The sequence below is a fragment of the Branchiostoma belcheri genome, unplaced genomic scaffold, assembly GCF_001625305.1.
Source record: "Branchiostoma belcheri isolate BF01 breed outbred unplaced genomic scaffold, Haploidv18h27 scaffold63, whole genome shotgun sequence".
Lineage (NCBI taxonomy): Eukaryota > Metazoa > Chordata > Leptocardii > Amphioxiformes > Branchiostomatidae > Branchiostoma > Branchiostoma belcheri.
This window is the reverse complement of record NW_017804276.1, coordinates 1,923,042-1,983,390: the sequence shown is the minus strand read 5'-3', so window position 1 is coordinate 1,983,390 and position 60,349 is coordinate 1,923,042. Positions and strand designations below refer to the sequence as shown.

Below are 60,349 nucleotides of genomic sequence, written 5' to 3'. Positions count from 1 at the left end.
TGCTACTAACTAGATCTAACGATAGACATCAGAGATACATTTTTTTCTTAAGAATATTTTCATTCTGCTGTGCCAGGAAATATTCACACAATTTGATACTCTACTATAATAACGATATATAATATTTTAACGTTATGTACTAGGTAAATCCCCGAAGCTCAACATGGTACAATCCAGTCCGAACCGACGTCATCCAGATTCGTGACGTCATTTAATGACAGAAAATGGCGACAAACAAGGGGAACTGGAACGCTTTGCCCAGTGTTATCGTTGTAGAAATCCTTTCCTTATTGCCAAAGAGAGACCGCGTCCACGCAGCTACAACATGAAGAGCTGGAGAGCTTGTCTTTTTCACCCTGGGCTGTGGAACCGTCTAGATTTGAAGCTAAATACGCCACAACAGATGGCCAGGTAGGTGTGCCATCATGCTGACCGTTTCTTCCATGTTGCACCAGCATGGAGGAAATTTTGCAGTGACAGCTCGCTTGAGCTGGCGGTTTGAGCCAGATTTTAAAGTTGGATTTAGGTAAATCCTCTATTTTATCTTCAGCATGCATCTGCAATGCTGCATGTTCGTTGACACGAATATTTCCCGTCTCTGTTTTTCCAGGGCGCAGTTTCTCGCTACAAAATGCGCGGGTTTCGCACGAGAGCTGTCGCTGGAATGGCCGCACGACGCCGACAAGGTGGACGAGACGTGCCGCAACATCATCATGAGAAAAGCGCTGGCCGTGCTCAAGATGGCCAAGAACAACAGGAACCTGGAGAAGTTCTGTCTGAAGTGCTGCGGGTGTGATCTTCTGGGCGACTCGCAAGAGGACGAAGACATCATAACAGAGTAAGTGGCGGATGTAAACAACCTTACGCCGGACACTGTCGCAGTGTCATTTTTCATCGCTAGGCTAGTCTGCATGTAACGATTGTAACGCCCGGTTCTTTTTGCAGAGAAACTTTCGGAAATCCATCAACCAAATTCCATTCTGTAATCGCAGCCATCAAGGTGGAAAATAGGTATTTTTAAAAGGAAAATACCATGTATAAAGAACGCCTTTGATTTTTGAGGCCCGCGAAAGGGGCGTGTCGCAGGATGCAGTGCTATACTGTTGCACCCAGCTCACAACCTTAGGTTTCTCACAACGTTCTTCACGCAATATCCCACGTTATACTATATAAGAACAATAACCAGAATTGAAGGACTTGAAGCTGATTATAAATTCTTAGGAATCCCATATGGATATTATTGCATTCCATCTTTATATTATATCATGGTTGGTAAAATATGTTATTACTAGTACTAGAGTAGGTATTGTCAACAGTGGGTCTATCTTTGCAATTGTTTGTGCTTCTTTGTTGCAAATTATTTTCTTGTAGTCCCTCTTACACCTTAATTGCATTGCACAATGAATACAGTTACTATAGGCTTTTGTTTTCTTCCCAATTTTGCCCCAGTATGAAAATGCAAATTGCTTTGAGGACCATGAAAGGTTGTTAAAGTAGTAATGTTACTCTTTGTCAGTTTGCATGTTATTGAATTGGTTTACTTTAGATGATAACTAGAACTGGCAAAATGATTTTAATTTCAGCATGTTGGTTTAATGTTTGATACCCTAGCAGGTAAATCGTTCAGCAGACTTGAGTGACTTGGTTAGAAGTATTAACTGTATACCGTAAATCACTCTACATTTGTGTGGTTTTTGTGGTCACTTCTGTACCCCGGATCTATCAATATCATTACCACGAACAAATAATTTGCCAACTTCTGCACCTGCCGCCACTGCGAACATATAGTTCCACGAGCATGTCCATTTTTATCAGACCGCGAAGTTTCGCTACTGTGAATATAAAGTGATTTACAGTATTGGCGAAGTCCCCAAACAGGCTATTGTATCGTATGTGTGTATAGGGTTACAGTTGGATGTGCTATCTCCCACAGTCTGAGACAACCGTGACAACAAATCTGGGTCTAACACATATTTCTCCCTTGCTATATTTACTGCAGGCTGCAATACGTGATCTCCTTGATTCTGAGTGGTGCCAAGAACCTGAAGTACCTGTCCTTCGGCTACTGCGTGGAGATTTTCGACTCCTCCACCATCCAGGCTGTGGCCAAGTCGTGCGGTCAGTCCCTCCACACGCTGCATGCTGCTACCCTGTACCCCGAGGAGCAGGCTCAGAGCCTTTTCACACACCCCACCTTGCAGTCTCTCCGACAACTGCAGGTGCTGAGTCTGGACTTTGAAGAGCTGAGTAACGAGATCCTCTCGGTCATGTGCAACAACGGGAACCGGGCGCCCCTCCAGAACTTGATCCTCCTGCAAGACGGCGAGCCCGTCAACCTCCCGAACATCCGGGACCGTGTCTGGCACCTGTTCGCCGCCAGTAACCCGGACGCGGAGGTGACGCTGACCCTGCTGCGCGTGCCGTCGGGGCTCGGCGACTACCTGAGCCCCAGCATGCCGCTGGGGACACTGCGGGCGCTGTACTGCGGGGAGGTGGACAGGACCAGTCTGGACTTTGTGTCCCGCCATCACTGCAAGACCCTGAGGAGTCTGACCCTCTGTGAGTGGATGGACTGCGGGGCGACGTACTCCCTCATCCCGGACAACGCCATGGGGGAGGACCCGCTGGTCATGCTGGCCTGGAGATGCACCAACCTGACCAACCTGTCAATCATAGGTCAGTCACCTTTCATTTGTCCACATTCAGATTGTGGATGTTGAAATCTTTGCCTTTATCTTTATTGCCTCCATCAGAAGGGTATAGAATCAGTTTGCTTTAGTGTACTTAGCAGCATAACTCTTGAAGGCATGGATCAATGTTCATAATTTTTGGCAGGCAGGTTACCATTGGGGAGACCAAGGTCAAGTTGAAAAATGGGCTTCGTAGGTCCAGTAGGCAGCGGGCTAGCTGATAACATTCACCACATATCGTAATACATATTAAATCAATGATGAACGCAACATAAATATGATCATGATAAAATTGGAATTGGAAAGATGTTGAAATTGGGAGATTGGATTCCTGAAATTGGATTCCCTATCTTCAAGCTTGTCTTCTTGCTTCTGATGAACAAAATTACTCAATTATTTTCTTATGATGGCCCTTGTTCCCTTAGAAGGATGCCATATATTTCATTACCTTGAGGTAATTATGTTTACCTTTGCAGAAGGAAAACATGTTGTTTTTGCTCTGTTTCTTCTTCCTCTTCTTCTTCAAACAAATAAGGTCAATGACCTGAACCAGACATCTGTCACATGGTAACTAGTGTTGGATTACATCATGTTGCGATTTTATAGCAGGAGGGATTTAGACTCCAGTGTCACCATATGAATGTGTTTGAGTATGAATTAACAGAGCAGACCATATGTGAAGGTAAACATTATGCATTTGCTTTGCAAATGTTAACCTTTCTATAGCTAGTTGAATACTTGACTCCCTATGTGTCCTCCAGGGTATGAATTTTCCAAGGACAGCCTGGTTGCTGTAGCGCGCCTGCGGGGAAGCCAACTCCGGTCTCTGGAAGTCTCCGTCTCCTGCATCGTGGAAACTGACGACGATGATGATGAAGAGGAGGAAGACGAAGATGAAGTCATTCTTGACGACGGAGCCATGTCTATGGACACTCTCCGGCAACAGGTGAGACAGGCCAGCTTAGCATCTACTAGAGTATGGTGCTGCTTTTCTCATTGTAAGTGTCAGGGTTCTAGCTAGTGCAAAGTAGCGTAGGGGCCCCCTACGCTATAATTTTGACCCCCTACGCTATAATTTTGACCCTCTACACTAAATTTCCCCCCTATGCTAATTTTTAATACAGCATAGGGGCATTGTGACTGTATTTCTTTGTTCAAGAATGCCAGATCAAATGTGAAAATCAAGGATACATTGTACATACCTTAGAAATAACATTTTTTCCCTAAAATGGGTATCCCTCAAAGGGCCTCTCAAATCTTTAAAAGCTCCGCTTCGCTCCCTCATGATGCAGCCAGTGCCACTACGCTAAAATTGAATCCTAGATAGAACCCTGAGTGTTGTTAACTTGCAAGGCAACTGAACAGAAATCAGCCTTGTAATTCCCAGTTTAAGGAATCTACATTTTTATTTACTTGTGGAAGGAGATATCTTTCTGCGGAAAGGTTCTGTTTCTGTTGAGTATTTGTTTGTTTGCAGCTGTAGCTCTCGGTGGGTTGGATGTCTTTGGTTCTCGGTATATGATTCTAGCTATTTGGGTACAGATGATGTGGATCTGTTTTTTTTTCAATGTATATGTGTTTCTGAATTTTTTTAGAAGTTTGCTGTAATCATCATGCGTTGTATATGTCCCAGGGGTTTTGGAATCTCAGATTTCTTATTCCATATTGAATTTTGCACCATATCTTTTATTTTATGAATTATGGTCTTTATTGTACTCTTACTTGGTCTTTCATACAATAAAATGTTCCAACAGCCCAGCCAGCTTGCTGAAGGCCCCATGTGTCACGTTTAACACTGAATGTTGAGGTTTTATGATGTTGTTGTTATCAGGTATCAGAGAGCCTTGGTTGGAGCTGGGCCCCTGCCATGTACACACCTGACATCAGCACCATCCTGCTAGAGGACCTGCAGGTCCAGGGCAACTAGTCAACACCTCTCACGTACTACAAGCCAAAGCCGGTTTCAAACAACTACAACAGAAGAAGAAGACCCCAGGCAAGGCTTGTTGCAGGCACACACCATGTAAAGCCTGAGACAGTGTTTTAGTCAGGCCTAGCAAAAAAAAAAAAATGTTGTGTTTCCTGTTTCCCGACCGACCCTAGAAAAAAATACTGCCAACTCTAGCCTTTTTTTGTATGTGGACCCCTGCAGGGGACATACTTTTTCGGGCTGATGAACCTTTTCTAGCTCCATGTTCTTACACCTGTGTGATGATTGTACAATCAGTTTTCCAACATTGATATTGAAAAATATTATGTCATGCAAGTTTTACTTTTTTAGACTGTATTGTATAAGTTGGATCACTAGAGATCGCCAAAAAAAGATAATCCCTACCTACTGACCATAATTTTTCAGGACTTAAACAGGAAAAGCAACAGTTTTTTTTCTAGGCCTTATCACCTATCAGTGTTGTTTTATTTTATTCTTTGCAAAGTTTTACACTTAGGTTTAAGATTTTATGTTTCCTCATCAGGTCATGATTTATTGATCATATCATATCATACATTTCATGTGTCATGACTAAAACTGAAAAATAACATAGCCGTATTATTTTCATATACATAATCATCATGTTGTATAAAAGATAACTTTCTTTTATTTGTATTTACACCACTAGCAATAGCAATAGCTTACAACCAGTGTATACCTTATGCTCAAATTTTTACTTAATTAATAGTATCATAATTTTCACAAGTGTGCGCCATTCAGCCAAAAAAAACAAGCACAATAACTATATGCCAAAATACAAGCAAAATTTCATAACTCATCTACAGAATCTAAGAGGAGACAACAGCCAGCATTATATTATTACACACATGTACCACAAAATCTAACAAATTACAATTATTACACTCCAAAGCACAGTTAAATGAACAGTGAGGACTGCATTGTCACTGTCAGTGCCCACTTCAAATCCTGCAAAGTAAGAAAAACTAATCAAAAGTGCAGTCAGTTAATATGAACAGTGAGTGGAAAACTGACATTGATAATCATATAACCTCACTGTATAAACCAGAGATACTGCAATGCTGCCATATACCTTTGCCTCAAAAGCACTTGGAATATATAATAAGGATTCCATCAAGTCATCTCTTATAACAGGTTACAAATTAAGTTGTATTAATTTTGATAACCTTTTCAGGTATCCATAAGAGGTGGTATTGTGTACTACGGGTAGAGGTTGTTGCATATGATATTTACATCAGTCTATGATATTGTAACTTCCTTGACAGAAGCTGAAGGAAGAATCGTTAACAAGCCAGTATCATCAGCAGAAAAAATAAGATCATGTTATATCCTTATTTATAAAAGAGATGCACAAGTTATTTAAAGTCATGGCTCACAGAGCATTACATGACAAAAATGTGTGACAGTAACTCAGACGTTCCTTCTACAAGATGGTTTCCATCACTGTTGCTGATATGCCAAAGAACGTCATCAGTGCTGTCACTCAAACAACGTTGTACCATACAAGATTCCAACAAACACTCAAAGCTATTTGTGCAATAATACGAGAATATTATTAAGGGGCATTTAAAGGAACGTTTAAAGAAAACATCAGGACATTCCTGCACACGATTTAAGTGCGTGTATAAGAAGACATCATCCCCCTCGAAACCATCACATTTATTTTCAGGTGTCAGTAACATAGCTGGGAAGTCTACTGAAGTCTTGCTATGCCGGGTTCCAGGCTCACAATGCCAAAGAAGTTGCTTAGTTGTCTTTTTAATTTTGTCTTGGGTGTTGCTAAGTTGTATCCTTTTCTTCCAAGTGTATCTTGTTCTAGAAGCATGTCCGCATGTATAATCTGGAATGAAGGAATTTTTGGATTGGAGTTGCTCCTCTTCTTTACGCACAATACTTGGAAGGTATGAAATTTTCTGTGCTAAACCACACAGGAGCACAACAACCAAAAGATGACTGAAACGTAATGAAATAGTAATCTAGAATATGCAAATGTTGTAAGCCTGAGCAGACCTGGCATCGCAAGAACAGTGTAGACCATCAGACGTGTGTTACAAAGTGGGGATTCAATCAGGAAGAGGACACTGACAACATGAGTTGTTGATGCTAGATTTACATGTTACTGCATCTAAAGTGTTTTAGCTTTAGTTTTAACCTGTGGTCATCCTTTAGATTGTGTTGATTGTAGATGTGACCATCTACACATGTAGCGTAGAGAGCTACATGTACATACGTGGAGTGTTTGTTATTAGTTTAAAAGACACTAACAGAGTATGTCAATTAATCATTTTTTTCTTCATCCTAACAACTTTAAAACACAACATTCTTATGCATTCCAGTGATATGGTTGACGTCAACTGTTCTTACAGACAGCAGTTACATACTTTTTTTGTACGTGTACTTGAGAGGTCTAATGCAAAAAGTTAGGTAAAGCAAAAATACACAGGATGAGCTGAAAGCTTTCATGTTTTCCCGTGATAATGGTTAGAAAAGCTTTATGACAAGGCCAGATGGACAGAGAAGAAGCTTGGTTAATATATGTGATATGCAGAAATTCAGAACTGCCAGTGCAGTTTAACAACCAAAGCACTGCACAACTGCCAAACCAAAGATACAAAGTACCAAACAGGCATTCTGAAAACGGTTTCATCAGAAACTTTTATGAGATATCAACAATACAAAGATTTCTAGATAGATCAATTATATATATAATCTATATACCATAACCAGTGTAGAATTGATGTTGCCCTTGAACATGAAAATGATGTAAATCTTTCTAATTTAGCACAAAGAAATCACAAGCCGCCATTACTAGTGATTTTCCATGATATTTTTGTAAATACATCTTTATACCTTTAATCACTATGATTATCAGAGATTCATAAGGCTGTTTCATGACTATTGATAGTCGTGCATATTTGGATTTTCGTCATTTTGGTTTAACTTATCAGTTAACTTAGCGATTTGTATTCTTCACATTGGATAAAGCTAAAGCATCATAGTATGTCTAATACATGGTTTTAGTGCATTAAGTATGTATGATAATGATATACCATAATTTTACACACATTTTCAAGGGCAAGGTCAAAATCAAACCAGATACCAAACTGATGATAAAAAAAAACTGTCTAGTAAGTAAGGTATAATCAATGTTGTAGTGAATCAGTAGTATCGTGTGATTGTAATTTAGAAGAGACAACTATAATAGAACAACCAAAAGACCAAAGAGGCATGTGAACTGCCACACACAACACCAAAGACCAATTTAGAAGTGAAACGACCAACAGCTTCAATGTCGTGTATGAAAACCACAGCTGTAAGGCTATTGTATCGCTGTCATGTCATCATCCAAATGTTGTGTGAGTCATGTTCAAATGGTCTGTTTAAAAGTTTAACAACTCGTCTAAAAATCTGAATTGCACCTATGATGATGAGAAACATGTCTTTTGGGTTTCATCTGTACACGTGGTACAAGTGACTTCATCATAAATCATAATTCAGAAACTCTTTAGTTGGGCTGTATTAATAATCAATATTTGGCAAATGTTTATGTTGTGGTGTTTTCAACATTGCTTCAAATTTAGCCAAAAAAGCCCAATAAAACAATTCTAAAAGCCTGTATCAAGAAAATGAAAAAGAAATGCATGGGGATGATATTTACCCAATCTAGTCCATACAGGTTATTTGGCCCCAAAATGAAGAAATTAAATCCATTTAACAAAATGGCAGGAGTAGGAGAGGAAACATCAAGGAAACAATACCTGTATATTTAATCCATACCATGGTAGTACTGAAATAAAAAGACAATGGTTCTCATCATCCCATTGATTGCTTTGGTGCAGTGTCAAATTTTGGACGTCATTGTTGACCTATGACCACAGTATCAGATATCACCACTATCTGTTGATGTTGTCAGCCATTGACTGAATAACCACTATGTTATATTTATGATATACATAATTATGTACACCAATACATGAAACTGTTACATCAATCCAGATGACATGTTAGATAAGTTTATGATGTGACACATGAAGGAATATGTTACCAACGGTGGAAGGTCCAGCCTTTGCAATTCCAAAGCAGCTGCAAATTAACAAATTTGTCAAACTTAACTTTGCTTAGACGTATTTTGATATCAATAATTTTAATAAGAGATTAGAAACTTCAGTCAGATAATCACTTTCAAAGGACGTATGTCATGTATGTAACATTTTTAGGCCACACCAATTTAATTTGTTGGTTCTCGGATTTTTTCAGAAAAAATATGAAGCGACAGGGCGAAAAAAAAATAAAAATAAAAACAGGTCTAGGCATCCTATATTATAGCCCCAAATGCTACAATATGAGCCATGAAGTCAACAAAAAAGGCTGGGTTAAAATTTAAAGTATAAATTTTGAACTTTTAATCAAACCACTGCATTGATAGATGGAAAAACTGTAACAACTAGGAAGAAAAGGAATTTCCTCAACTGTTGGGGGCAAAATATGAGCATTTTTAAGTTGATTCAGAACCAGAATCTTTTTTTTTTTTTTTGCAAATCAGAAAAAAATGAAGAGGCGAATCCGAGAACCAACAAATTAAATTGGTGTGGCCTTAATTGGACATTTAGTTCACAATCATTTAAGAATGAGCACAATCATTTAAAAATTAGTAATATCTCATCAATATTGAAAGTTTTGTTTGCAACATTCGGTTACTTTGCAGATGCTTTGGTCATGCAGTGGACACCAGTTCGAGTTGTGCTTTGCAATGCAAAAACTCTGATGCATTATCTTCTATGAAGAACATTGAACAACTAGCATGCAACATGAGACATTTGTTAACGACCTGCATCTCCCTAAAAAAGCCATGTACGATGCATTGTAACTTTCAGAAAGGCAGCGCCTAACTACCATGAATGTTTGACACGATCTCTATCTGTGATTAAATGTTGCTCAGTTGTGATCATGTGAAGAAGAAGCAAAGAGGTCTTCAGGTTCAAGTGAAGAAATCTTGACGACTGTGCACACGCGTGGCTGGCAGCTCCGCTTCTGCAGTATATATTTTTCTATCAAAGAGACATAGCATGGGAAGGAGACCACCAATAAGTGCCATGGTAGCCAAGATAAAAATTACAATTTGAGGATTCAAGATGATCAGAGAAGGCAGCGGATGGAGGCTGCCAGCCACAGATGTGCTCGGCAGTTGGTCCCAGTGCTTTACCACAGTGTAATAAAATCAGCCGACAGGAATCTGAACAAAATGTATGCAAATGTACCATCTGTGACTATGCTCCAAATGCATTCTGGGACCACAAAGTGGCCTACTGTGACTACATCTATGTTTGAAGGAGAGAGTAGAAGACGTGTACTAGTGTGCCAGCTGTTTCCTCCAGCGAGTTGGAGTTCGAATGATGTACTTCTAAAACAATTGTACAGTAGTGCAGTTTTTTCCCCAATCTTACTGCACCACAAGCAGTGAGAAATACAAAGGATTGTGCAGGAAGTTGGGTACCTAACTAAAAAAAGGCAGCTAGCTGGTGTCCTGGCCAACTCACTGGAGGGAATAGCTGCCACACGCTCTAAGACATGCTGCTATAGCACAACGAACCAAAGCCGGCCGTGCCTAGCATGGGCCGTTCACTTTGTTTGACACCTTAAATAATGCCACAAATGGCACTTTGAACTGGTGTGTCAAGTGTGAACCAACAGTATTAACAAGTCTGCAAAGCAAGGCGGTATAATCTGTGTCTAGACAAAGTTGTGAAGACGTCTGTGATAATTGTTACATGTGATATTAGGGACAAAGTCGAACCGCGGTATGTGTCGTGTAGAATGTAGATGTCACAGTTGTAAGTAGGTAGGGAAAATTTCTTCTTATGGACTTTCTTAGCCTTTGATGTGTTTGTCTAGGGAAGAGACCTTGGAAGAACTAAATTCCTGATGCAATGAATATGATGCCCTGGGCAGCACTGAAAGGCTTTTAAAGATGAGATGAAGACTATCTCTGTTCTGTATGATGAATGGTGTGTTTACATTGAGCGTCAAAGAATTTATGTGATTGCTTCCAGCAGTTTAAATTACCTTTGCATATACATGTATTCTATTAAAGAGAGTCAAAACTTGTTTTACATAGGCAGGGCATTCATTGGAATGTTTTGAAAGAGTTTGAAAATTTGGCAAAAGAAGGGATTGTTTTATCATCAGTTGGGATAGTTTTATTTTTTTTATCTACCTCAATTGCAGTCAAATATTGATGTAGGAGCTGTTGCATGTGTTCAAATTTTTGGTGTCTAATAAGAACTGGAGGCTAACTGTTGCCTGTGTTACGTACAAACGTGTATGAACACAAGCCAATAGAGCCCCAGTGTACATTTTAGTACAAGCAGAAGTAAATCTATGTGTGCTGTAAACATAAAAAATTTTCTTGAATAGTGAGTACATCGTCAATGTCAATGAGATATGAGAGCACAAATGTGCATGGAGTTCTCACATGATACTGCCTTGCGTCTTTAAAGGCCTTGTCAGTATCTGCAGTTTTGTTGGATTGTGTTATATATTAGACTATATGTTATGTTGTGACAGAAGATTTGCCAGTCAATTGTATGTTACTGAGATGATGGGCAAGACTGTATGTTGGTTCTTGGTTTCCTGATGTTTCAAAACACCTGCACAGCTACGGCTGTCCTGAGGTTAGTGAACAAGCAAGGGACAGGTCCTTCTGTTGCTGTATGTGTATGTTTGAAATTTGGTTAAATAAAGTATATGGACGTTATTATGATTCGTTTCTTGCTTATTTGTTACCTTTGCCAGGAGGTTAATGTTTTTGGCAGCGTTTGTATGACGTGTGTATGTATGTATGTATGTTTGTGGTTTAGCACGAAACCCCTCAAAAAGCTATGGGTGGATTGTCGTAGTTGGTAGATCGTTATGAGACCTCAAAATAATTACCTTCTGGGATCCCTAGCAGAGCTTCCGTTTTTCCGCTAGCACATAATTCCTTGGTTTAATTATTTCTTCTGAAACCCTACCATTTGCATTTCTATATTGCATTGCCAATTTAGGGAAACAGGTACAAAATCTGACAGTTTGTGACGCTTGCTGTTGAAATCGCCACGGATCAAAAACGCCCCGCAGCGGCAAAAAAAATCACTGCAGTAATAGGTTAACCGTCCATGTGCATCAATTTAAGGCACATGGCGCGCAGCTCCAGATGTTGAAATCGCCATGGAGCAAGTCAGCCAACATTTTAAAAAATAACCATTTCTTGCACTATCATACTCCTCCAGATGGCAAAAATCCTGCTTAGACTACATTTCTGCCATATTATCTTGGTCAAATTCTTTCCTCTGAAAGTCGTCCATTTTTATTGCTATTTATTACCAATTTAGGGGAAAAAAGTAGCAAATCTGAAAGACTGAAACCTGAACCGTTCAAATCGCCATGGATCAAAAACGCCTCCTAGCGGCAGAAAGCAATCATTGCAGTAGAAGGCGCTTCTGGATAAAATTATGGTGTAGTCCTGCATTGAACTGCTAGAGGACGCTTTTGATCAATGCACTTCACCGTCGTTGTTAGACTCCGCAGCCTGATTGGGGTTATTACCTTCGCCAAGAAAGTTATGTTTTTTTGGCGTGTTTTTAGGCTTTTTTTATCGGGGTTTCTTTTTTTGCACTGGGATTTTTTTTCATCCAACCCAGCTTAATATTACTAATAATTAGATTTGGCTGTTTAGAACACCTGTGTAAAGAAAACACGTGGTTCGTTGAAAATGGTGGTTGCTACGACAGGAAAGCACAGGATGTAATTTTGTACAACTTTCCGGGTACTTTTTCAAGTTTTTGTTGGCAGAATGTCTTTGGAAACTACATGGTAGATATATGGGGAGCTTTTGCAGTACGTTTATTGCCATTCTCATGGTGTTGGGAGGAGAAAATGCGGATTTCCTGACCTGGAGAATTTTGGGGAAGACAACAAAATGGCGAGATAGCCAGGAAGAAGTGCGCGGTTTGAAGATGACTTCGTTTTTTCCTACAGGTAAGCAACAGACTATTTGGCTGACGTTATTCCCTAGCACCGAGGCAAATATACAAAAGTGCGGAGGGCGTTACTTTTGTATATTTGCAGCACCGAGTATGAACATGTCAAATTTAACGATTTGTATGTTACGTAAAAATTGTGTATTTCTGTAACATTTGGGCTACCATTCCTGGGTTGAGAGCGGCTTTGAAAGAGTAAATTTTGCCGCGTTTCTTCCGTTCATGGTGTACGTTAAATGGATGTGTATAAGTCACATTTGCCAACCATACAACGTTGTGAATTCGTATTTGTACAAAGCAATACGAGAACAGAAACTATATTTTGTTTTTCTCGGCGTGGTTCAAACCACCTGTTGGAATGTGCACGTGTGCATAATTTAATCCCTCTGATGTTCCCTCCCAAACCTCGCGTAAACAAGGCTGGAAACTCAAAGGTTCAAATCGTCGAAACGAACACGGCAAAAAGTTTGGAAACTTCATCCTGTATTTTTTTTGTGGAAACGTGTAATAGAAAGACTGAGTTCACCGTTTTGATAGTTGAAGCTGTCTTCGTAATTAAATTAGAAGCTTTTTGGACAGGGCCGTTTGAACACCTGTGTGAAATAAGCACGTTTTGCATGGCTCATTGAAAATGGTGGTTTGGTACTCTGGAAATGTTCTGGGCTGTTATTTTTGTGCAACATTTCGGGTACTTTTTCGGGTTTTTGTCGACAGAATGCCTTTCCAAACTGTGGGGTAGAACAAATGGACATTTCCGAAGTAGATTAATTGCCGTTCTCGTGCATGTTTTAGGAGGAGAAATGCGGACTCCCCGACCTGGTGGACTTTCGGCAAGACAGCGACATGGCGAAGAATTTCGTGGGTTGGTGACGACGTCGCTTTTTCTTACAGGTAAAGAGCAAACTATTTTGCAGACATTATGTTAAAGAACACGTCATATTCAACAAGTTAATATTCCGCAAGAAATGGTGTAGTTCTGAGCGACCAATCCTGATATAGCCTTTGAAAATGTCATTTTGTCACGTTTTCTTGAACATTTTTCATGTGTGGTGTGTGATATCGAATTTGTAAAGAAAGAAAAAAGAATGCGCTCACAAAAACTGTCTTTTAATTTTCTCCTCGTGGTTCAAAATCACCCGATGGAATGTGCACGTGTCAGGTGTGCGTGATTAAATGGAACTCCATTTATAATGACTAAAGTCAAACATTTATTGGCATGGGTGCAATTGCATGGGCGGGTCGCAAGTGCTCAACCATTTTATTTGAATTTTGAATGTACAGCTTCAGATAAAGAGCTTTTAGTTTGTAGTCGCTGTTACATGTACTATCAATGTTTTATGTGGTCACTTTGGTCACTAATTTTTTCATGGTGTTTGTCAGTTTTGAAATTTACAAATGTTTTAGAACATCAACTTTAACCATGGCTTTTTACCAATGACAATCACATACATGTACAGTGTCATCTAGCAACCCGCATTTGATGAAATTATAATTGTTAACTTGTGATTATTTCTTCTCTTAGGTTCATGTAGGTATCTGTTTCCTGAGAGTTCTAGCTAGCTGTGCAAGCCATGTCCTGGGGAGAGGAGACTTGTAATGACAGAAGCACCAGATGATTGGATCCAGCAGTATCAGACCAGGTGAGAAAAATCTACATTCAGTATTTTACCTACTATTTACTTGGTTTCATTTGAGACAAGCTGTGTAACCTCTAACGTCATTAAGATAGGTGCCTGCTGACTGATGCAGTAGTGAAGACTATTGTCTGAACCTGACAAAACAGATTGGACCAGACCAGATGAATTGAAGACCAAAGATATAGATATCAGGTGAGAAAAATCTGAATTCTGCATTTTGCCTACAGCTACATGTATTTGGTGTTATTTGAGACAAGTGTGTAACTTCTAGTGTTGTTAAAGTTAGGTGGGTGCTGACTGATGCAGTAGTGAAGACTACTGTCTGAACCTGACAAAACAGATTGCCAACTGCTCCAAATCTGTTTCTGCAGAACTGTTCCTGTGCCACCTTCTCTGACCCTGGGGGGTGAACCCGTGCCAGTTGTGGACGCAGCAAAGGGTCTCGGGTTTATCCTTGACAAAGACCTCTCATTCAACGAGCAGGTCCACTCCATGGTGACTAAGGCATCCCGAAGACTGTACTACCTCAGACTCCTCACAAAGCAAGGCATGAGTGTTTCCGACCTCACTCAGGTGTACCTAGCCTTGATCAGACCGGTGCTGGAGTACGGTCACGTGCTCTTAGTTGGCTGCAGCAAACAACAGGAGCTGGCTATTGAGAGAGTCCAACGGCGGGCTTTACGGATCATCTCTCTGGGTGGAAGAAGGGAGGTACCCAACCTTCCCACACTCAGTGAACGACGAGAACTGGCAGCCGTGAAGCTTCTCAAAGCCATGCTAAACGCAGACCATCCCCTCCATGACTTGGTGGAGGGACTGACGAGCACGGGGAGACCCTTAAGGAATGCGGGAGGACTCAGGGTTCCTATGGCAAGAACCTCCAGACTGCAGAGGTCATTTCTGCATCAAGCCATCAGACTCTTTAATAATCAATAGCAGACCTAGTGTTGTTTTTTTTATGTTGTACATGCTGTAATTGTTATGAATCTGTATGTCCTGTTTGTACCCTCGTTGTATATGTAATGGCCAGCGCAATTCAGCAGTCCATATTGTTCTTTATGCACTGCTGCTAGGCTGACCACTGTATTGAATAAAGAATAATAGAATAATAAAGATTGGTCTTCAATTCATCTGGTCTGGTCCAAAGATATACATGTAGATATCAGGTGAGAAAAAATCTGAATTCTGCATTTTGCCTACAGCTACATGTATTTGGTGTTATTGGAGGCAAGTGCATAACTTCTAATGTTGTTAAGTTAGGTGGCTGCTGACTGATGCAGTAGTGAGGATCGAGTCCTGTCTAAAACTGACAAGAGAAGTTTGGACCAGACCAGACTTGATGATTTTAGGCCCAAGAGCAAAACAAAGAGTTTGTACAAGTGAGATAATGCAGGAGGAACCTCTGATGATAGCTGACTTCTGTCCAAACTGACGAGTTAGACAGGTTTGCAAGTTACACCATTTTACGTTTTTGTCTGATGTGTGAAGAAGTCTAAGGCAAGACGATATCTTTAAAAAAATACCTTTGAAAATTTATCATTTCCTTAAAGAGTCATTCAATGTTTTTTTTTCATCACACTCAAAATTATCCTTTCATGTCATTAGGTGTGCATGGTTCTAAGAAACCTGTGATGCCAGGCGACTCCTGTCCAAACCAGACGAGATCAGCAGACCAGTAATATAACTATTGATTTGAAGACACAAAGAAGTGAAGAGTCTGTGCAGCGCCAGGTGAGTCAATGGTTTAGAAATATATAATTTTTTCCCTCTCTTATTGGATGTGAACTCTGAGGCCTAATATTTCCTCTATCTAATCCAAAGAAAGGGATAGTTCAGATTTCTGATGTTTATTCTACATGTATCTTCACCAAGTGTTACCAAGGGATGTTTTTTACATCACGCTAATTATCCTTTCATATCATTAGGTGTGTGCTGAGAGTCAGCTGTCATGTCTGGGAGAAACCTGCGATGATGGCTCAGCAAACCAGTTGACTTGAAGACATCTAAGGAAATGAAGACATTCCAAAAGTAAGTCTCTGTATTCCACAACATCAGTCATACTGATTTAAATATTGATGGATGACATGATTAGCTGATGCGAGCGTAAAAGTTGCCACTCCTTTTCCAAGGCTTTGGACCTTTACACTTCCCCAAACACTTCTCCCACATTGCACTTTCGCTACAATTTTTTAGGTCAAAGACTGGTTGGTGACTTTTGAAGTTCTCTTTGAGTGAAATTGTTTCTTTCTGTTGGGAATAAAGTTCAATGTGGTGTATGATTTTAGCTACATTCTGTCATAAACTTGCATGTTGTTTGACATAATATCTTGTATACTTGGAAGGGTAATTGCGGTTGTCAATCTAGTGACTTTAAATGTTTCTCTGTCTTCAAGATGTGGACTCGGAGACTGGACAGCAGCGGAAGGAAGAACCAGACTTTTGTAGGCCAGGCTAAGTGAAAGAAGATGGGGAGGTGTGAGTATGGTTTCTTTGTTAACACAAGACAACACTCCACATGCTTTCAGAAGCACTCACATTTTTTCTCAGTCACACTACTCTGAGGGTCTGGATGCCTTTTTTTGTGAGAAGCCATTCTTAGCCAGCCCCTTTTTAATTTCAACGTTAAACATTGTCACTTTGGACCCTTCAACTTAAATTCTCCAAACATTGATTTGAGTTAAATTTCCCCACCAAAAAAATTGATGGGCCCTACACTAGTTAAGCACTGTAAGGAAATAAAATTGGCCTCTTTAATTGTTATCCTGAATTAAGCGTTGCAGTAAAATTGTTGCTTTTGATCTGAACACTTACCGAAAAACATGGGCCAATGGGGACCCTCAGTTGGATAATTAATTGGATTAAAATTTTCCCGCCAAAAAACTTAGTATATGGGCATCCTGACCTTTGACCTCTACTCCCTTTCTCTGAACACTTAGCCACCACACTCATGCTAGCTACACTGTTCAAATGCTTTGGACTTTTACACTTAACTTCTCCGAACACTCGTGCTATGTCAGACCAACCTCCCCAAACACGTAGTTACTTGACAAATTTTTTTCTGCCAAAAATTCTACTACTCAGTCAATCGCACAAGACTGCTGGTGTGTCGAAACACCGTGTCTCCGCAAAGACATCCCCAGGGGAGCAAACTTCTGTGCAATGCCGACAGTAGAGATCTTTGGCAGAAAAGAATCAGTCAAATAACTACGTGTTTGGGGAGGTTGGTCTGACATAGCACGAGTGTTCGGAGAAGTGTAAAAGTCCAAAGCATTTGAACAGTGTAGCTAGCATGAGTGTGGTGGCTAAGTGTTCAGAGAAAGGGAGTAAGGTCAAAGGTCAGGATTCCCATATACTAAGTTTTTTGGCGGGAAAATTTTAATCCAATTAAATATCTACTTGTGTGTCCAAATTAGCCTCAGTGTTCAGGTCCAAAGTGACAACCAAGAATTTTTCAGTGATGTTTATCAAGCAATAACAAAATGTGGAATAAAAGCTGTCAATTACATTTCCCAAACAATGCTTAAAACAAATAATTAAGTGAAGGTCCCAAGTCCTTTGGTGGGAAAATTTTGACGTGAATTTAAGTGTGAATAAGGGAACATCCGAGAGAGCATTGGAAAAGTGTGACATAATGTGTGAGTGAGGCCTATATACATCAAGCAACCAAACCTAGCGTCAAAGCCTGGAGGAGAAAACCTCTGGGCTAGGGTAACAAAAATCCACAAAGCCCCTCTCCGTTAGCATAGTAGGCCTGATGATGGACAAAGTTGTTCGTCAACAAGTCTACTACACAGAGTCAAGGCATGTGTAAGTTTGAACCCTGGGACAGAAGTTCCTCCTCCAGGCTAAGCCCAGGGACAAGAAGTGGAAGAATAGAACATACGAAAAGAGAGGAATTGTGTTTTGTCACGTAGTGATAAAAACTGTCTATCAAACTAAATGTTAGCACTGTTTACCAACTTGCAACAATTCAAACCTCCTGCTCCATAATCCAGACCTACATGTAGTCTCAAGCACATCAGATAAAGTCTGTCCGTGTAATGCATCAAAATGTAATTTAGATCAACATGAGACGAGCCCTAAATTTTGCAACAGGAGGTTGGCATTGCCACAACTACATAAACAGTGATAACAAGTCTGATAATCAACTACATGACTTACAAGAATCAGCCAAATAAAATTAAACCCATTATTTCCTCAGCGATTATTCACTCAAAGGTTCTTTCCCTGAGTATTTACAAGTGTTATTATTTATGATATCTCTGTTTTATACAATAATTATTGTCTTTAAAATATGCATCAACTTCAAACTACTGTATACTGTCTTAATGTTACTTTTAGGTAAACTTTTGTTACGATTTCATGGAATTTAAAACTCGGAATAAAACATGAGTCATCTGCAACTGTCTGTCTACATTTACTGTTTGAACGTTTTGGGTAAATTATCTGTCAACTGGAACTGTCAACTATAGTACCTTTGAACCTGAATATACCTTTTAGTTATACTACTTAGAACTTAAACTATCTGTGACATGACTTTGCTACATTTGACATGTAGAAAGAAACTAATGAGTATATAATCATTGTGAAAAGAATAGATGTATTTTTGTTTGGCTGATTCCATACATGTACTAACACAAATCCTCCCTTTCAAACATCACACACAGCTTACATGTAGTACATTTCAATCTACAGAAAGAAAGCACAACATTGCCTTTTTCTATTTTCTGTAAAACAATGGGACATATTTCCAGCAATCATCATGTAACCAAAGTATTTTCCCTGAAATCCACTTCTTCACTGTGAAAGTTTTAGATACTGAACATCACTCACATGTTCAGTACTCTAATTGTTTCCAAAAGGGGCCCTTTGTGTGTACAAAATCTATCAAGATTTCATGTTTTCATAAATTATGTTCATTTAAAAAACCTGGACTGTGTTTCACCTATTCTTTAGTTATTACCTTTGCCAAGAGGGTTGTGTTTTCCATAGCATATGTATGTTATTTTAAAGTATGTGTGTGTCTAAAACTATATGTAATACTATGTGGTTTATCACAATAACTCAAGAAGCTTTAGATGGATTGTCGTGAAACTTAGTGGGTGGGTAAGTCTTGATGAGACTTGATTAGATTTTGGGCCCCCTGGTAGCTTTCCTAAGTACTGCAACAGAACTCCGGTTTTGATATCTCATGATCTAGACATGCTAGGGACACATTAGTTTAGGCCCCCAAGCAGCTGGTTCTGGAACTGCAGGGCAATTTGTTTAAATATCGTTCAGAGATGATAATTCAAGAACCGGCTTACATATTGTCATGATTTTTAGTACGTAGGTGATGCTTGACATCATGAGATGATCATTATGCAAATCAGGAATTAATTTGCATAATAAACAACATTATGGAAAATTGCTATAATTTCATAGTGGTAACTGCCAGGCAGTTCATACTTGCTGAAGTTAAGTGAAGATGAACATCAATAAACATAATTTATTCAAATCATGATTCCATTTGCATAATTTATGAGGAAGTGTCATTGGGTGGAGAATATGACCAACTGATATAATCCATGATAGACATGAAATGAGGATCTTATTTTCATAATCAATGAGAAAATGAATAATTTGTAAATAATTTTTTAAATAGTTGGAATGGTACTGGTAACATCATTTAGCAAAAGTATTTGATTGTGGAACTCTTATAGTCAACTATGAGAGACATGCCATTAGAGAAATGTACAGATTGTCTGTTATATTAATAATTCTACATTTTTAAGATTAGTTTATAAATTTGCTGAAATTAAGCTGGTGCGTTATGCTGAAGGGCGGTTATACCGGCTATACACTACTATACAGATACAGAATAGTAACATATATTAAGGCCACACCAATTTAATTTGTTGGTTCTCGGATTTTTTCAGAAAAAATATGAAGCGACAGGGCGAAAAAAAAATAAAAATAAAAATAGGTCTAGGCATCCTATTATAGGCTTAAATGCTACAAAATGAGCCATGAAGTCAACACAAAAGGCTGGGTTAATATTTAAACATTGAATTTTGAACTTTTAATCAAACCACTGCAATGATAGATGGGAAAACTGTAACAACTAGGAAGAAAAGGACTTTCCTCAACTGTTGGGGAGCATTTTTCAGTTGATTCAGGACCAGAATCAAATTTTTTTTTTTTTGCAAATCAGAAAAAAACAAAGAGGCGAATCCGAGAACCAACAAATTAAATTGGTGTGGCCTAACCATCACGCTATTGTTTTTAAGTTTTCCTACACTACCTGTTCAACATGACATTGAGCTTATGGTGAGAACAGACATACATATTATGTACTTGAACATTTTTGTGCTTCTTGCAAAATTCAGAATTGCAAACATGCAAAGTTGGTGCTATCTTCTACTAAGCTTGAACAAATGAAGAGTGACTGTTTAAATAATTCTTGTCATTGCAGTACAGTCATCTGTATCACTGTCACACATGTTTTTCACAGTTTATTAAAATGTATTTGAAGCTACATGTGTAAATGAAAAGGAGAGTTGGACTTACACAGATTTGTGCAGTGTCATTTTTCTCAGTCACTACAACTTGGAACTGTGATTACAAAACATAGTTACTGTATTAGTTTGAGGCTATGCATTTTGTATTGTCATAAGACACTGTACCAAAATTTAGACTTATAGCTTTTTTGTGAAATCGATTAAAATTCAAGATTCTCACAAAAATGTATTACTTCATTCCATCTGATTTAAATTCCATTTTGGACTACTACACAATAACTGCATTACGCTATCAAATCCTAAATATTTTATCGCTACAATAATTGTTTCACCTTGTACATTCTATTGTCCTTGATATAATATTCATTTCAAACATGGTTTTTGGAAAGGGTTGATGTGGATCATAATGAAGTGGATATCAGGGAAAACAGTGTGATCACAAATGCTTCCAAAATTATACCCCGTTGCCATACAGAATGAAACAGCAGACAATATTGCGAGTGCTCTCTTCTATGGGAAAATGTACTGTGCTCAGCAACATATCTGCAATAACATATTAGTCACAACCTATTATTATACTAGATATTAGTATAAGAAATGTGAGCTCTTTTCAAAAATGACAACAAATAAGCGAGGAGGGCCAATCTGAGTTTCAACAATGATGTTTGGAACTAAAAATTAGATAGAGGATCGCAGGAATGCCCTTTCCCAACATTGTTCAATTTGTTGTCATTTTTTTAGGGATCTGCATGGGAGGTCCCGATCACGCATTGTGCTAAATACCCGGAAAGCGGCGACAACGTATTATGGTTCACTTGTGTAGTCTAGACGCTTTACGCATAATGCAAAGATTACGTTCAATGATAAATTAGAGCAGCCCAGTAACAAACTATGCAAAATCAAAATGGTTGCCTACGCCTTGCAGCATGCAGACCCTATTTTTGAAAGAGCTCTAGAAGCAAAGCTAACTCACAGTTAAAGTCCGATGTTCTCTTGACTATGGCAGATATAAGGCCCAGCTGCAAACACAGGAACACAAACAGATCCTCCTGGAATACAGTGCGTACACAGGATAGCTGCCAAGTTCCACAAGACACAGGAGATGGACAGGTCCCACATGGTCAGGTATACAGTATCAGCTTTCACTTCCCGTTACCTTAGGTGTAAAAGAAAAAATCATTAAGAAAAAATCATATGCCAAATTTATATACACCTCCAAGCACATTCACAGAAAATGCATGTTATCAGACAACATTTAATATATTTAATGATATATATGCACAAGATTTGTAAAAGTTCTAACACCTGCTTTGTGTTGGGGGCAAGAGAACACCAGGTTAGTGAGGAAGGATGGAAAATATAACATTCATTTACATTTACTGTACATGAAAATATCATACCCAAACAGCAAAAAATGCCACATAAAAACAAATTACATATTAATGATGTTGACAAAAAAATTTATTAGAAATTGAGTCAAACTGTTATAGCCAAGAAACATAAATATGCTGTATCCAAAACTGGGCAGTGAAATACCTCAGTTATCAACAACACATCAATGGACATGCATTTTAAATATTAGTTTAGAAAATTCAAACACAGCTCATAATAAGAATCTTATTACCAAATTTATAATGGTCATACATGTACACAAACAATACAATATTTACACAACATGCATATCATCAGACAAGTAACATCATAAATTAAAAACATTCACAGTTCTAAAACCTGTTTTGGGTTGTGGTAAAAAAAACATGGAACATTGACTTTTGTTTAGTGAGGCAAAAGAAGAGTACAGCAAAATTACAATATTTATATTTATTACAACAGACATGAAGTAAAAATATTATAGAGAATTTGACCAAGCAATCGCAAGTGAATACATGTCACACAAGATATCGCATCAAAACAATGTAACATTACATGTATGTAATAAGTTAACACAATATCATGTTTAAAGAACATTCATTACAAAGCTACATGTAGCTACAGAAACATCAATACTATTACAACTGTATTATTACTATTAATACTAGACAACAATTGCAAACTATTTCTGATAGTAATGCTGCATCTGAAACTGGGACAAAATACCTGGGTACCCTGAAGCTCCTTGTTCAAGCAGTCCAATACCATGACACATGGAAATGCATTTCAAACACTCTGGAGTAAATACAACATGATATATTTCAGTCATACCCCTCTCCATAAGTGGACTGTTCCAAACTCACACCTGTGCAAAAGTGGAATAAATTGCAAATCAATAGACCATAGTACAAACATATCCACACAGAAGATTGTATCTATCTGATCACCCCTGTTCAAAAATTGAACTCAAAACTAATGGAAAAATTCTATTATGTAGTTACATGTATGCCCATGTACGTGTATGATTGCAGCTACATAAAAACTGCATCAGACATTATGCCAAACTTTTACTGACCCCATAATCATAGGGAACAATGTCAACAAAAGGTCCACACCACTACATGCATCTGCGGCTAATTTGGTTTAAAAGATTTAGTTTCACTCAGCTGCCCCCCACCCAAAAAAAAAATACAGTAACACGTTAGCAAGGTGTATAAAACTGTAGGTTATGTGGCAAGTTTCCCACTATTTACAATCAAAAAGCACTCCTTTTTTTTCCTGGCCAATACTTGTAAAAAAAAAACAAGGCAATTGTGGCACCATGTGCAGGTATTTGTAGATAAAGTTAGCTCAACAGCCAATCGGCAACTACTAGTACACTGCAACCAGTCTCAGCCACACTTGCTCTAGCCGCGGCGACTGTTGCAGCAGGGCTTCTCTTGCTTGCAGTCTTTTACATTAGGGCTATGTAAAAGACTGCAAGCAAGAGAAGCCCTGCAACAATCGCACTTGCTCCTGTCTCCATGCCCAAATATGGCCACACTGCCAAATGTGGTAACCATTGATCTGAAAGATGTTTGAAGAATCAGTTTCTATAATGACCTATAATCCTTTACCCGTTTCAAGGAGGAAAACCTCCTTGCTCTTTTGTAACTGTACATTATGACTATGAGTCTGTCGCCCCCCCCCCCCCATTCGGCTTCATACTCTATAGAATTGAATTTCTTCCAGATTATACAAACTCCTGTCACTTCTTCAATGTTACCTCCACCAAGCCCGGCGCTGTGTTGTCCCTGCAGCCAGCTGCTGCCCCCGGAATACCAATATTTACATCAAAACACCGAGAAGTTCACAGAAGAAACGGGAACGAAATGCTGTTGTTGAAATCAACAAAACGCATGCACGGTACGCGACGGTCTAAAAGCGCCCCCTAGTAATGAATATGCGAAATGCACCCCATGGAACAATGCCGATTGGCTCTGGTAAACTTCGGTACTGATAAACGATGACCGCCACATCGTTCTTGAATGTCCGTTTGGCGTGCTTTGTATAAAAAGGTTCCTATTGAGCTTAACTGGCGTTTTCTCCGATCCCTTAAAATAGCTTATAAATTGCGCTTTGCCGTTTCTTAATAACATTTGAACTTGTGAAGCGGCAAAGAAGCGTGGTCCTTTCGTTGTACCATTTTTTCAGCCAGCGTGTGTAAGAAGTCCGTATGAAATCGCTTGGCTCTCAGACTACCGACAGCCACCAATATAATGACAAACTAACCAACGCAAAGGGGCGCCCTCCAGCGGCCGTTTTACTAAGTGTAGAATTAAACCTAGGGGAACGTTGCCGTAAATAATTCACAATGTTCTGTGTTTTTGCTTAATTTCATTGCAATACAGACACGTACAATGATTACGAGAATATAGAGGACAATGTTAAGCAACACTCACCACCTAAAACGGACGTGGCGCGTCTTCCAAGGCGAATTTTAACCGCCGAGTTCTGCCCCTTCCAAACACACTCGCCATCTTGAAACGGCGTGGTCCTACCACCTGATACTGAATCACCTGGATTTGCATTTTTCTTAATTATAAATCAAGCAGGAAATTAGATTAAACGTAACTTGATAGACAATCGACAATAATTTGCTTTACAAATATTGTCTTATATAATATATAATCTTTCAACCTCAAGAAGATATTTCTTTCATCTCAAAGTTTATTTCAATTGCTCAACATTAAATTAAAGTGTGTGAAACGGCCTGGCTACTGGCTCGTATTTCACAATTGTTTTAACAGGTGTACATTATGAACACAATACGTACCTTATTTGATTAATAATGTCTATTATTTTGCAAGACGTGGTCTCTAGGGCCCCATTCCCACTAGTGTAAAATTGTCCGGATCGAGCCGAATTGATTCGCTTTGATCCGGCTTCGAGTCGGCTTCGAGCCGGATCGAGCCGGATCAAAGCTGCTCGATCGGGACCCTAGTTGGAATGGGGCCGTGCTACATTTTCCCTGCTGTCTTATCTGATTGTTCAGGTATATTTTATGTGTACACGGACAGGGCTTGTGAGCGGGGGATGGCTGTTTTTCCCGCATGCTTGTTAGTGAGATATTTCAGACGTTCACAAAAAGGCCGCCGTTCTTCCATTGAAGGCCTCAACGTAGTTAATGGTCTAATTTAGTACCAGCATTGAATCAACTTTCGTGCATCTAACTGCCAATTTTCCCCCTGCATCTACGTGTGCGGTTGCCATGGTAACGTTTCATGTGTCATTAGATTGACAGCCGCCCGCGGCAAACTGTCGTCATCGTTTGAAGTGGTGACATTCTCCCCGTGGCGTCCGCGCGTCATTTCTCGCAAGTCGAACGCTTGAAGACTTAATTTGATTTTTTGAGATCAAGACACATACAGAACCTAGCTTTTTTTATGTTTTGCAGTTCCGCCTGTCTTCCTTCGGGCGTTTTGCGGTAAAACTGGGGTGTGCTTTGATACATGCTCTACATGTTAGTTACAGTTTGAATAAAAATGGAAGATGAATAATATGGCGGACACGACAAACCATCAACAGAACCCATGGTGTGTACTGTAATACTTTGTGGTCAGTGAACCGCAAACAGTACAGTACGCTCATGTGGGAGATCAATGCACTTATTAACGCTGAAAAACGTGTGTCACGCACCTTTCCCAACGAAAGTGCCGTTGAGAGAATCAAACTTCTAATATCGCACTTACTGCTTGCTGCATCTATTTTGGTATAGGATAAACAAGGCCCAATTTGGGTACAACCTTGGCTTCTTAAGCGAAGCTTGATTTTGAAAATTGAAGACACATTACGCTCAGATCCAGATGTGACTGAGCATAGTTCTGTCGCAGTTTAAATTATACTGTCGTGAACAGATGCTACGGAATACGTCAGTCGTCATTATTTGTTAGCACTGCTCTTTGCTTGAACATTCTAGCTTAGGCCACACTGATTTAATTCATTGGAGGCATCAGCGCACGCATTGATTTTCGCCTGTTCTCAAGAAAACAAAATCACCTCTGGTGAATTGTCCATGGTAGCCAGCGACAATAGGGAACCGGCGATATAAGGCCATGTTGATTTGATTTTATGGATGACATCCTCTGGAAACCTCAAAACTGATGCGAGCGTGCGAACCTTTTTTGGGAAACGGACGAAAATTCATACGCGCGTGGATGTCATCCATATGATCAAATCAACATGACCTAACCACGGAATATGGCACCCAGGCTGCCGAGGCTCTACAGAACTTCAGAACTCAGTACAGAGCCGACTCATGAATGTCGCAAAAGGCCAGCATGTGCCGGCTTGTCGTTACATGTACTACTGCAAATGTACACTACACGTACCAGCTAATCCTGTGGTTCAGCAACATTTTTTCTGGCTGGATTTTTTTTCATATACGCCCTCTCGCATTAGTTTTGGGATCTCCAGAGGATGTCATCCATAAAATTAAGACATCTAACTCATTTGTTTTACCGAAGAGTTGGAAATGTTCAAAACGAAGTGACACATGAAGAGGAGGAATGTGATAAAGTAACGAATTTGGTTGTCGAAAGAAAGGAAATATATTAAAGCGGTATTCTAAGATTTTAGTAGTAGAAATGTGTTTTATTTGGGGTGGGGGGTAATAGATGTAGAAATTTCTGGGAAATTGTGTGTGGTAACTAGAATAACAGTATTTCAACTAACAGAAATGGGATGTCCGTAACCTCTCAAAATGAATGCCGAACTACTGGCATTTCACAGTGAAAAAAATAACGTGCTTTAGATCGTGGAGCCAACCCTTGAAGTCGAGCCTTTTAACTGTGTTCAAAGTTATTCCCAAACCTTTATTCAATGGTCAAACGTGTCTGTGTATTCTTTTGTTGCTCGGAGTTAGAGTAAATCAATAAATGTAGAAGGGTTCCTGAATAAACATTCATTTGTATATCTCCCGATGTTATATGGTGTCGAGTGCATCGTACCGAGCAAATGAGATACAAATCTGAAAAAGTCAATCTACACTTACCTAGTCTCATTCAATACCTGAGCGGCTGGAGGTGGAGAGGTTTGTTTACCTTTAACCAAGCCGCGGTAACCAAGCACACACTTACGGTTTGAAAGGCCGCGCTTTGTAGTACATCTGCCTCACCGGTCAATACCCTGTGCCAGTAGTGTTCACACAACCGTCATGATCCATAGACTCGTGCCCGGTCCGTCAAAACATGGCTGATATCTGAAAAGCGAGAGATATTTAAAGATACGTCGATGAAGGTTAGACATCCAGGTAATACGATACGCCAAAAAGCAGTTACTCAAGCAACTGGATATCATTTTGGAAACGGTCAGACGTTTCGAATTCAGGTAGTATACACTAGCTTTCGTCAGTGACTGAGTGGATACTAGCTGAAACGTCTGACCGTTTCCGACATCATATCCACTTGCTTGAGTAACTGCTTTTTGGGATGTTTATAGATAGTTCTACTGACGTCTTTCAGTAAGCTGCACATGATTTCGACGGCAAAGGTCGGAGTGTAATGTATCGTGGATGTGCTGAAGAACATTCACCATATCATAGAAAATGATAATCCTTGCAGGTTTAAATTACTCTCCTACAACTACTACTACTTCTACTCAAGACACTGAATGGTACAGAAAAAGTAATGCTATAACAGAAATAGGGAATGGAAAATAGACATGATTTATCGTGCTTGCTACAAAAGGCAACATTTAGCGTTATCTCTATTTTAATATCTATAATAATCTCTGCACGTAATGGTTTAAAATGCGGATGTGGTGCGTGTATTCTTAGACATAAGAAGATCATCTGCAAAGTGACTATCGAAGTGGAACGGCAGTTATTTGAGAAACATCCGGGAAGAAGCAGTCGCGTTGCCTGGCAGTAGATTCCGGTTGTTTCACATGTCTTTGATGATTTAAGCAGAGTAATGGAACTGAGATAAATCGGGGTTGAGGTTTAAAACCTCGTTGGATGCACGCTAAGTTGCTATGGATGCGGTGAGTCTTAGTATTGAGTATCATTTACGGTTAGCGTAATTGACTAAGGTTTTACTCTTCAGTACTCCGTTCTTGTTCTCAGATTTGTGGATTATGAGAGACGGGAGGGTCTCTGAGGCTGTTCTAGGCCATGTCACAGGTGTGCATTTTTTTTACTATGATCACATGAAAAAAAATACAAGACAGCGTATTGCCGGCGCACTCAAGATGATAAAACGTATATCAGCGCCACCATCGAACATAAAATAATCAACAAAGATATAATACAACATAGAAATATACACAAATGTACACAAAAGAAATACAGAGCAGACATATTGGGGCAAATTGAATATAACTAAAAGCGCTGGTCCTAACCCCCCACCCCCTTGTCTGTTCAGGTAGGATTCTAAATATGCCTGTATGCTAAATGTTCTAAATCAAGAGGGTACGAAACAGTTACTTTTAGCAATGAAATCTTGATTTATCCTAATTTTAAACAAGATCCAGAGGATCCCTGAAGTAAGGGGTATTTTAAAGCGTCGTCGGAGAGAAAATTGATATCTAAATGGCGTCCTGCCACCCTAGAAAGCTGTGCATTAAAGATCCGGAATGGAGATGTTTACATAAGAAGAGATGTCCGAAAGCTAGGTCCCACAGCAAATGCTTCAAGACGTGAAAGGTCACACCCCATTAAGACATTGTCCAAGAAGCGGTCCAAGTCGGAATGCAAGAATAAGGGCAAAAGAAACCAAAAAATATGGCTGTTTGGACGAAATCCACCGCGATACCCATTTTTAGTGAACTAGAGTTCAACCACCCTATACCTTTGAATTCGCCGACAATCATGTCCTCATTATCTACGGCAAAATATGTCCTTATGCCTCTGTATTATCATAGAATGTCACAAGGAAGCCCATAATCGACATTATTCTTTGTTATGCTGTCACCTACCCAAATATCCAGTAGCATTAAGATCCATTCACAAATTTCCAAGTTATACTATTCATTCACAAATAACCCGGAGCCGAAAATGTAACATTCTCAGCAAAGGTGTTAACTTCGAGACTTACCATGCGATCTCTGAATCAAATTTATATTGTTCTGGTATAGCAACAGGCGGATCAAAATGTAGTCATCATCCCTAGATATTTGCTTAGACTCTTGTGATCCACATATTTTTGTTGACGCTACCAGTGACTCGAGCCGATTAGGATTACAATCGGTTAAAATAAGGCGGGGCTAGCGATAGGGCCACGGTTCAAAGTGTAAGCAGCGTTTCGTCAACAGATTATTCTTCCTTTTTACACGCTTCAGCTCTTCTTTCCTGAACACTTCGCTGTATTCTGTACTATATTTATCGTAGAAAGCTTGACGGTCTACCGAAAGACATGCTTGCTTGTTTGTTTGATTATATCTCCAGTGAGCGGTATTTAATTTGGAGCTGATGACGTCTTACCGTTTGACGGTTACCAAGCGCCTGCCTCCTTTTTTGAATAGACCAATGGCAAGGAGGAATTATACACGCCGACAAGCGTTTGGTGGTTGAAGCCATCTTTCATAAAACAGACTGCCGCTGAGAGCTCCAGTGGACTCCTGCGCTTCTAGTCTGGCTTGGCGATCTCTCCCCAGGGAAAAGATTGCTTCCTTTGCGAGGTTAACTCCATGGGATATGAGGTAGGTCATTTCTTACCCTGATATTCAGACGTCTAATGTTTGAAAAACGGTTGACTTATAGGAATGATATTCTTCACAGCGAAACATTGTGAGTTTTCAGGCAAGGTTTTTGTGGTTTCGAAGTTCCAGACCTCAACACACCATGTGCAAAAATGAGAAAAGAATGGAAAAAGATTAGAAGATAAAGGTACATGAACATATTTGAAAAAAAACATAGATACATAGGCGTAAGGTTATCCTTTCTAAGATTGTTCGAGTGACGGGATCGCTAATTGATTGCTTTTGCTGGTCCACAGCTGCGGTCCAAGGGCTTGGCCAGCAAGCAAAATAAGCACCTATGTATTATAGGACGGATTGTTTGTACACAATGTATCTCATTCATACGGTTTATACGGTCAAAATGTATAGTAGCGGCCATTTTCTATCTAATAAAGAGACCAACAACGGCCATTCTTGATTGTAAAATGACACCAAAACACTTTAATCACAGACAGTAGATTTGCCCTTTGAAGGCGCAGCTGCGTTTAGCTTGTATAAGGTAGCCCACATACAGTGGCGCAAATTAGCCCTTTTTGCAGCCGAAACAACCACGTCTCTACATCATTCCAAGAAATCATCCGGAGAAAACTCATTAAAAATAGCGCTTTACCCCAACGCACTATCTGCTATATTTTCAGCACCAAGGACAGGGTGAGAAGTGTCTTGCTGCCAAATATAACATTACAAATCGACCGCAGGCAAGTTCATTACACTTTTGATTTGATGTCTGAATTAAAAAAAAACCTTTGAAACGTCAGGTCAGAAGCAAGTTTTTAGTCAGTAAATCTTGTGAAATATTAGTCTCTTTCACACAAGAAAACGGAGGGATAGCTCGTGGAGACACCCCTGATTTTGTGGCAATTCAGTTTTACATTGTTACTTTATATTTGTTGCATCACTTCGGTCTAAATCTAAAAAGAAAAAAAAGGATTCCCTACCCACCGATCCTAGCTTTTTTAGGACGAAACTAGCTAGAAACACAACATTGTTTTCCAGGCCCTACGAGCCGAAAATGGCATGCCAAACGCTTTAATACCGATCCCCGCAACATATTGACAGCCGACATAATCTCATAAGTCGACATACCCTACAGAATATATCCTATTATCCCTACCACTTCCAGTAAGTTGATAGACTGACCACTCACATACGCAGAATACATATTGCGCATATTTGTATCTACATGTATATTTATTAGACGTAACTCATTTGGAATGTTCATATACCATCCTAACCCGTGTCGACTGGGACTCGTTATTTGCTGTATGCGATTCTTTTGATCCTGATACTCCCAAGCAACGCAAACCTTCCGCGTGGTAAAGCATGGCGTTATACACCTGCGACATTGACTGATGCAGATAAACTTGGATTTTCATGTAATATTAAAGCGTCATACTTTGATATATGAAAGACGCTCGTCCTTGAAATGGGATCTAGTACCATCTGTTTTTCTTCGACGAGACTAGGATTATGATCCATTCGACCTTTTCCATCCTCTTCCTTTTTGGGACTCCAAAATAACATTAACCTAAATAGGACACGTATGGCATGTAGTTACACTGTCTTTTGGCATGTAGTTACAGTGTCTTTTGGCATGTAGTTACAGTGTCTGGGGATATGAAACTCGTTAGTATTTTGTATCTGTAACTGTATCTGTATAACCGCCCTTTGTCGTAACACACGAGCTAAATGCATCACTGACAGTGTTTAACAGTTCTTGAAGGCTAGACGCGCTCTACTATATCGCGTGGCAGTATATGGTGATCCTGAGATTTATCTTGAGTGTCAGTGGTAAGGCTCCTGTCACATCTGTAAGATCTTAAACAAAGCTGCTGAGGGTCTCAAATAAAGCTGCTAAAGATTCTCGCGCCATGATCACGATGCAAAAGATAAGAAGCGATCATTTCAAAGGTCTGTGGACAGACGACCAGATTTGTCTTCCCTTCCATATGCTCAATGGTAAACAAACTGACTTGAGGCAGCTGTAACAAAAACCACAAGCGTTGGACTGTTCCAAATTGCCCGCCCCTCTTTCTTTCTTTCTTGAAAGAAACCATTGGTGACGGCATCAGCATGGGAAGCACAGAAGTACTCACGATTCCAACATGTGCTACGGCATGTTTAGCCTGGATGTCATCCGATTTGCTACTGGCCCCCTTGCACATTTTTTTTGGACGAGCGAGTGCAAGGAGCCTCGTAGCAAATAGGATGGCACCTACATGTAACTACCGCCACCGGACTTACGCCACATCGCCTAGCGCATGTAAACGGACACGGTTTGTCGTTTATCTTGTGTTACATGAATTATCTGGGTCTGACGTCTTTCCCACAATCAAATCAAGATGGCCTAATGACAACTGATGTTGCATGCGGTGGACAAAAAAAGAAACCTGTTTGACGCACCTGAAAATGTTTGGAAAGTAGGGAATCTGTAAAACATATTTTGACATGATAGTCGTCGCAGAGTGCTAGCTTTGTCCCGGCTAGCTGACCTTGAACCCATGACCCTATATGGAACACGCCTTTTGATACAGTTATAAGAAAGGGTTGTGGCAAATAGCCAAATATGATAACTTGCACACTCGACATCTCATATAGCCCATGGAATAACAACAGCAATGTCCACGTGTGCTACGTGAAACGACAGATGCGGACAACTTCAAAGGAATACGGCAAACTGGTTGTAGACACATGAGAGACGAACTCAAAGAAACTGCAGACCTCGCCCACACGTATACCCCTAGGGGAAGTGAGTCTTGTCACTCCATTTAAACGAACAGTTCAAAACACTCTTCTTTTTGAAACTTCAAAGAATAGATGTTTGAAAATTTCGGAAACACTTGTCGCATCTCGCTTACAGGATATCATCTTTTATATCAGTTTTACAAGACATGATTTTTTTTCCTTTTTAATTCAACGTAAGAAGATGAAAAGACATTTTCCTTTCTATCTCGTTGGAAGCTGTTGCAATACCCTTTAATACTCGTACTACGCTGGGCTCAGACGCGTTTTTTTTCTTCTAAAATCAAATCTCATTCATCTGTATGGCGGGAGGCATGGCAACAAGTGCACAACAAACCGCACACATCCGTTGGCCCACCGCGGGTAATGATCCCAGAGTACTGTCTGCAAAATGGGATAATAACGTCCTTAGCGTCTTTGTACTGACGTCTTTGCGTTTTGTAATAATGTTTTCGTCGTTTCGTGAGCGGGCCATTTTAAAGGATATAAATATCGGACTGGATTTTTGAATGTTGCCCATTCAATCAAAAGCACTGGAAAAACGGGTTATCGCTACATGAACAGAACTATCAAAGCCTGTCAATTTGATTCCAGTCGCATGTTACTTTGAAGTCTACATAATTAAAGAAAAGACACGTAATTTTTAATTTGATAGCTGTCCGCCTACATTGCATTTACCTGGTTAAAGCTGGGAATTGCTTGGGCGTTGTTGAAAAAAAAAAACTTTGAGGATAACTCCAGAAAGAACGAATGGACGTTCATGCATGGGTATCTTAAGTTGAAATGTACTCGTACATAATTAGATGTAAATTCTATGTCTAGTGACAATAAGGCCACACCAAGTAAATTTTATGGATGACGTCCTTTGGAGACCCTAAATCTAATGCGAGAGGGCGAAAAAAAACAAGAAGGGCCCTAAAAAACAAGATGCCTAGATTAGAAATATAGTAAGAGACGACAAATGTTAGGACACAAATTGAATGAGGTGACACTGTGCAAGGAGGTTAAAAAAACCTCCTTGCACTGTGTAACAAGCAAGAAGTCTTTTGTTCATCATCAAAACAGCAATAAATTAGGTGGAACAGTGGACAGTGAAAATTTTTCTGTTATTGACAGGATGGCCCTGTCAATAGACACTTTCTTCGCGTTACGGATTTCACGTCAATCTGACGATTTGAGACACTGTGGTGACTCTTTGGTCATAGTTACAGGAAGCGAAATTTCTTGTTTTTTTTTCTAGGAAGAGGCCAAAATCAATGCGCGCGCGGACGTCATCCATAAACTTTACTTGGTGTGGCCTAATCAACAAAGATATTTTATACGTAATGTAAGGTGGGCAGAACATTACTAGTTTTCTCCTTGTTTCTGACAAAAGTAAGTAAGAGCTCCATGCCGTTAAAAAAATCAACGTTTTTCATTGTATGTCGAATATTCCAGGCGTGTGCTAAAAAACAGCTACTCGAGCAAATGGACATGATTTTGGAAGAAGATTGACCGTTTCCAAAAGCATATCCAGTTGCTTGAGTAACTGTTTTTTGGCGTATCTTATTACCTGGATGTCTAACCTTCACCGACGTATTCTAGGCGTATCTTCCAGAAGCTGTTAGACAAGCAAGGAGATTAGGATTTGGAGAATTTGTAATCTAGGGCGTCTATTCCTGGCCGAATGGCTACTGATTGACCTTTGTTGGTTAAGACTCACGACGCCAGCATTCTTACTTGGTTCGGGCTTAATCCTTGAAAGGCATTTGTGTCGAAGGACAGAGGGAATAGACCTAAGCCACATCCGCTAAGGCCACAGCAAGTAATTTTCATGGATGACATCAGCGCGCGTATTAATTTTCGCCTGCTTTAAAAAAAAACTAGAAATTTTGTTGCCCTCTGACAGTGGTCAACATGCAGAAAAAGGGCAAAGACGTCTGTTGCCATGCCGGAAGGTAGATGGCGGATAACTATGAAGAGAGGAGACAAGACAAGGCTCTGATTTAATGTTTTGTCTTTTACTTTGATGCAGTGATGTATTTCATTCCTTAAAATGTGATGGTGGCTGTGTTCCCACTGAATCAAAACCATTTGTACAATGATTGAACATTTTTATTTCTATTCTATCTATCTATCTAAGTTGTTTCAGTGACAAATGGATGATGTAATAGTTGGCAGTAAATGTAGCACAATGTAGATATCATTTCTTGTTTAACAAGGTTTATGATGTTTATGATTGCATTAGTACTAAAACGCTACCACAGAATTTTGTACCACGATTTTCTTATCCGCATGTAGATTTTTTTTAACTATGACTATTTCAAATTATCTGCTCTGTGAGGCAGGTAACGCGATACAGTTGTTACATGTTAGCTGCTTTTTCATGGAAATCATTTTTAGAATTCCTCCCTACGTTATCAATGAATGAATGAATGAATATGCCATACACATTGTTCTCTTTTGGTTTAGGCCATGTTCATTTAATTTGATTTTATATGGATGGCATTCTCGCTCGCATGAATTTTCGTCCGTTTACAAAAAAAGAAGTTTTGACCATACTGTAAATCTGTGAAAAGAAGGAAATGTGAAGAAATGAAAATGAAGAGTCTCCATATCATTCGCCAGACCATACTCGATGTGACCACGTAGATTTTATAATAAGGCAACTTTGTTTGCCTGATCTGAAACCTTTTTATTGGGGTTACCAGAGGATGTCATCCATAATCGACATGGCCTTACTAATACTATATTCTTTGAAATATTGCCATATTGGTGGATAATATGTATTGGCATGTTGGTTGTTTTTCTTTATTGCAGTCTCTTCATGGTGAGATCTAGAAGTTGACCAATAAAACAATCTCGCCAATATCTGTGGACGGCAATAGACAATCAGTGAAGTAAAAGGCAAGACCAACATCACAAGATGGCTGCTGAGAGCGTCCACTCGTCCGGCGTTCTGGACCCCGCGTGGAACGGCACAGAAGATCAACTGGACGCGTTCTTGTCCCCCAACTCCACCACCAACTCAAGCGACGCTTTCTCCTTCGAGTTCCCGCTGCCGCGCTTCACCGACGTCACCATGGCTAAGATCATCATCGTCGCCGTGACGTTCGTGCTGTCTACCGTCGGGAACGTCACATTCCTCATCATGTCCTGCTGCCTGAGGAGGAACAGACGATCACGCCCGCTGCAGAGCCTGCTGGTGCACCTGGCCATCGCCGACCTCATCGTGACGTTCGTGACCAATTTGTTTACTTATTTATTTATTTACTTATTTATTTATTTACTTATTTATTTATTTACTTATTTATTTACTTATTTATTTATTAACTTATTTATTTATTTACTTATTTATTTATTTACTTATTTATTTATTTATTTATTAGTTCGGCTTACAACAGCCAGGGTTGCCCAACTAGTCATAGACTATTATTAAGGCTCAACCCTGGGAGAAAATAAAGTTATTAGGCATACATACAAACACAATTAATAAAATACACAGTGAAATATACAATAATATACTTTGTATCATACAATTAATTATATACAAATTATCAGGACTACATTATACAATATTTAAATAGGATTACTAACAGTGGTAAGTTTCCTGGTATGTACATAGTTACCGAGGTAGTGATATTAACAAATTGACCGAGTTGTCACGCAGATGATACTGATAGTATGTAGTGTGTTAAACTGAATATATGTTTGGTTTTGAAGGATGACAGTGTAGGGGCAGAGTGTGTTAACTGGAGTGTGTTCCACATGTACAGTTGGGTAGCTCTGAGATGTTTCTGCGTTCTTGCACATCTAGGTTCGTGACCATGCCGTCCCTGGGCATCTGGTTCTACACCGTGGCCTGGCTGGCGGGAAACGGCATGTGCAAACTCGTCAAAAGTCTCCAGGTACAACTTTTTCATTTCGTTTACTTCAGGGTATTTTTAAGGTTTTTTTTTTTTTTGTTTACAATTTCTTGTTGTAGTTGGATTACTCATTAAAACTCACAGCCTTAGGAAATGATGATGCATAAACTGCGAGATCTAATCTATTATTGTTATTATTATTATTTTTACAACTAGTTTTAATATTATCACTTTTATTGTTATCCCTGTTTCATTATGTCCAATCTGTCACTGGGTTTAGGGGATGGGACTTGAACCCTCAGAATCTTTTTATACAGTTTTGTTTGTTTCTTGTCTATTCATTAATGTTTATCATAATTCACATTCATTAAATTCATCATCACATGTATGTCTATCATATTTTGTTATATATATATAGGTTTGTACCTTTAGTTTTATTCTTATGTCTCTGTAGTTAATTGTTTGGTGGTGGCGTTTATAAACATGAGCTGCACTACCACTATATGTCTATATTTGTCTTTCACCTGAATGAAAAAAAAACGACGACACTTAAGTACCCGTAAGAAAGTAATTTAGTCTTTTCAAACTGGATAGATTTTTAATCAGCAATTTAGTCTTTTCAATCTATCTATCCAGTTTGAAAAGACTAAATTACTTTCTTACGGTTACTACGTACCCTGGATTAGTAATCTTCACCAACGTACGACGCCGAAGGTTTGGCAACCTTTGTTATTGTCTCTTCCAGGTGCTGGGGCTGTATTTGTCCACCTATCTCACCGTCTGCATCAGCATAGACCGCTGCATCTCCGTGGTGAAGCCGATGAGCAGAAACACCGCCCAGCGGCGCTGGACCATGGTTGCAGTCTCCTGGATCCTCAGCATACTCTTCAGCATCCCGCAGGTCAGTTGTTTTCATCATTCTGTATCTGTATCGGTATCGGTATAGCCGGTATATTAAACCGCCCTTCGCCTCGGTGTAAAACACCAGCTTTTGCAAACACGCGTCCGAGTGGGCCGAGAAATTCTGAAAGACGCGGCAAATTTAGGAGCACGTGTAGATCTGCACTGTAATTGGTTAGGGCCGATCAAGCTCACACTGTGATTGGCTAAGACAGGTCGTGCCCCGCCCGTGCTCACCACGTGATAGAAGTCCACTTGTATATTGTTGCGCAACATCAATTCATTACCCCATAGGTATCTACATAAAAATCTAATTAACAGATTCCATCACAGCGTCTCGTGTTAATTGTTTTTCCAGGCTGTGATTTTCCACGTGGAGAGCCCGGTGCCAGACTTCCAGCAGTGCGTGACGTTCGGCTTCTACACGGCCAAGTGGCAGGAGCAGCTGTACAACGGGCTGGTCCTGGTCATCATGTACCCCATCCCCTTACTCATCATCCTGTCATGCGGCGTGCTCATCTTCATCCGCCTCAAGAAGGAGGGACAGGATAAAGGTTGGTCAACTCATCGTCAATTAATCTTACAACAACTACTACTAACCCTTTCCCTGCTGCTCTCAACATATTCTGGGAAGAGAATTTCATACCCCCAATGTTGTGAAGTACAATGTTGAACTTAATCCTGTCATGCGGGATATACCCAGAGCACTGAAACTGTATTATCACTCTGGCAACTGATTCTTAAACAACTCTACAACTTACTGCTTCCCAGCGATATGTAAATTATGCATAAATACTTGTTCTTTGAGGATATAATATATATTGTCAGCGTAAAGTGTTTTTAATCGCATTTTAATGAAGTTATTATCGATCTGTTCTATATGTGTCTTTTAAACGTTGTCAAATATTGGCTCAATTCATGTTCTGAACTTTTAACATGTCAAGCCAATATGAATAAAGATGAATTTGAATTTGAAATTTAATTTTATCTATTCCAACACAAGGGTACACAAGGATCAAGTGTTTAACGACTAAGTACGACTAAGATGTTGTCTGGTGTCTTAGGTACTTTCCAGACCACCAACCCGACACGGCAGCGACATCTGCTGAAGGCCCGGAACAACACCCTGCGCACGACCGCCGGAATCATGGCCAGCTTCATCTTCTGTTGGACGCCGTACTTCGTCACCATGGTCTGGATCCTCTTCTTCAACTGGCAGATCGTGTCTCCAGTCGTCTTCGACGTCCTCTTCCTGTTCGGCATCTTTAACTCCTGTCTCAACCCTGTAGTGTACGGCCTCAGCATGTTCAAGAAGACCACCCACCGGCCGACCCTTTCCCTCATCGAGTTTTCCAAGCAGTTTCTGGATACAACCTCTGAGCGCCGTTCGGCCTCCATGTACAGCAGGATCTCGAGAACGTGTTCCCACGCGTCCTTGTCCACGAGGAGGTCCTGGCAGTCTCCCGGCGAGTCAACCCGCCCCGACGCACCGTTCAGTCAGCACGGCAGCCCGCTGACGGGGTTCCCTTGCAGGTACGGCGCTTCTTGTCGAGTCCGGAGGCGGAGTCAGCAGAAATATCTCCATCCCGACGCGCCCACGTTCACGTCGTCAACGATGTCGCCAAAGAAGACGACTTGGTCAGAAAACAAAACTCAGCTGAAAAGACCTCCACTCACCCGTGCCGACTCCTCTCCCTCCGTGCTAAGTTCGACGGAGAAGATCAAACGGCCCAACCGAAGACAGTCGGCGGCGTTGACTGTACCGGTGCTGCCGAGAATCTGCCTGACGCCTCCGCCTGAAACCAGGAACACCACCGAGTTCTTCAGCGCCGCCCTCTGCCTCCTCCACGACGAGCACGCACCCTCGTCCACGCGGCCAGCGGTTGCCGATTTTCCATTTGTGGAAAACCAGGATGTCCAACACAACCTGTCCAGACCGCCGTCTGAAGCAGCAATAACTTCGACACCTGACAGCCCAGGCAGTTGGGAGGTAACGTCATGCCAGTGCGTCAGGAAGTCCTCGGCGTGTCGGTGTGACTCGAGTCCTCCGGGCCTGTCCAGTGCGAGTTGCCAGGGTACAGGAAGGGCCGAGGCCGTCACCAGCAGACCGCAAGTCAACGCAAGGCACAGTATCTGTTCTGCGAACACCGACCTAAGGCTCAGCCCTCCAATCCCAGAGAAGCATCACGCTGAACGAGTACAGAACATGGAAAGCGATACGCAGGAAACAAGTGGTCATGAAAATGACACGTCTTTAGCTTCTGGTAACCCGCTGCCTGGAGTGTCGTTCGACATGACTTGTGCCCAGACAGCGTGCAGGCTGACCGGTGGGGGAGCGTCCATTTTGTATTCGGGTAGCAGTAGTCAGTCCGTTTTTGACAGCCCGTTGAGCACTCCCACGAGTCCCGTCATCTCTGCGGACTTTAGCCACAGACTGTCGCTGTGCTCTTTCAGAGAGAGACGCATGTCCGCAGATCCCTACTCAGCGCTTCGCGGAAAGCAATGCAGCGCGGAAAACCTCAAGCAGCTGTCCCGTAGGAGGAGGGCAAACCAGAGAGTCCCGGCTAAGACTGTCCGTTTCTCGGACGAGCTCACCGTTTCGGGCTCCTCGTTGTCATCGTCGGCGGGGTCAACATCATCGAGAACCGACAGTCACCTAGAACACAGACGGGCCAGGAACACTTCGGAGCGCCGGGCTTCTCTAGCGGACATAAAACCGGGCAACGGGTGTAGGCTGAAACGGAAGACCTCGTCCATGCTACCTTAGACTTTTTTTAGAGACATAAACATTTCTACGTCACGTCATCTCACACATGGCTTTACCACCAACCAACCAACCAACCAACCAACCAACCAACCAACCAACCAACCAATTAATCAATCCAACAATCAATCTATCAATCTATCAATCAGAGGTTATTGCAATTTTATGTTCTTAAAAAGTTCTTAAAAAGTACTAAATATCAAACTAACATCTTCGGTATATACATGTACCGTCTACAATGATGCACATGTCATGGGTTCTGTATAACAAGACTTAACAGTACACTATTTTATATAAGTAATACAGTATACTTGTATATGTAACGTGGATTTCTTTACGTATAATAACGAGTAAACACTTCGCTATTTTCTGTAAGTGATACAATATTCATATATCAATCTTTTGTTCCGGATGATTTTGGTGACACTATCTTTAGCCTGATTTGATAGATATCAATTTGTTATCCAAACGTTTAGATTTAATTCATTGAAACCATTCAGTATTATGTGATATCTCACTGAATTTGTTTGATGTATATGAAACTTATATGATACTGTCACGAGCTCTTGAATTGATTAGAGGAAGGATGAGTTACTGATTGATTCTTTGTCCAGTATCTTTTATGTGATTCAATATGAGACGATGATTTCATTCTGATCCACAATAAAAGTATGGTGTTCATTAATAGCATTACGTGATTTTGTACTTCTTCAGTCATACGTGCCCACTACTATTGCGATGTGGTCAACGCTGTAACTTTTATCTCAACTAACACGTCTAATACTAGTAACAGCGTAAAAGCGATGTATGAGAGAGAGAGAGAGAGAGAGAGAGAAAGAGAGAGAAAGAGAGACAAAGAGAGAGAGAGAGTGAGAGAGAGGCAGACAGACAGAAAACTTGACTCCTTTGGAGTAGAAAAAAAGTTTGGTTAAACTTGTCTTCCAGGAAACTTTTTTTTCCTTTTCCAACAAAACTTCACATGAAAAAAAATGACCTAAAGGCATCGACATAAAGTAATGTGTCTGCACAAAAATAACGTTACGGGGCGGTTTCATGGCTCAGCTATTGGCACCCTTTGTAGGGCCATGTTGATTTGATTATATGGATGACATCCTTTTGGGAACCCCAAACCTAATATGCGAGCGTGAAAATAAAAAAAACAGTTTGGAAAAAATGTTGCCTTCAGTATGAAATCTACGCGGACATGAAAAAAAATTAAGATTGAACAAATGACTAAACACACAGAGCATAGTATGGTGAATAATAGACTGTTCATTTTCATTTCTTCACATTTTCTTCTTTTCCTTTTGGAATTGATTTTGGCATTCTACGACATTAATATCGTCTTGTAATATTTTTTTTGTTGCCATCTACGGAATATATTTGCTCATTTTGATGCTGCTTTATATGATTTACAGTATGGTCAAAAACTTTTTTTGAAACGGACGAAAATTCATGCTCGCGAGGATGTCATCCATGTAATCAAATCAACACGACCTAGGCCCAAACTACCAGAGTACGCTTTCTTCTGAAGCAGACTGATTTCCCAATAAACGCCTGAATACAAAAATGTAGCCGGTTGATTGTCTGCGTCTCTACCTTTGATTTTGTCTGGAAAAATCGGTCAAAATTACAACTTGGTGCTCAATGTAGGGCTTCCTGATTGTCTGAAGCTTTCCACGGCTACGAGGCCAGAAGCAAAGTTCTAGGCCTATTTATAAACGAATTCGTAGTACAGATACCAAATCACGATTTCAAGTTCCTCAGTCGAGGTAGGAGAGAAGTAGAGAAGCTTGGCGGATCTGGCAAGGACGTTAGTTCTGCAAATGCTCGATGTAGCCATGGTTGGGAAACTCGTCATCATTGTTATATGGCTCAGTCTAGGCCACAGCGCCGTCACGTCGGACGAGCTAACAACATGCCCGGCCAGGCACGGGTCGGCACCGTGTGCGGATCCAGTCGTCACGCGGAGGGCGTGTGAGTTCGGCAGGGACGCAAACATCACCGTCAGCGTGACCTGCACGTGCGGAGAGGCGGTAAGATCGTGCTGTTATTCTCCGAGTGGCCGAGTACTTCTTACCGCGGAGGTGGTGAAAAATGCGCTGGGACAGCAGCAATCACAACAGGTAAGTAAGGCTTGTTTAAGGCGCGGTCACATTTCCCAACCCGGGGCCCGGCCGGGCAGTCATATGGAACGAAAATTATTATATATGACAGCAAAACACATATATACAAATTGTTTATTTTTCGTTCACGCAAACAACCCGGCCGGGCCCCGGCTTGGAAATGTGACTAGTACTGACTTAATTGCTTAAAGTTTTGTCATCAATTTTTCAACATTATTGACAAAAATACAAAGATACATTGACACACAAAGACTCATACAGTGTAACACATAAAACAAATATCGTAAAAAATATAGAGATTGATATAAAAAAAGCTTACTGTCTTGAATCTAGCCTTGCACTCTCCAAAGCTCGCAAACTGTAGTACATGTACAAGTAAATCCTTTATGTTCATTTTGTACAAGTAGAAATTAACATCGGTGACGTAAAGAACAGTCTATCCGAGATATCAACAGTGCCATACACTATCTCATGTGGATCGATCTTTTAATATAGATCCAAATGCAAATTTTGTCATCAATGGCTAGTTTAGGATCGGATAAGTTGAATGTATTGACCTCGTTAATTTTTGTGTGCAGGCCAAGCTTTTGGTTATTACGTTTTCTTTGATGCTGCTGAATCGAACGAGTAGACAAATTGAACAATTTTGGCTAAAATCTAATGCGTATCGTTCAGTTGTAGATAGAAATCCTAGTTGGTTTAAGGGCTATGAAAGAGGTGGAAAACGTAAAGCACTGTCCACACTATCATATGATCATGTACACGTACGTCCTTCTCTCTTCCGAACATTTGAAACGCGAACTCAAATTTCAGGTACATCTCCTATACTTCACCATCGGCAACATCGCGGACATAGCCAGGGGCAGTTTCGCCAACATGCCACGTCTGCGCAGCCTGAAGGTCTGGTCCAACTGCCTGAACTGTGTTAAAAAAGAGTGGTTTCAAACGCTGGGGAGCCTGCAAAATCTCGACCTATCCAGCAATCAAATAAGCGTGATCCAAGAGGCAGCATTCGAGGGATTGAAACAACTGAAATATCTCTTTCTCTCGTCCAATAAACTGCACACTGTGGACAGTGTGTGGTGGCAGGGGATGTATGGGCTTGAAGTGTTGGAAATCAGCAAATTATCAGCAACTGATTTCTTAGCATCTTGCAATAAAACGGACAAGACATCGCCTGTCTTCTCCGGCTTGAAAAACATCCGGATTTTGCAACTGCGCTTTAGCGAGCTTCGGATCATCAGAAAGCTGTATTTTGCGGGCTTGGTGACACTGAAGCACTTGTGGCTGAATAAAAACAAACTGGCGATGATAGAAGCTGGTGCCTTTGCGGGTCTCAAGATAAGCTACCTGTCCCTGGAGGGCAACGTTTTCACAGCGGTTCGGTGCGGCTGGTTTTCTGGGATGCAGACGTTGATGACCATCGATCTGTCTGAAAACCTCGTCTCCTCGGTCGAGCCCTGTGCCTTCCACGGTGCCCCAAAACTGCGGAGGATCCAACTCACACGTAACCGCCTGTCCTTCGTGGCTTCAGAGTGGTTTGAGGGACTCCAGCGACTGAGAATCCTTGATTTGAGTCATAACAACATCATAGGCTTACAGGACTTGAACGTACCCCAGGTACGTCTGGCCAATAACCCGCTTCGATGTAGCTGCACCACCGCTTGGTTAAGAGGAAGGCTCGGTGAAGCTCGACAGATTGTTGACCGTAATGAGGTGACGTGTGACTATCCACCTGGCTTACGAGGAGTTGTTGTCGCAAATGTCTCCTCCGGACCATACAGCTGCCCGGCCCCTGTTGTTCTGATAGGCCCCGTGTACACTGTCATCGAGCTGCCAGTTATAAAATCGTCGGACAACAACGGTACAGAGCCAAGCGGCACGGAAATCCCGCTTCTGTCATCAACGGCTGACAATCATGATAACGTTACCGAGACAAGTGGCATGTCTACATCAGTACTTTCATCTACTATAGATGACAACAATGCTACGAAGCAAAGTAGAACGGGTGCTCCACCGGTATCCCTGTCTACTCCGGGTGACAATTTCAATATTTCAGAACCAGGGAGCACGTATACATCGGCCACTCCATCTGGTATAGGTGACAACAATGCTACGGAGCCAAGTGGCATGGGTGCTTCGGTACCTCTGCAGCTGTTTACTCCGGGCGACAATTATGATGTTACAGAGCCAGGTGGTCTGGACACACCAACCACTCCATCTGGTATAGGTGACAACAGCATCTCCGTATCCCCATTTGCAACGGGTGACAATAACGCAACAGAATCAAAGGGAACTGGTGTGCAGGTACCTCCTGGCGACATGACGAAACTGAAGGAAGACGGCAGAAAACGTAGGGCAGTGGCCACACCCGCCATTCTCGGTTCTGAAGGAGAAGATCTGAACATCACATGCCTAGTGTACTGGGAACAGCGTCCCGAGATCATCACATGGACCCTACCGAATGGAGCAAGGCTTGCGTCCGAGGAAGGTACCACAGATTACCCAGACTTGGCCGGTAAGATACAGATGACCGTCGAGCACAAAATCAACACGGAGGGGTGGCCGTGCCACGAAAGAGGCCGTCCAGAGGGAGACTGCGTCAACTTCTTCGGCAAGTCGGTCGTCCAACTCGTGATCCGGGGAGGGAACCTCGGTCTCTCCGGTCAGCACAGCTGCACAGCGGAGACAGAAACTGGAAAGGGCACCGCGTCTATCTCTGTTGAGGTCACGCAAGTCATCTCAACGAGTAGGAAGGAGGGGAAAGAAACTCGACCCTCTGCAACAGAAACGATATCAAAGCCAGAGTTCCATACAACAGAGAGCCGGGCAGAGACGACCCAAACAAGCATACGTGTGTCGCCGTCAGGAGCAGATCTACAAGTCGCCGATTCAGGACTGGTCAGCCCGCTGGTGATAGTCGTGCCGGCAAGTGTGTGTTGTGGAGTGGCCTTATTGGTCATCTGTAGCATCATCGGAAGTAAACTATCTGAAAGGCTTCGTCATTAACACCTACAAAAGTAGAACTGCATGGAAACCTGCACGCAGTAGAAAGTCGCTATAATGCAATCGGAGCATCTAACAACCTGCTTCTGAGTATTGAAAACGTTGTTAGTAGTCAGTGTATTACGACTATACATACTCACCAATAGATGACAAAGAAGATTTGACCGAGTGTTGACGTTACACTTCAGAGAAGCCAGGTGAAAAGCATACACACACACACACACACACACACACGCACACACACACAGGCACCCCCCCCCACACACACACACAGAGGGATAACTGTGAAACCAATTCAAAATAGGGTCATCGACCCCGTTTCTTTGAAGCTTAAGAATTAGGATTCCACATGAATAATTTACATGCAAGTAGCTTGGTGCAATATTGGAGTAATATTAGAGTGTCCCTGGTGCAAACGGTGAACATAGTGGGTATTGGATTGTCCATTTCATCATAAAGTATAGAGCGTTGATCAACATTTGCAGTCGACCTTTGCCGAATCACTACCAGCATTCAGTCGACAATCTGGTATGATATATTACCTCACTATCTAACTCACGATGATATATTTCAACAACTAAGAAATTCAGGACTCAAAAGATTTGCCTGAACGTGCAAAACGGCTCTTTGTAATGGCATTTATTTTCCAACAATACGAACAATAATATATGTCAACTGCAGTAAGACTGACCATTTGCATGGGAAAATCATCGTACATAAATACTTCAAAAGTGTCCCAATCACAAATTGTCACATGACAATGCAATGCTTTGAAATCCGTACCGTCATATGATGGTTAGCTACAATTTTAACTGTCGTCTGACAACTTAAAACTTAAGATCGGCAGATGTGATCCAGAGCTGTGCAGCTCAGCAAATCCTGTCAACTTTCTGTTTCCCGTTGTCTAAAACTTCTAGAACGATTGTTCGTTCTGATGACAAAGTGTATTTGTACATCCAAATTGGGGTTATGACATATAATCAAGGCCTTGCCCCCAAAGTAACGTAATATATCTTTTGCCGCTCTGGTATTGTCTTTTTGACAGAAATTGTCCTCTAACGTATAAGAACAAAGCAAGCCGCATACGTGGGGAAGTCAATTATTTATGATACCTTCGAAAACAGGTTAACACATTGTCGTGGCGAATCCATTCTGAAACGAGATGCATATTAAAAAGGTAAAATTTCGTGTATGATATGATAGTAGAGAAAGGGACTTTTCAGTGGATGCGAATTAAGCCCATCGCCGCTATCTGTTGGTAGGGAAATGCCGCCCTACAGCACAGGTCTTCGCGTGCCTGCCCAATTTCCGACAACATGTCCAGCATTGATTTTTTTTGTCGAAGTAGCCTCTGTGAAATTGGCAGGCTTTGCCGTTATTCTCGCGTTTCTTAAACGTCTTCTTGCAGAAAATACAGGACAGCGAGTCTTTCTTGGCACTTAAGTTTGCGTTATTATGCCTTTCAGCTGGGAAAGAGCTTTTGGTGTCGCTGACGCCACGATGTCTGGCTATTTTGGCAAACGTACTCGGGCTCATTGTAAAAAGTGCTCGGTGGGTGACATGCAGACGGTCCATCTTATCGTCTTCCAACGACGTTGGCAAAATGTGCCCTTCGTCGGTCTGTGCTTCGGGACTCCCAGGCCTGTCCCAGGGGAACTGTGGATGTCGTACCCTTCTAAGATTCTCTGGTTCTGCTTCGCTGGTAGAAATACTAGGCACAGAAAACCCAGAAGAACCTGAAGAACCAGTATTTGCTTCCAAGTCTTCTTCTACTCGAGCTAGCCCCAAGCCGTCCCCTGTCTGGTCCCCTACGGTGAAGGAAGTTTGACTCTCCGGGGTGCTAGTCCTCGTAGAGTCCTCGCTACTTTCCTCTATGATGGGAGTACCGAAATCGAGATTAAATGACAGCTTGGTAAAAGTCGGTCTCTTTCTCAACCTCTGTGGATAGGACTCGGTACTTGTTCTTGACGGTTGTCTACAAAAGAAGCGCTGGTTTGGGGAATCGGGTGCATGCTCTTGTTTCTGAGATCTTTCAGCTCTGCTAATATTTCAGTCTTCGTTCTAGAGCTGTCGTCTAGGGATCTGGACAGAGACCTTCTGCTCTAACTTTATGGAGTTTACCTCGCTCAATGTTCTTCTCATGGCGCTGTCCGTTTCTTGTACCCTGGTGCGTAGTTCCTCCGCTACCCGCCTTGATGAGACGGATGTCTTCGCAGACGCCGCGAGCGGTGAGGTTGAACTCCGAGAGCATCGTCTGAACGGCGGACACTCGTTCTTTGAGGTCTGACATCTCCTCAGATGTCACGCCGCCAGGTCTCCTTGACGAGGCGTTCACTTCTAGTTCTGGACCGTTCAGCTTGTCCACTTTGGCCTGAACTGCTTCACTCTGCTTCGCCAGGTTGTCCACTTCAAACACCATCCTGTTCAGGAGGTGTTGGAAACGGGGGACGTTCGTAATGCTGGTGGTCACAGCTTGATGACAACGAGCCGCCTGTTGTAGGGTCCAACATGGATCGGATTTTCCGGTCTGATCTCGGCGATGTTAGCGCTCTCAAAGACAAGTTCATACCGGTGTAACTCGTGTCAAAATTGCCAGATGCCACGGTCATGTCGGAGTCCTTTTGTGTCAATAATGGCAGTGCAATCTCATGGTGGGACGTGGCTGTAGGGAACTGATGTAAGGGGCACCGTGGCGCTGCTATTCCTTCTATCTGTCTCAGCATCTTCCATCTGAAGAAGAACGTTACAAACAAATGATGTTTTCCATGTGATTTTTTTAGGATAGAACACAGAAGGCAGTACAATTGTTTTCTGACCTTCACATCAGCTGTTTGTCTTGGGAACCCATGCTAAAACCAACAACATCTTTTCACAAAGTCAGCATCTCAAATAAACTTTCTATCACGAGCTAAACTTGGCCTCTTGACGACCAACAAACAATTCGCCAGGCTGCCCTATTAGTGTGACACAACGAAGTGAAAGAAATGTGAATTACTCATTATCACAATCTTTATCGAGTGTGCAGGTGATTAGCTCCTCACTGATTCGCGTTTCCTGCCTGTATGAAGGATGCAGCCTGCTTGGCTGCTACACTACACCACACCTTGACACTACACTGTAATTTCAGGGCGGCAATATTTTCGGCATCATTTCATACTTGAAGCGTTTGAAATAGCATCAAAACAAGCTACATGAGGCGTCTTTTTATTTTGGGTACCGCTGTGACAGTCATGAATAGCTAGAACCAGCCAAGGATACAAAACAAGCAACTGTTTTCTGTCAAGGACATCGCGATCGTCTCACAGATATATCAATGTGCTATGGAATAGGATTGATTTAACCTACATTAAGAAATGAACAGAAAATTGACTTTGAAAACCCAGTTTTGCCGCCTTTCAGAATTGCACTGGATGCCCTTAACTTGACGTAGAAGAAGCGACTTTACCTCATAAAATGAGCTCTTTTTTCGTCTTCTGCAGACGGCTCCACATAAACAGGTGGGTTATCTTCTGTCGGCATGGGTGCTAGTTCCTCCCTGTCGTAGCTTACTGCATTGCCTGGTTTCATAACGACAGACTCCGCTCAAAATAGCGTGCGCGGGTTCCGAGCGGAAGCAATGCAGTGAGGTGTAGATATATGGCCATCAACCCCACACAAATGGTGAGAGATCTATTATACAATCAATCAAAGTCGCGTGCCTTTCGAATTCATAGAACCATGTTGCCAATTGTTATCAACAAGCCCTCACCCTGCCCTATTGTACCCACACAATTTCAATGATTAATTCATCCCTATCACCTTATCCATCGACTAGTTGAGAATAACAGAATCTGTCCCCTCTGAATTAATGCTTCGGTGGCAGTTCTGACGCCATATCAAGTACAAATCCACGTCAGATACGTCTTGCAAGTGACAGTTGAAAAATGCAGCCCTTTTATTCAGCTAGAAATGGACGAGCAAGTACGCACAATGACTTTATAAGGTGCGATTAGGATGTTGCATTACGCCAATCATTGGTTGTGGGTAGTAACAGTTCAATGTTTACATCAGTTGCGAGTGGTGGTTCATGTGTATACCAACCTATTTATTCAAATGTAGCATCGCCATCATGCCTTATTTATCATTGTCAGTCAGTAGATACATTTGTATTTTTGACTGCAATTCAGTTTTCTTGAATCCAACGTTGTTTCATGTAGTTCTCCCAACAGCACGGAACAATTAAACAAAACAATTCCGTTCATCTTGTTTTAATACAATTTGCAGTCAGGGCTCGAAATACTTTTTCTGCTTACCTGCACCGGTCCAGTTAACATTTAAAATTACCTGCACCAGACAAATTTTACCTGCCCTACTCAGACTTATAAGTTGAGAAATATGAATGATATTGTTCAAAAAGTATTGCCATTATTTCTTTTATTCTTCCTGCATAGGTGGTCACAGTCAAAGCAGGAAATAAAAATCCACATACACTAACATGTACACGTATATGTAAGCCTAATACACGGACCAGTGCAGGTTACGAGCACGTCAGAATTACCTGCACAGCGGCCTCAGTTTTACCTGCACTAAGGTTTAAGGTGCATATGCAGCCAGTATTTCGAGCCCAGGCAGTTGATGTAAACTTCATCGTACATGTTGTTTTCTCAAAGCAGGCGTCTGATCTAGATTCAGGAACTTTCTAATCAATAAAGTGTGACCTTTCTAGCCTTGCCTGTCACGCGCAGCGATCGCGATTTGCGTGACTAAGATTTGTGGCCGATATTGTGACGAACTGGCATCTCGTGCAGTCCGTAGACTTGTTTACTGCGGAGCATACACGTTTAGGTCACAGCAAGTAAAGTTAATGGATGACTTCCCTCTCTGAGCCCAAATGTACGTATACAGCGATTGGGCGAAAAAAACAAGGAGGGGCAACAAAAAAACAAGATTCCTACATTTTCAACTTTCGAGATCTTAAGCCTTGTTGAACAAGAAATGAGGCGACAAAACATTACATCACAACCAACAGGTCTTTATTCCTGTATCTAACAGTATCACCTGTCCTTGTAGATGGGTATCATCTCAAGACTCAATTAGCAATTGTAGAAAAAGATTATTCATACGTGATGAGACTGTCAACACTTGCCAAACGTGAACAATTCTGCCTCAAGTTTGCTGGATCGCTGAACCGATAGACCTTTGCAACATTTTGTCCATTTTCGGTATGTTGTCCACCATATATTTGAGGCCAACAAAATTTCTTGTGTTATTTTTTTCAAACCAGGCAAAAATCAATTCGCGCCCTGATGTCATCCATAAAATTACTTGCTGTGGCCTTCGTGAGAATTGGTAATATTCATAGTCAGAGCAACGTTGATATCGACACGTAGTACCGCACACCCGTGTAAAATGTTAAAACCATCCAATGCAATTTCAGGGCGGCGGAACAAAAAAATTCTAGACGAGGAAACCTGTCTGATATTGACATTCACTGCCGTATGTCAGCACATTTCTGTCATCATATTATACTTGAAGCGTTTGACATAAGCCCAGAACCAAGCTACGAGGCGTGTACATATTTTTGAGCACCGCTCATGGATAGCTAAATCCAGCCTTCAGTACAAAACAAGCAACCGTTTTCTGTCAGTGACATCACATTTTTGCCTCATAGATTCCAGTATGCCATGGAAGAGGATTGATTCAACTTATTACATTAAAAGAATAACTAGAAAATCTGCTTTGAAAATTCAGTTTTGCGGCCCTGAACTTGCATTGGAGGTCCTTTTAAAAATATTCTCTTTGAAACTAGCCTTTCTTTTCAGCGGGGTATGCTTATTGAAATACATAAAAGTAATGTTGTCATCTCTCTAGAAACGTTATGATGTAGTAGTGACAGACTGTGAGACAAAGCTACTACATAAAATATAATACCTGGCATAATTTAATATGCGGTCACATTGAAGTATCAATCATCTACATGCAAATCCTTTTGTGCAAGAGCACTATTACAAAGACCAATGATAACAAAGCAATATTACGACACAATACCCCAAAGTCCCAAACCATTGAAACTGAATACACAGACCATATAAATTTCAGCACTTTCATTTATTACATATCGTCTATGCACACATCACATACTATACACTTCAAATGTTGTGGCCATAGGCCTTGTATAGCAATGTGTTGGATGTTAGAAAGTCGTTAGAGGCGTAATGTTATAGATGGTCTCTCAATGGAAGTATGATTATTACAAGTTATTTGAGTCACCGATACAAAAAGGAACAAGCAACAAAGCACAGATATTGAAGGAATCACATCAACACTAAATCATGATATGCCACCTCAACAAATATAGTACTGACTATTATGCCTGTGTCACTGTTATTGTCTCATTACTAGAATTAAAGATATATTCAAAGCATGATTCATACAAATGCACTTATCGTTTTCTAACATATTGATTTAATAAAAAAAAGTATAAAATGAGTTTTATCAATGAATCCCATATATCCATAGTAACGGATACCATCATCATCATCATACATCAAATTCTTACATCTAAAAAAGGCTATTGCCATAAATAGGACGTATCCTAAGTGATGGTTAGTTTGTTTTCTTGGATGAACCATAACCCAATATGAGCTGCCTGTCACGTCAAAATCAATATTAAAGGCAGATATTTACTGCTGCTGAATCTCACTGTCATAATACATCAGACACGCGGTAGGATTAATCGAACTATAGGTGACATCAACTAGCTGTCTTCGTGTTAAACTGGAATGTCCTTCATAAACAGAACAGTGGAAGACGTTGGTTGGATGGTGTTGTGTTTATGAGATGATCCTGGTTAGTAGTATCTCTGGCCGTAACTCTGGCCAGTCGTGAACGCATCAGGAAGTGTATCTGTCGGGAGAAACATGATGTTAGGGAACATGTACACAATCTTCCACACATAAGCAACATACGAGAAGCCTGATAACAAGGTCAAATGAACATAATATAAAACTAGCAAGGTAACATTTGCAAAATAAAAGCATAAAGTTTACATTCATATGGTCTAGACCAACAAAATAACCGCTGTGTTTCTTCTTACTCAAGCACATTCATAATGTTCATATTATATATATGGTGAGCAGATTCTCCAGCTCTGCCCTGCTACATTAAATAACCCAACACCACAGACTTTCTGCTACAATACCAGTTACCATGGTGACAGGTGTGTGGTCCAAGTCATTGATTTTATTTGTTTGGAGAAGAAGAAAATGAAAACGAAAAGAAGAGGAGGAAACGAGAGGAAGAACAAACTGAGCAAAAACAATATGTTTTCCTTTTGTGAAGGTAAACATGCTTTTTTGTAAGATGCATGACGCATGTAAATCAACAAGTAATCTTTTATAAAGGAGGGTCTTATACATAACAGGTGTTGAAAACCACCATTGATATACCGTTGTATCATTGAAAGAGCTAGTTTTCTGCCTACGAACCTTTATGATTTAATGACCAATCATAACATCATCACTACAGACGTTGTAAAAGAGGGGACGTACCGTTACACGTGTAGGTGAGGTCAGACCAAATGATCTGTTCCTGTGAAAAGCAGAAGACGCCCAGTCGACCTCCCCTCATGGTGGTATCGATGATCGTTCCCGAGTCGGCCACCAAATTCTGTCCCTCGTACAGGCGGACCCTGGCACAAAAGCATCAACATTACAGTGGACGAGTTTCAGTTTGTCATGTATGTCAAACGTTCACAAAAAGTGCAAATCTGTCCGTGAGAGCATTGTTCAAGTATATGTAAGTTCAAGTGTGCAACTTAGTGACTGCTATCGGACGTCTGTTCGCTACATACCTGATGTACCCAACACTCGGCCTGTGCTCCAGTTTCCAGCGGTAGGAGGCCTTGTCCTTCCATCCGACATTCCTGGGGTCCTTCCACAGAAGTTTTACCTGCAAATCCACAAAATTCGCTTGATGAACCATTCCTTATGCTTAGGCCATGTTGATTTAACTATATGGATGACAATATCCTCTGGGAACCCCAAAACTGATGCGAGCATGCGAAAAAAAAAAGTTTGTCAAAAACAGTTGCCTTTGTTATGAAATCTAATAGTATGTGGTCATGAAGATTGAACAAAGGAAACACACAGAGGATGGTGTGGTGAATAATAGACCCTTCATTTTCATTTCTTCACATTTTCTACTTTTCATTTGGAATTGACTTTGGCATTCTTTGACATTAGTATGATTTTCCAATATTCTTTTTGCAATTTATGGCATATATTTGCTCAGTTTGCAGCTGCTTTGTACGAACTACAGTATAGTTTATTATATTAATAAATGTCATCCTTAAAATCAAGTCAACATGGCCTTACGTCATCAATGAGAACAATGGGCAGGGGTCGAAGTTCATTTTGGGTAATAGGTGCACTGGTGCACCCAACTTGAAAAATTGGGTGCACAAAAAGTTTTTTGGGTGAACCCTATAAAATAGAATAACCAGAATGTCAGCAATAACTCATTATGTTTCATTTCTAAAGAAAATTACTACAACAATGATTTTATTATTTTTCTGACACTTGGGTGTTAAGAATATGCTGTATACTACTATACATCTTATATGTAAACCTACGAAAATATTTGGGTTCACTCGTGCACCCACAGAAAAAAAATTGGGTGAACAGCTCCAAATTTGGGTGCACTATTAAAGGTGCACATGCACCCAGTATTTCGAGCCCTGATGGGGCTTGTAATCTGGCACACTACTGAACTTACTGACCTGAGACTCTGTGTCTCCTGTGTTCCACAGCGCATTTCTCAACATCTCTCCTGGACCAGTGTTCGACTTCACAGCCTGCAATGAAAAGTGACCAGAGTACAGTGGGGGGTAAAATCCATATAATCCCACATAACATATCAGCAATTAGATATTGTGAAATATGATTATTTACTTATGTGAGCTCTGCTGCATAACACATCGAAGTTGAATGTGCTTGGTGTAGTTTGAATGTAAGTTTTTGAAAAGGCACTGGTATAAGGGATCTATGAGACAGATGTTTGACATTGTTTGTGGTTATCAACTTTTCCTGTTTACACTGGAAAAAACGAAAACAAATGCAAAGAAAAAAAGCTTCAGATACAGAAGTATTTTCACAAGGAACATTCTACCACCAGACCTAAAACATTCAAGAACAAAGTACAGTTTATAATCAGGACTCAAAGTATTTCAATGCAAAAACAACGTAGACTAAATCACTGTAACTCAACGTATTATAAGTAGTCATCATTTTATTCATGATTACTTGCTTTCGCAATTGCTTTTGCAACTGTGTTGCCCTGTCCTTGGTGCTGAAATATGTTCTCCAAGCCCTCAGGATGGCACATAATGTCATAATGATAAATCTATGAAATATGAGGCCAGAATGTAAATTCCACATCCATTTTCACGTGCTCTCTCCGCAAAGATGACGGGCAACTTAAAAATGTAGTTAGACAGAGCATGGAGTTATAAGACATACTGCCTCCATGGACAGAGCCTGTTCTCTAACCCGATACATGTTTGGCTGTGTTCAATCTGACATCATTCGAACACATTATCCTAAGAAAGTAAGAGTAGCAAGTGTGCACCTTAAGCTGAAGCCCTGGCTCCGCGACGGCTCTGAAGGGCGTGGCCTGCCAGTAGGTCTGCTCCTTCTGTTTCCACATGACGACATAGAAGCTGCCGCTGTCCTGGTAGGAGAAGATGAAGCCTGCGTAGTCGTCATCGGTCTCTGTGTTGACGTAGAAGGTTCCACTGAAGTCCACGCCGTTGAAACCTGTAAAGCCTAAGCACACAAAGATGACATCCATTACAGTTTTTTTTTAATTTCAACATTGGAAGAAAACAATACATATGTGTGGTGACACACACTCAAGAAATATAGCTTCACTGGACATAATATAATGATTTAACATGAGACAAAAATATCAAATGGGTAACGTCCGTTTAACGACCAATTTAGATTATGTTTTTTGAATACAGTATGAATCAGTAATCAAATCAATTTTTTAGTTTCTGATAAGTATGACTGTATGATAGCGAGAATTTGAATGTTGACTTCAGATGACAGTTGAGGTGATTACATAACAAATGTACAGTAGCACCATCAGATAAATTGTTTATGGAAATGGAATAATCTAAAGTAAAATGCATCACAGTTTCGCCATGCTCCTGTATAATCTACGAGGGTTGAACAGTGCTTAATGTCTAGTTACCGATGAAACAGGACCTAGATAACATACATCTTTCGGCACAAGGTAATAGTTTCTGATGAGATGATGTTACTCACCAACGGCCAGACCTGGATCGCTGTTCATAGTCTGCACAATTTCCTTTCCCTGGTAGGTACAAAAAATGTAAATGACATACTGTTATGAGCACTCAACAAGAGCAACAGCAGCAGCAAAGAACAAACAACGTTTACAATAGACAAAATTTACAGATTCTGATAGATGACGTTGTATGTATGAAATGATAAGGAACAGGTCAAGGTCAAATATGAAGATGTCTTCTCCGGCCGGCTGCTGCATGCTTTGCTGTTTGTAGACATCGGCGTACAGATCTGTTACTCAAGAAATGTAGAGCTCCGTAATCTGATGTCCACTTGCCCCTGGCATCACTGCAGACAATATGCAGTATCCATTAAATCTCAGTATCACTCCAACCCACTGAGCTCCGTGTGTGGTTCTCAAGTCAAAGTACTTCATGTAGCAACTTTACTCCCACAGCAGATACTAGTGAGATGGCCAGTGGCTCCTCCTCCTGCTGATCACTAGTTGTGACAAGGAATCTTCAAGAAAGACCGAGAGGAAGCCACGTCTTGACACGCCCGACCTCCAACGCAGCAATTCATTTTGTAGGAGAGAAGATGTTGACAACGGTAAAGCCCAGCTCAGCGTTGATCGACTTCTGTGTTTCCTCTTGAACATCTGTGTTTCCTCTTGAACATCGACTGCTTGGCTGATGTTAGTGATAGCGCCATTGTGAGCTTTCAGCCGTTAGATTAACTTATTGCACATGTGATTGCATAGATTTTTTGGGTTGACGACTTACAAGGCAGTGGCTTCATACTGCGTGGGATGGCACGACAACAAAAAAACGTTGTTACCTCTGGGGATGCCTGTGGTCAGCTTCCTCTCATGGCACTTCCAAAGTCAGTCTCCGTGTTGTTTCACATTTAAACTTAGCTTCTAGAAGTAACACCCTAATCTAACTTTGACTTTTCCCTTTTCAAACTGATCTGTAAGTCATTCAACTTCGTTTGTTAGCCAAGAAAAAGACGCAGAACTCTCTAACAGTCTCTGGTATAATAGTGTAGTTGATTTTCCCCGTCAACGTCAATGATTTACTGCGTGTCTCAGTCAAATCTGCAGGGAATCTGTCAAGAGATCACTCAACGCAATACAAACCTGTAACCATAGAGATATCTAAAATGCCAACATTACATTTACGTGTCTGATTATGATTGTTTTGTGTGTGTGTGTGTGTGTAATTAATGTTGCCATAGATGGCATACAAAATTTAGTGACGGTATTCAATATACTAGTAGCTGTTAGGGTGTATATAATACAAGCAAAAGCAAGCCTTGTTGCAATAAGGTTAGACGCAGACTTACCTCATTCAGAACCACCCAATTGGGGTCTATCTGAGCTTCTCCCTCCGGATCAAGGACAACTGTCTGGAAGGCGCGGAAGTCTGTCTTCTGAATGGCCGCATTTTCCGGACACACGTCAATCCAGTTCACCACGTTATCGTTATCGAAATCGTCCTCGCAGGCATCGCCGACCGAGTTGCCTGTAAACAGACGACTCATTTGTTAAACTAAGGGTGAAACAAGCCGACACGAAACATGAAATTTTACCTCGTTGAGAATAACCCAGTTTGGATCGATCTGAGCCTCTCCCTCCGGGTCGAGTACGACGGTCTGGTACTCGCGGAAATCCGTCCGCTGGATGTTGAAGTTCTCCGGGCACACGTCGATCCAGTCCACCTGGTCATCATCATCGAAGTCTTCCTCACAAATGTCGCCTCTACCATTCCCTAGAAAGCAGCCGGCACAAGTCGCCTACCAAACTACGCTCATTGGTTGAAGATATGGACAACGAACTGCCACCTCTAATGCAATGTGTTACAACTGTTTTGTTATCAGCTATTTCACATGCATATTTTTTTTATTCAGGTGAAAGACAAACAATTAATAAAAATTGGAGGAAAATCAGGAATTAAATCGTTTAGTAGCAGTAGTTACTGTAGTGACATTTTGGGTGAGCGACAAGATTTTGGAGTTGATAGAGGAGAAAAACAGTGTGTATTTCACACATACTTTATCCTGCCTGTTTTGTCAGGCCATTAACTTAGAGTTAGTAACACTTGCACTGTTCACATACTGTTGGTGTCCAGCTGTGTCGGGTTCACAACCAGCCGGCAGTTGTCACTGGTGTCTGGAACGCCATCGTTGTCATCATCATCATCACAGTTGTCACCTGAAAAACAACATCATATGTTAAACAAAAGCACTAAAATCCTTGATCATTTGTATGACATCCTTTGTAACACTGCTGAAGTGATACTAGCCTCTACCAGGCTTTAGGACACTACTGGAAAGATCTAGAGTAGAAATTGGCCAAATTGACAGATCATATGCCAAGGAACAGTTTGGCGTTCCCGAAGCACCAAACTGTTCTCTTAGCACGGGCCGACACCTCTGGCATAATATATCATCTGTCTATTTGGCCTCTTTCCAGCAGCATCCAGAAGCCTCACAGGTACATATGTACAGCTAAAGTGATGTTACCATTTTGACATCACCATTCTCCATTAAATTTAAACAAACTTTACGACCATCTTCTTACCTATACCGTCGACATCTGTATCCAACTGATCACTGTTGGGAACTGAAGGACAGTTATCCGAGCTGTCCTGGAATCCATCGCCATCCCTAGAAGGTGCCAAAAAGTAAGTCATAACTATATGTATGTGTGTGTATGGTAGACTCCATTGAGTTACTGTATCTAATAATATCATATTTTGCTCTGGGGCATTGTATCTATTTATACTATAAGAGCCTTCGTTTTCCTGGTTCAATATAGGCAGTTAGAGAACAGAATCTCACAAAATTAAATTACGTCCAGGACACATCAAATAAGATGCTCCGCTGCATGTGCAATACCAGAAGAGATCATAGGGCATGACAGTAAAATGAGTAGCAACTTGATGCTTACTGGTCTTCGTTCGTATCGCAGGAATCTCCCACCAAATCGTCATCACTGTCATTCTATGAGGAGACAGAGACAGATGAAACTGAACATCAAAACCATGGCTACTCACTCAAAACAACATCACAAAACGAAGTTACCATCTTTGTAGCAGGGCTTTTTGGATAGTCTTTACTACGGGGTAGACTTGACTCCATGGTAATTGGAGTTGGATGCTGAAAATTGCAATTCTATCACTGGCTAACTCTTCTGGCCATTTTCTATATGTAATACTATACCGTTGAAGAGGTTCATCAGTCACGTAGAATTAACAGTTAGTAGAAATTCTTCAATCAGTGACTGTATTTAAAGGTAAAAACACGTACCTCCAAATTTTCGGTGTCGACTGTACACCTTTCTCAAGGAGTGACCTAGTCTCGCGAGAACACGAGACTAGGTCGAGACTTGTGTGGATCTTCTGACCTCCCCCGCCTCCTTGCGGAGTAGGGGTAGGTAGGACTTGGGCAGCTCCCAACCTTCGTTGCGATTCATCCCGGCACGTTCCAACTGGATATGGACCGCTTCCTTAATCTTTCTATGTGACTTCCGGGATTCCTGGTCTATGATACTAACGATGTCCAAAATAGGGCCGTTTGTGACCCTATGCCCCGCTTTAAGTTCATGTTGGCTAAGCGCCGATTTACCGTCCTGACGGTCTACAGATTTCTGATGTTCGTCAGTCCGTTCACCTAGGGACCTTTCGGTTTCACCTACATACACCTCACCACACATCTCACACGATATTTTGTAAATAGTACCGCACTTCTCACTGGGAAGTAGTGGATCTTTTGGACTAACCAGGGCATTGCGCAGTGTATAGCCTGGTTTAGAGAACAGACTCACGTTGTGCTTGGCGTACGCCCGTTTAAGTCTCTCAGTGACTCCTTTGATGTAGGGGAGTACTGCGTAACTCGCCGGGTGTCGCTCTTTGTTTTGGGAGGTACGTTCTTTATTCATCTTTTTCTTGTCAGTGATGTTATCCCCCTCTTTTAGCGCCCATTCTGGGTACCCACAATGTCGCAGTGCGTCCCTCACCTTGTCCTTCTCTGCTGCTCTGAGGGTGTGGTCTTCTATCAGTGTGTTCGCCCTGTGCATAAGTGTCCTCACTATGCCCAGTTTTTGATGCACTGGGTGGTTAGAGGACCACAGCAAATATTGGTCTGTGTGAGTCTCTTTGCGAAACACATCTGTGGTGATGGAGTTATCCGGTTTGCGAATCATCATTACGTCCAACATAGACCGTCAGGACGGTAAATCGGCGCTTAGCCAACATGAACTTAAAGCGGGGCATAGGGTCACAAACGGCCCTATTTTGGACATCGTTAGTATCATAGACCAGGAATCCCGGAAGTCACATAGAAAGATTAAGGAAGCGGTCCATATCCAGTTGGAACGTGCCGGGATGAATCGCAACGAAGGTTGGGAGCTGCCCAAGTCCTACCTACCCCTACTCCGCAAGGAGGCGGGGGAGGTCAGAAGATCCACACAAGTCTCGACCTAGTCTCGTGTTCTCGCGAGACTAGGTCACTCCTTGAGAAAGGTGTACAGTCGACACCGAAAATTTGGAGGTACGTGTTTTTACCTTTAAATACAGTCACTGATTGAAGAATTTCTACTAACTGTAATACTATACAAATTACGGAGTCTGGTAGAGACTATGTTTTAGCACTCTCCAAGCAGAAGGCTTTGGCTTATTCTGGGTGTGTTCTAGATGCTTTTATCTGTCTCTCTTTCTTCTCCTCTGTATCTTTTTTCTGCCAGCCTCGGATGATAAATGGTAACTGTCTGGCCAA

General features: G+C 41.1%; 4 protein-coding genes across 4 annotated transcripts in view; 3 read left to right on the top strand and 1 right to left on the bottom strand.

Moving 5' to 3' along the window:
• Positions 1-190: 190 nt before the first annotated feature.
• On the top strand, positions 191-4,955 carry LOC109483272 (F-box only protein 33-like). Its single transcript, XM_019786264.1, has 5 exons — positions 191-411; positions 611-838; positions 2,000-2,676; positions 3,452-3,636; positions 4,522-4,955. Exons 1-5 carry the CDS (start codon positions 215-217, stop codon positions 4,615-4,617), a joined length of 1,383 nt encoding a protein of 460 aa, XP_019641823.1. The 5' UTR covers positions 191-214; the 3' UTR covers positions 4,618-4,955.
• Positions 4,956-14,273: 9,318 nt separating this feature from the next.
• LOC109483220 lies at positions 14,274-15,250 on the top strand. Its single transcript, XM_019786199.1, has 2 exons — positions 14,274-14,317; positions 14,686-15,250. Exons 1-2 carry the CDS (start codon positions 14,274-14,276, stop codon positions 15,248-15,250), a joined length of 609 nt encoding a protein of 202 aa, XP_019641758.1.
• Positions 15,251-35,449: 20,199 nt separating this feature from the next.
• Positions 35,450-40,285, top strand: LOC109483222. Its single transcript, XM_019786201.1, has 5 exons — positions 35,450-35,859; positions 36,440-36,530; positions 37,234-37,389; positions 37,747-37,942; positions 38,453-40,285. The coding sequence occupies exons 1-5, from the start codon at positions 35,549-35,551 to the stop codon at positions 40,153-40,155; spliced, it is 2,457 nt and encodes an 818-aa protein (XP_019641760.1). The 5' UTR covers positions 35,450-35,548; the 3' UTR covers positions 40,156-40,285.
• Positions 40,286-51,001: 10,716 nt separating this feature from the next.
• LOC109483219 (thrombospondin-3-like) overlaps positions 51,002-60,349 on the bottom strand; it is a gene marked incomplete at its 5' end in the record, with an annotated part of 14,595 nt that continues 5,247 nt past the window's right edge. Inside the window, 9 exon segments of the mRNA XM_019786198.1 lie at positions 51,002-52,169; positions 52,814-52,953; positions 53,116-53,213; positions 54,043-54,117; positions 54,891-55,087; positions 55,592-55,640; positions 56,918-57,096; positions 57,690-57,785; positions 58,155-58,240. Of these exon segments, the coding sequence (XP_019641757.1) occupies positions 52,114-52,169; positions 52,814-52,953; positions 53,116-53,213; positions 54,043-54,117; positions 54,891-55,087; positions 55,592-55,640; positions 56,918-57,096; positions 57,690-57,785; positions 58,155-58,240 (976 nt within the window).

Bases quoted from the DNA above. Each gene is read 5' to 3' on its own strand.
- LOC109483222 (XM_019786201.1), top strand. From the start codon at position 35,549: ATGGCTGCTGAGAGCGTCCACTCGTCCGGCGTTCTGGACCCCGCGTGG. The intron at 35,860-36,439 runs GTTCGTGACCAA...TTGCACATCTAG, and splicing joins ATCGCCGACCTCATCGTGAC to GTTCGTGACCATGCCGTCCC. The intron at 37,390-37,746 runs GTCAGTTGTTTT...TTGTTTTTCCAG, and splicing joins TACTCTTCAGCATCCCGCAG to GCTGTGATTTTCCACGTGGA.
- LOC109483272 (XM_019786264.1), top strand. From the start codon at position 215: ATGACAGAAAATGGCGACAAACAAGGGGAACTGGAACGCTTTGCCCAG. The intron at 412-610 runs GTAGGTGTGCCA...CTGTTTTTCCAG, and splicing joins ACGCCACAACAGATGGCCAG to GGCGCAGTTTCTCGCTACAA. The intron at 839-1,999 runs GTAAGTGGCGGA...TATTTACTGCAG, and splicing joins GACGAAGACATCATAACAGA to GCTGCAATACGTGATCTCCT.
- LOC109483220 (XM_019786199.1), top strand. From the start codon at position 14,274: ATGACAGAAGCACCAGATGATTGGATCCAGCAGTATCAGACCAG. The intron at 14,318-14,685 runs GTGAGAAAAATC...CTGTTTCTGCAG, and splicing joins ATCCAGCAGTATCAGACCAG to AACTGTTCCTGTGCCACCTT.